Below are 72,089 nucleotides of genomic sequence, written 5' to 3' on the forward strand. Positions count from 1 at the left end.
AACTCAACTCCTGAAGACTCGGCAACATTCTAGTAAATCTCCTCTGCACTCTTTCAATCTTACTGATATCTTTCCTGTAGATCGGCGAACAGAACTGCACACAATATTCCAAATTTGGTCTCACCAATGACTTATACAACCTCACCAAAACAGTCCAAATCCTATACTCAATACCTTGATTTATAAATGCCAGGATGCCAAAAGCCTTTTTTTTACTACGCTGTCTACCTGTGACTCTACTTTCAGGTAATTATGTATCTGAACCCAGATCCCTTTGTTCCTCCGCACTCCTCAATGCCCTACCATTTACTGTGTATGTCCTCGCTTGATTTGTCCTTCCAAAATGCAACACCTCACACTTGTTTGCATTAAATTCCATCTGCCATTTTCTGGACCATTTTTCCATTTGGTCCACATCCCTCTGCAAGCTTTGAAAGCCTTCCTCACTGTCCACTACACCTCCAATCTTCGTGTCATCAGCAAACTTACTAATCCAGTTTACCACATTATCGTCTAGATCATTGATATATACCACAACGAACAATGGCCCCAACACAGATCCCTGAGGCACACCACTAGTCACAGGCCTCCAATCTGAGAAACAACCAACCATCCACAACCACTCTCTGTCTTCTCCCACTCAGCCAATTTCGAATCCAGTTTACGACCTTTCCATGGATACCCATTGACTGAACTTTCTGAACTAATCTCCCATGTGGGACCTTGTCAAAGGCCTTACTAAATTCCATGTAGACAACGTCCACAGCCTTACCTTCATCTACTTTCTTAGTGACCTCCTCAAAAACTCTACAAGTTTCGTTAAACACGATCTACCACGCACAAAGCCATGCTGACTATCCTTGGCTGTCCAAATACTTATATGTCCTATCTCTCAGAACACCTTCCAATAATTTACCCACTACTGATGTCAGGCTCACTGGCCTGTAATTAACTGGTTTACTCTTCGAGCCTTTCTTAAACAATGGAAAAATATGAGCTATCCTCCAGTCCTCTGACACCGCACCCGTGGCTAAGGACGTTTTAAATATATCTGCCAGGGCCCCTGCAATTTCTACGCTCGTCTCTCTCAAGGTCCGAGGAAATATCTTGTCAGGCCCTGGGGATTTATCTACCTTTATTCGCCGTAAAGCATCAAATACCTCTTCCTTTTTAATCTCTATATGTTCCATGACTTTAGTGCTTGTTTCCCTTCCTTCCATATCCACGATGCCAGTTTCCTGAGTAAATAAAGATGCAAAAAAAAACTGTTTAAGACCTCCCAAATCTCCTGACGCTCCACACATATACGACCACTCTGATCTTCTAGGGGACCAATTCTGTCTCTTACTATCCTTTTGTTCTTAATATACCTGTAGAAACTATAACAACATCAGTAAGTGGCATGATTCAGCAGAGAACTTCAACAATTTGAACTTTAATTGCCAGCGGGCATTGGAGAACAACCACAGTACAAACCCCACATCAGACCAGAAGCAGATCACTTTTTGGCAATGGGGTGTGTCAACTGGAATTTAAATGACAAGGAATTTACAATGAATTAAACAAAAGTGGCTGCAGAGACACAACCCATTCATAGCAACAGTGCAGGTCCTGTGCATGTGATCTCCGCCAAGATGTAGTGGATATGGATTTGAGCAAGACATTTGATGAGGTACCCCATTCAAGGCTCATTGAGAAAGTTAGGAGGCATGGGATCCAAGGAGACATTGCTTACTTGATCCAAAAATTGCTGGCCCACAGAAGGCAAAAAGCGGTTGTTGACGGGTCATATTCTGCATGGAGGTCGGTGATCAGTGGTGTACGTCAGGGATCTGTTCTGGGACCCTTACTCCTTGTGATTTTTATAAATGACCTGGATGAGGAAGTGGAGGGATGGGTCAGTAAGTTTGCTGATGGCACAAAGGTTGGGGGTGTTGTGGATAGTTTGGAGGCCTGTCAGAGGTTACAGCGGGACATAGATAAGGTGCCACAATGGGTGAGCAGATGCAGTTCAACCAAGATAGGTGTGAAGTGGTTCATTTTTTCAGGTCAAATACGATGGAAGAATATCGTATTAATGGTAAGACCCTTGGAAGTGTGGAACATCAGAGGGATCTTACGGTCCGAGTCCATAGGACACTCAAAGCAGCTGCAAAGTTTGACTCTGTGGTTCAGAAGTCTTATGATGTATCGTCCTTCATAAATCGTGGATTTGAATTTCGGAGCCGAGAGGTAATGTTGCAGCTATATAGGACCCTGGTCAGACCCCACTTGGAGTACTGTGCTCAGCTCTGGTCGCGTCACTACAGGAAGAATGTGGAAGCCTTAGAAAAAGTGCTGAGCAGATGTATAAGGATGTTGCCTGGATTGAGGAGCATGTCTTATGAAAACAGGTTGAATGAACTCGGCCCTTTCTCCTTGGAGCGACGGAGGATGAGGGGTGACCTGATAGAGGTGTATGAGATGATGAGATGCACTGATCGTGTGGATAGTCAGAGGCTTTTCTCGGGGCTGAAATGGTTTCCACAAGAGGACACAGGTTTAAGGTGCTGGGGAAGAGGTATCGAGGAAATGTCAAGGGTAAGTGTTTTATTCAGAGAGTGCTGAGTGCATGGAATGGGCTGTCGGCCACGGTGGTGGAGGCGGACAAGATAGGGTCTCTCCAGAGACTTTGGATAGGTACATGAAGCTCACAAAAATAGAGGGCTATGGGTAAGCCTAGTAATTCCTAATGTAGGGACATGTTTGGCACAGCTTTGTGGACTGAAGGGCCTGAATTGTGCTGTGGGTTTTCTCTTTTTCTCTGTTTCTAACTCCTCCGCTCCTTTACAACTGACCCCATCACATTCACCACCTTTTCAAGACCACACGTGTACTAATGCAGCCTCTCTCTTAATGTTGAAGTCTGCAACTTGGGAAATGGAGAATTATGTCTGATCCATCAAAGTGTCACAGATATTCTTGATGCTTCTGTTGGGCACCACACTGACACACAAGGAGTGCTGATGCCTCATGATTCTATCGACCCAAGTCACAGGTCAGATGAATGGTCACAGTTTTTTCTCCAGGTTAGATGATTCTCAAAGCAGAGGGTACAGGTTTAAGGTGAAAGAGGAAAGATTTACAGGGGACATGAAGGACAGGTTTCTCCAGAGGGTGGAAAGTAGCTGGAATGAGCTACTGAAGGTGGTGCAGTGGGGATTAAAATTGCAACATTTAGAAGACTTCAGATAGATACATGTGCAGAAACTTTTGAGTGATATGGGCCAAAGGCAGATGGCCGATGTTCACCAAAATCGGTCGGTGTGGATGTGTTCCGCCAATGTCTCTTTCCATGCTGTATATCTCCATGCCTCAGACTGTAAATGGGCATGGATTGTTGGTATGGACTGTGGAGGAGGAACGGCCTGTATCAGCATTTTATATCCATTCGCCTGCCATATCGCTCCACAGAAACAGGTCAATTAGCCCAACAGCACAAACCACCCTGGACACTCTGTCTGTTTCAGTCCACACCACCTACAAACCTCCAGTCCACAAACATCCCTCCTGTTTCTATCCCCACACTCAGTCCACAGACGCCTCTCCTGTTTCTATCTTCATCCCCGGTCCACAAACACATTTCGTGTTTCCATCCGTTGTTCAATTTGCATCTGTGACATTTCAATAGATGTGACCTGAGTCTGGGCAACTCAAAGACCTTTGTTCCCATTCTGTGAGAATGCTGTTGCAACAGAACTTCAGAATAGGGCAGAATTAACCCATGGAGATCTTCCCTTTGAACTACGATGGTTGCAGAAGCCAGAGCGATTTAGTCAGATACTGCACAGCAACGGACCATTCAGCTCGGTACCAAGCTCCAGCAGCACTTCGCTGTTGGATGGGACCACAGTGAACAGACAGGAATGGAAAAAGAACAGCATTCCTTTTGGCCTAAATGTGGACATTGGTCTCTGTGCTCCAGAACTCTGAATGAGCAGACAGCCCGCGGGGATTTGGCAGCTGAGGGAACAACTGCCAGTTGTGAAGACACTAAATTTGTGGACAATGGAGGGGATAATTAGAGGAGCTCAGATTGTCAGACACTGAATAGATGAGCGGGGATGGCTGAGATGGAGATGGGGGAATGTGGGGGAAACTTATAAGCAAATAATTTCATTTCTGTTCCCTCAGGGTGACAAGGGTTTTCACTCTCTCACACTTTTCCTCGCAACACTTCTTCCCGCAATCCGGCTCACGCAATCTTGTATATTTTTGTTTCCTCGCATTGTTAAACATTGTTCCAGTCTTTTGTGTCGCCAAGATGAAAAATTATTTATTCTTAGTAGCTGAGCTGTCTGTAACTAACGTCCTCAGCAATGAGCCTAGGATTTATCAGAGGAGTCAGGACATTGGAAGTGGTTAAAAATTCAGAATTTTCAACATTGAAAGTGGCCATTGAGGCCAACATCACGATAATACTGTCAGTCGCGCTGCTGCTTATCCAATCACACCTCTTGCTCTTATCTGCACCATGTCAAGGCTAAATTATGATCAACGGACAGGGTGAAAGAGGGCTTCCCACTGGATAAATCACTCTCACACCAGCACTGTGTCAGTGTTTGACACTGGGCTGTGTGTACAGGAATATGATGTTCAGAGCGGGTGAGCGAGGGACCATCCACAGGATAAATCCCCCTACATGAGCACTGTGTCAGTGTCGGACACTGGGCTGTGTAAACAGGAATATAATGGACAGGAGGTGATATCGGAATAGCTGCAGGATTAAGCACTGCCTGGTTAGGAATGGGTCAGTGTTCTGCACTGGGTCGTTTATTCTTCAACTGTAATGGACAAGAAATGTTTCAGGGAGAGTAGTCACATGATGTTCCCCTGCTCGATCAGTTCTGGGTAAGTTTTGGCAACAAACTTTGTATGGGAAGTGGATCCAACAAGGATATTCGAGAGAATGTTATTCACTTTACAGTACAGAAACAGGATGTTCAGACGGAGGCAAAAGTTGGTTCAGAAGGTAAATGACAAACTGGCATTGATAGCATGAGAGATGAAGTTGCAAAGTAGTAAGTGTTGTTACAAGTGTTCAGATTGTTTGGTAGGGACATAAATGGAGTACTATGTGCGGTTGTGGTCCTATCTTTTAAGAAAGAATAAACTCACATTCAAGGAGGCATAGAAGATATTCAATTGGCCAATTATTGAGAGGAATGTCCTGAAAATTAGATTTGTCTTCTATAAAATAGTTGGAGAATCCCAAAGCAGATCTTCGGTGTCACAGGTTGAGGGGATGGACATTTACACGTCAGTTTCCTTGGAATCGCTTAAAACCTTGACAGTGAGACCACTGGGCAGTGGGCTCTGCCCATTGGAACTGCAGTGGGCAGTGGGTGTTGGAAAATATCCACGGGTAATCCTCACACCAGATCAGAAAGAGATCACCTTTGTCAATGGTGATGTCTGCTGGAATGTTATTGGGTAAGGAACTTACATATCGTGAATGAAATAGAAATGGTCGCAGCAAAACCTATGCAAACCACTCTGCCCAGCCTGCGCTGTGATCACACCAACTCCTCCACCATTTCAAATAAACCCATCACACTAACCTATTCCTGATTCTTCATGTATTTACCCAACCTCCCTTTGATAGACGTTGAGGAAATGGCAGATGAAATACAGTGTACAAAAAAATATGATGGATAGACAGGGTGAGTGAGGGATCGACCATAGGATAATTCAACCCCTCCCCAATAGCAGCACTGTGTCAATGTTAGACACTGGGGTGTGCACAGGAATATGATGGACAGAGGATGTGACTGAGAGAGAGAAAGAGTGAGAGAGAGAGAGAGACCACCTACAGGATAAATACACAGCCCCTCCCACACCAGTACTGTGTCAGTGTTGGGCACTGGGCTTTGTATACAGGGATATAATGCACAGACAGTGTGAGAGAGGTACCATCCACAAGATAAATCCCCCATACCAGCTCTGTGTCAGTGTCGGACAATGGGCAGTGTATACAGGAATATAATGGACAGAGATGATTGGAACATAACTTCCACTGATATATTCCTTCCCTGTGTCTGTGTTGGAACTGCGCTCTTGCACTATCAGCGGTCAGACCACACGTAGGGCGATGGTTACTGAAGGCACAGCTGTCAGTTATGAAGCCACTAAATTTGTGGGTATTGTAGTAGAGGTAAGATGGTCAGACATTTATTGTAAGGGAGGGGATTACAGAAATAAGGGGGTGATGGGGTTTGTGATACCATGGAGGGAATTTAAACCCAGGTATAATGTCTGCTCCCTAATGCTGACATGTTTTTTTCTCTTAACCCAATAACTAAACATACAATACGAATATGGTTTCAATTTCGTATTTTTTTATGGATTGAATAAATTCAATTTATAAAGTCCCATCCAATGCATTTTTTTCTTTCAACCATCCAGAACTAATTTGATTGTTATTTATGGAATATGAATAGTATAACATGTTTTCGTGGTCTATTCCTTGATAACTGTTTTTTGTCTTTTGAACAGTTGTCTAATAAATACAATATGACAAGATCACTTTTTTCGATATTTACAGATTAGAAATTTCTTAAAAGTTATTTTACCTACTTTTCCGATACCACATAAAAATGAAATTACAAAAAAAAAGGTTTTAATACTTATCAGAAGGGCTTGACAGAAATAATTTATGATCTGATTATGAAAATACGTCTAGATACACTTGATAAAATTAAGAATGAATGGGAAAGGGATTTCCAGATACTTTTACCTATAGAGACATGGAAGAATATTATCCAATTAATTAATACATCTTCAATGAGTGATCGACACTCTTTGATACAGTTGAAGGTGGTTCACAGGACCCATAAGTTAGCCCGTTTTTATCACCATTTTAATCCTATATGCGACAGATGTAATTCGGAGTTCGCGTCCCTGACATATATGTTTTAGTCCTGCCTTCTTTTGGAAAAAATATGGGAAAGACATTTTTAATATTATTTCAACTGTATTAATCATTGATTTACAACCTCATCTTATTACTGCAATTTTTGGGTTACCAATGATGGATTCTGACCATTTATCCGCTTCTGCTTGTCGTATGATTGCATTTGTTACATTTATGGCCAAGAGATCCATTCTATTTAAATGGAAGGATCCAATACCTCCGACCACATTTCAATGGTTTTCTCAAGCTGCAACATGTTTAATCTGAGAAAAAGAAATAGGAGTGGTACTGTTGATGCTCAGCTTAAATTTGAGGAAGTTTGGGGCCCATTTATTCAATATTTCCATATGATGTAAGCAGACCTTTTTCGAATCACTTTCAAGAACCTTTCAATATTGAGGAGCGGAGCTAACGACATAATAAAGTTTTTTTAACCGAAGAAATAACAGTACAGCTTTTTTTTTGAAGTTTTTAGGTTGTGTCACAAACCAGCAACAAAAGAAACACACTGAGCATGATTCAGTGTTAAAAACTATTTTATTAATCACTACTTATGATAATACGTAAAATAAAAGTTAAAAAAAAATGTTTGTATGTTAGAATTCAAGAATGTTAAACCTCGAACGTTAACCCCAAAACTAAACTCTTCGTGTGTGTGTGTGACAAAGTCCAAAACTCCCAGTTCCGGAATGGTTCTTAAAGTTCAGTTCCGCAAGCCATAAGGTGAAACATGAGCAAGGGCTTCTTCAACAACCACCGTTGTTTGAGGATAAGATGTAGATGTAGAAAAACATAGAGAGAGTACATACGAAATCCAAATGTTCCACGATGGAACCCAAACGACACTCCAGTGTTTACTCGGTAGTGACTTCCTCAACCCGAAAAGCATCCGAACCGTGGTCGTCCACACACAAATACCTGTTTCCTTCTACAGGTCAGCAACAAAGTGAACTCCACCGGATTACTTCCAACTTCCATACATGGATTTCAGTGGCAAACACAGTTATTGTTTCTCATCCATCGATAGAGAAAACAAGCAGGCTGGTGTCTCTCTCCCTTCTCTCTCTCTCTCCTTCTTCTGCCTTCTTCAACAACGTCATTACGTCCTTTATTTTCTATTGACGTAAGCACGCCCCACACACACATACACACACACTCTCTCTCTTAAAGGGACTTTCACTGAGTCCGTAACACCTGCCACCTAAAAAAAAAATTTCCCAAGAAAATTTTAACCGCGCATACAGTTAGTAATGTGAATAATTATCATGCTACACAACTACAGACTATCAGATTAGTACAGATACATGTTTCCCATTTAACATCGGGAAAGACAATCAGCAATCACATTATCTTTGCCTTTAATCTGAGTTATCATGAGATCAAACTCTTGCAAAATTAAACTACAGTTTAACAGCCTTCTGTTCTTGTTTTTGACTCGGCTCAGAAACACCAATGGGTTATGATCTGTATACACAGTCAATGGTTTCTGAGCGGTGCAAACATATACACTGAAATGTTGCAAGGCTAAAACAAGCGACAGTAATTCTTTCTCTATGGTGGAATAATTCTTTTGATGCTCATTAAATTTCTTTGAAAAGTAAGCTACAGGATGGTCAATATAATCAAGGTCAAACTTCTGCAACAACACAGCTCCTGCAGCTTCATCACTGGCATCTACTGCTAATGAAAATGGCTTTTCAAAGTCAGGTGTTTTGAGCACAGGATGGTAGCATAAAATGGCTTTCAGCTTCTTAAATGCTTCTTTTCAAGAATCTGTCCAAACAAACTTTACTCCCTTCTTCAGAAAATTAGTTAGGGGAAGAGCAATATCAGCAAAATTTTTACAAAATTTTCGATAATATCCAACCATTCCCAAAAGTCTTCAAACAGTCCTCGTACCTGTGGAAATAGGGAACTCAGATATTGCTTGAACTTTTGCCTGAACAGGAGCTTGCTTGCCTTGACCTACAACATAACCAAGATACGTCACAGTGGCATGGCCAAATTCACTTTTAGCCAAGTTAACTGTAAGGTTAGCCTTGGAAAGTCTTTCAAACAACCTTTCTAACGCAGAGATGTGATCCTCCCATGTATCATTCCCAGTCACTAAGTCGTCAATGTAGGCATCTGTATGTTTTAATCCATGAATCACTGAATTAATCATTCTTTGAAATGTTGCCGAAGCATTTTTCATTCCAAATGGCAAAACATTGTATTCATACAATCCAGAAGGGGTTACAAAGGCTGAAATTTCCCTTCCTCTATCTGTTAATGGAACACACCAGTACCCTTTTAATAGGTCAATCTTTGTAAGAAATTTTGCCTTTCCCACTCTGTCTATGCAATCATCCACCCTAGGAATAGGGTAAGCATCTGACTTTGTTACAGCATTCACTTGCCTGTAATCTGTGCAAAATCTAACAGTTCCATCAGGTTTAGGTACAATAACACAGGGCGAACTCCAATTTGAAGTAGAATGTCTAATAATATCATTTTCCAACATGTACTTTATTTCCTGATCAACAAGTTTACTTTTTTCCACATTCATTCGATATGGGTGTTGTTTGATTGGTTTTGCATCCCCAACATCAACATCATGGGTAATTATCGATGTTCTGTTTGGAACATCTGGGAACAGATTTTTAAATTTTAAAATTAATTCTCTCATCTGTTGTTTTTGTGAAACTTGTAAATGGTCCAACTTCGTTTCAAGGTTCTCCATGATATTTTGGTTTTTCAGTTTCGATGGAACAATATTTGGTCTAAATTGGCCTTCCTCAACATCAACATCAGGCATTCTAGAAACAACCTTTACACCATCCACCAAGGCACAACTAAATCCCTCTCATAATAAGGTTTTAGCATGTTTACATGACAGAGTTGTGTTTTCTTGCGTCTATCTGGTGTTTTGATTATATATGTTAGATCAGTCACTTGAGATTCAATAACATAGGGTCCAGAAAAACGAGCTTGCAAGGGATTATTTTGGCTAGGGAAAAATACCAACACCTTTTGTCCCACTGCGAATGTCCTAGGCCGAGCACGTCTATCAAAATATGTCTTCATTCTTATCTGGCTTGTTTTCAGATTCTCTCTCGCTAGCTGGCAGACTCTCTCCAACCGAGTTTTAAATTTTTGGACATAGTCCAACAGACTCAAGTGAACTTCCTCATTAACCCATTGCTCTCTTAACAACTCCAAAGGTCCTCTCACCTTATGTCCAAACACAAGCTCAAACGGACTATATCCTATTGACTCCTGGATCGATTATCTAACGGCAAACAAAAGTAAATGGATACCTTCGTCCCAATCCTTGGTGTTTTCAAAGCAATAAGTCTTCAGCATATTTTTGAGAGTAGAATGAAATCTCTCCAGAGCTCCTTGAGATTCTGGGTGATATGCAGATGATACAATCTGCTTTGCTCCCAGCTCATAGACTATTTGTTGAAAATTTTTTGACATAAAATTACTACCTTGATCAGATTGGATTTCTTTTGGCAAACCAAACAAGGTAACAAATTTTACAAGAGCCTTTGTCACCGTCTTGGCCTTAATATTCCTAAGGGGTATTGCCTCTGGAAATCTAGAAGTGGCACACATGATGGTTAACAAATACTGATTTCCAGTCTTAGACTTTGGTAATGGACCAACACAGTCCACAATCACCTTCGAAAAGGGTTCACCAGAAGCAGGAATTGGTTTCAAAGGAGCCACAGGGGGTTTTTGATTTGGTTTACCTACCATCTGACATGTGTGGCAGGTTCCACAAAACATCACCACATCTTTTCTCAAACCAGGCCAATAGAATTGTTTCAAGATCTTCCCTACAGTTTTATTCACACCAAAATGACCACCCAAAGGCATACTAAGGGCCAGGTTTAAAATCTCATCCCTATAAACTTTTGGAACAACAACCTGATGAATAACTTCCCATTCCTCAGTAACAGGAACATGAGGAGGTCTCCATTTCCTCATTAACACTCCGTTTTTGACATAGTATCCAGTTGGCACCTTTTCAATCTCCTCACATGAGAGAGCTTTTTCTTTCAATTCTGTCAACTCAGGGTCCTTTGTCTGTTCCACCATAAAATCCTTCCTTGACAAAGACAAATCTTTAAATTCAGGCTCACTATAAGGATGTTGATCCTCCAGTGAAGACAGAAAAGTCTCAGATAAGGCATCAAAATTTTCTTCCTGTTTAGGACTGTCACAAGGAACCACATCAGACTGCACAGGACTGTCTGTCTTGGCTAATTCTCTAGCTCTAGCTCGAGTCACCGCACATGATGGGTAAACATCTGGATCATTCTCAGACTCATCAATCCTTGGTTTGGTTGTTAACCGTTCCACAGGATCACTTTCTCCATTTGCAAGGTCATTTCCCAATAACAAAGAAACTCCTTCCACTGGCAAACTAGGTCTTATCCCTATCTCGACTGGTCCTTCTACGATCTTTGACTTTAAAATCACCCTGTGAAAAGGGACAGACATGGTCTCACCTGTAACGCCTCGTACTAGATTTACTTCACCAGTGTCACTTTCTTCACCAAAATTTAAAACACTGTCCAGCAAGAGAGATTGACTAGCCCCAGTATCTCTAAGAATTTTCACTGGCACCTGGGGTGACTCATCATTCAGTGAAACAAAACCCTCTGATACATACGAACGGAATTCCTTTCTCACCTCCTCCAACTTTTCCGCTTTTCCCTCTTGCAAGGACTGATCTTTAACAGCATCTCCTAAACCTTTTTGATTTTTAATTGCCTGAAAGCAAACATTGGGCCCAGCTTCCTTCTTTTTCTTCAAAAGAGCACAATTAGATATCACGTGGCCAGGTTTCCTACAGTAATAACAAGTACGCTCAACAGGTTTCTCCAGCCCTGGCTTCTTTTCATCTTTTCCTTTTTGATTACCTCCCAATTTAATCTCTGGTTTACCTGGATTGTCTTTGTAACTCCTTTGAAAGGTTTTAGGTTGTCCCCATTTGGATTTATGGGTTAAAGCATAATCATCTGCCAACCTAGCAGTTTCTTGTAAAGTTTCCACTGCCTTTTCATTTAAATATGTTGTTAATTCAGCTGGAACACATCTTTTAAAGTCTTCCACTAGTATCAATTCTGTCAATTTATCATAATCCCCATCTACATTTTTAGCCAGGCACCATCGTTGAAAACATATTCTCTTTCCATTGGCAAATTCCATATAAGTCTGATCTGCAGATTTCCTCAAGTCTCTGAATTTTTGTCTATAAGCCTCAGGGACCAATTCATAGGCCTTCAAAATAGCTTGTTTTACCTTGGTATAATCAGCTGCATCCTCAGCAGACAAAGCAGAATAAGCTTTTTGAGCTTTACCTTTAATCACACTCTGTACCATAAGAGCCCATCCTTTCCTTGGCCAGTTTGAACTCACAGCAACCTTTTCAAAATCTTGGAAATACTGATCAACCTGATCTTCTTCAAACGGAGGGACTAATCGAACCTCCCTGCTGGCTGAAAAACCATCATCAGAATCAGATTCCGAACTCCTACGCTTCATTTGTAACTCATGCTGCCTCTTTTTCTACTCGTTATCCAGCTCCATCCTCTTCAATTCCATCTGCTTCATTGCTAGATCAGCCTCTATCTTCATCTGAGTTATCTTTTGTTCGGCCTCTAATTTCTCTCGTTCGGCCTCTATCTTTAACTGGGTTTGTTCTAGTTCAGCCTCTAATCTCTTTTGCTCTCGTTCAGCTTCTAATTTATTTTGCTCTCGTTCAGCCTCCATCTTTGCCAGCTGCACCTGTGCCTCAGAAATTGCTATTTCACTGCCAGGAAACTGTTTTAACACTTCCTTCTCAAACACCTTCTTTTCCACATAATGGCCAGCTATCAATCTCTGAATATCTGCCTTTCTCATAGACTGCTTTACTTCTGTAATGTTTAGCCTTGTAGCAATCTTTGTCAAATCATCCTTTTTCGCCACCTCCAATCCCTTTTGGGTTGGTGACTCCAAAAATGCCTTAATATCCATTGCTGCTGGTTTCCACACACACAAGCCAATTAAAAAGAATTTATCAGACCTTCCTCAAAAATCTTTGGATTGAATCCCGAATAAATCTTGTCAATCTGGGGAACGATCCCAGACGACACTCGTTAACCTTGGGAACTATCCCGGACGAATCTCGTTAACCTTGGGAACTATCCCGGACGAAACCCCAATTTTGTCACAAACCAGCAACAAAAGAAACACACTGAGCATGATTCAGTGTTAAAAACTATTTTATTAATCAATACTTATGATAATACGTAAAATAAAAGTTAAAAAAAAATGTTAGTATGTTAGAATTCAAGAACGTTAAACCTCGAACGTTAACTCCAAAACTAAACTCTTCGTGTGTGTGTGTGACAAAGTCCAAAACTCCCAGTTCCGGAATGGTTCTTAAAGTTCAGTGCCGCAAGCCATAAGGTGAAACATGAGCAAGGGCTTCTTCAACAACCACCGTTGTTTGAAGATAAGATGCAGATGTAGAAAAACATAGAGAGAGTACATACGAAATCCAAATGTTCCACGATGGAACCCAAACGACACTCCAGTGTTTACTCGGTAGTGACTTCCTCACCCCGAAAAGCATCCGAACCGTGGTTGTCCACACACAAATACCTGTTTCCTTCTACAGGTCAGCAACAAAGTGAACTCCACCGGATTACTTCCAACTTCCATACATGGATTTCAGTGGCAAACACAGTTATTTTTTCTCATCCATCGATAGAGAAAACAAGCAGGCTGGTGTCTCTCTCCCTTCTCTCTCTCTCTCCTTCTTCTTCTGCCTTCTTCAACAACGTCATTACGTCCTTTATTTTCTATTGACGTAAGCACGCCCCACACACACATACAGACACACTCTCTATCTTACAGGGACTTTCACTGAGTCCGTGACTTAGGTTGCTTTTGTTTATTATTATTATTATTATTATTATTATTATTATTATTATTATTATTATTATTATTAATTTGTCTGTTCTCTTTTCATATAATTAAAATTCTTTTCGAATTATTTTGTATCACGCTCACTTAGGAAGGGATTGGGAGGTTCAGATGATGTATTTTACTCCTTGTGAGTGTACATATCAACTGTTATTATTGAAATCCCGATCTCTTCGCACCATGTGTAGAATCCACAATGTTATTTGTATTAATTTGAAATTTAATTTGAAATTTAATAAAAGGATTGAACAAGGATTTTTTTCTCTGTCTCTTTTCCCAACAACACTTCTCCCCAGGATCCGTCCTACAAAATCCTGTATAGTTTTCTTTTTTTCACCTTGCTCAAAATACATCGCCAGTCTGGTGACTGTGTCCTTAATGCGAAAAATCTATTATTCTCAGTAAGTGATCTGCCTCGAACAAACATCCTCAGCAATAGGCCAGGATTGATCAGAGGAGTCTTGCTATTGGAACTTCACTGATAATGGGAGATGAAATAATTATTTACAATGTACATAGCAGGGAGGGGAAACAGGCCAGCATGGTGATCAGACTCCGTTGCCTCCTACAATTTCTCCAGCAATATAATGGACAGAGAGGCTGATAGAGGGACCATACACAGGATAAAGACCCCAACACCACCCTACTAGAACAGGAATATAATGCACATTTGGTGAAGTAGGAACAGCTGCAGGATAAATAGCTGCCTGGGCAGCACTGCATCAATAGTGTGTACTGTGTTTTTTTAATTATTGAAATGTAAAGGACAAGGGGTGGTTTGGGGGTGCCACCCCAGTACTGAGCCATTTTTGGCAGCAACCGTCTGTGGGAACTGGACCGGACAAGGATGTTTGGCGAGAGTCTTCACGGCACAGAAACAGGAGGTTCAGCAACACTGGTCCTCGGCGGGGTTCAGACAGCATGAAGAGGCTGAAGGGCGTTTGGAAAGAAAATGGCATATTGGCATTCATTGTGATTGGCATGGAGTTTAAAAATAGTAATATTATTACAACTGTACAGATTGGTTCGTTGGTTGGTGAGGGCGTACTTGTCGTACCGTTATGTACCAGCAACAATAGAACCTCAGTGAGCCATGTATAAGTGTTATAAACTTTTTTTTATTAGTAACTACTTGTAATAATAAAAGTAAAAACGTTAGATGTTAAGTATAATCCCCAAAACTAATATAGGTGTGTGTGTGTGTGTGTGTGGCAAATTCCCAAACCCCAAGTCCAGGAATAGTTTTCAAAGTTCACTTCAGAAAATCATAAGGTGAAACGTGAGCAAAGGCTTTTTGCAAAACCATAGTTTACTGAAGAGAAAATGTAGAGAGAATGTAGAGAGAAATTACGAAATCCACATGTTCCATGATAGAACCCTTATGACACCTCAATCTCTGATGATCACCACTGCTTTGTTCCGAAGTATCAGTCACCCCAAAGACATTCGATACGTGGCGGTACACAGAAATACCTGCTTCCCTCTACAGGTTAACGACAAAGTGGACTCCACTTGATTGCTCCAAAAATCCATACATGGATCGTGGTGACAGGCACAGCTATTATTCTTCATTCATTGATACAGAGACCAGCAGTCAGTCTCTCTCTCTCTTTCTCTCTTTCTTCAACTCTCTGTGAAAAACAGCCAGTACGTTGAAGATAACACAACACACACACACAAACACACACACACACACACACACACACACACACACACACACACACACACACACACACACACGCAGCAACAACATCAACAACTACTACTACTCTACAGTCTAGGTGCCTTAAAGCGACATTCACCAAATAGCAACTTGGCTTGTAACTGTGCTGTGTACTGTTTGGTCCCATTCTTCATGAAAGGATAAAGTACATCTAACTCCGTCAACAAGTTTGCAGATGATACGAACGTCATAGGCCGTATCTCAAACAGTGATGAGTCAGAGTACAGGAAGGAGATAGAGAGCTTAGTGGAATGGTGTCATGACAACAACCTTTCCCTCGATTTCAACAATTCAAAAGAGCTGTCCATTGACTTCAGGGAAGTGGGCTGTGCACATGCACCCGTCTACATCAATGGTGCTGAGGTCTAGAGGGTTGAGAGCTTCAAGTTCCTGGGAGTGAACATCATCAATAGCCTGTGCTGGTTAAATCATGTAGATGCCACGGCCAGGAAAGCTCAACAGTGCCTCTACTTCCACAGAAGCATTAAAAACAACGGTTTATCCCTTTTGACACCAACTTTTATCGATGCACCATAGAAGACAGCCGATCTGGATGTATCACGGCTTGGTGCATCTACCCAGGGCAGCAAGAAGCTGCAGTGAGTTGTGGACACAGCCGAGCACGTCAGAGACTCCATCCTCCCCTCCTTGGACTCTGTCTTTATCTCTCGCTTTCTTGTTGATGCAGTCAGCACAATAAAAGACCCACCCACCCACTTTGGTCATTCTCTATTCTCTTCTCATCAGGTACAAGATGCAGGAGCCTGAGACCATGTACCACCAGACTTAAGGACAGCTTCTACACCACTGTGATAAGAGCAGTGAATGGTTCCCTTATACGATGAGATGGTCTCTGACCTCATGATCTACCTTGTTGTGACCTTGCATCTTATCGCACTGAACTTTATCCATAACTGTGGATTTTTACTCTGTACTGTTATTCTTTTTACCTGTGCCACATCAATGCACTCTGTACTAACTCAATTTAACTGCACTATGTAATGAATTGACCTTTAGGATCGGTTTGCAAGACGTTTTTCTTTGTACCTCGGTACAAGTGCCAATAATAAACCAATACCAATACATTGAAGAGATTTACATCGCTCATCACCGAGAGGAATGTCCTGAAAGTTAGATTTGTATTCTATGAAATGGTGGGAGAATCTCAGAGCAGAGCACACAGTTACAAGATAAGGTGGTTGTTATTTAAAGCTCAGTTTCCTTGCAATCTCTTCAAACATTGGTAAGGGTGTTGGAGAACATCCACAAGATAAACCCACAGCAGTACCATTCACAGATAAAGGAGGTAACATGTACCTGGCGTGGAGGATGTCGGCGAGGTACAAAATGAATAATGTGTGTTGGTATTTACCAAGGATTAGGCCATGGAAGATAGTAAGATCAATGTTAATATGCTCAGGCATTTTGAGATAAAGAGATGGTGTTTGGACTCTTGAAGAACATAAAGGTGGATAAGTCCTCCGGGACTGATGGAATGTCCCCCAGGTTATGAGAGAGGTTATAGATGAGATTGCTGGAACCCTGACCAAAATCTTTATGTTCTCTCTAGCCTCAGCAACCACAGGGGAATATTGAGTAGTTAATGTTGTTCCTTTATTTATGAAGTGAAATACGGATCAACCGGGGTATAATAGACTGGCAAGGCTCGCATTAGTGACAGGGAAGCTACTGGAGAGGATTCTTATGGAAAGGGTTTATGAATATTTGGAAAAGCATGGCCTAATTAGAGACAGTCAGCATGACATTGTGCAGGGCTGTTCATGCATTACGAACATGATTTTCAAGGAGGTAACAAAGGGGATCGATGAAGAAAGCTGCTGATTTTGTCTATTTCGATTTTAGTAAGATATTTGGCAAGGACCGTCATCGTAGGCTCATCCAGAATATTAAGATGGATGGGATACATGGTAAGTTGGCTATTTTGATTCAGATCTGGCTTGCCATAGAAGAGGGAGGGGTGTGTGTGTGCGCGCGTTTGTGTGTACACACACACACGCGCGCACACACACACACACACACACACACACACACACACACACACACACACACACACACACACACACACACACACACACACACACAGTAGCATACAAAAGTTTGGGCACACCTGGTCAGAATTTCTGTTGTGAATAACCAAGAGAGTAAAGGATGACCTGATTTCCAAAAGGCATAAAGTTAAGGAAGTCACATTTCTTTAATATTTTAAGCAAGATTACATTTTTATTTCCATCTTTTACAGTTTCAAAATAAAAAAAAGGGAAAAGCCCGAAGTTAAAGTTTGGGCACCCTGCATGGTCCTTATTTAGTAGCACCCCCTTTGGCAAGTATCGCAGCTTGTAAGTGCTTTCTGTAGCCAGCTACGAGTCTTTCAATTCTTGCTTGGGGGATTTTCGCCCATTCTTCCTTGCAAAAGACTTCTTGTTCTGTGGCATTCTTGGGCCGTCTTACATGCACTGCTCTTTTGAGGATAATTCGCAGATTTTCGATGATGTTTTGGTTGGGGGACTGTGAGTGCCATGGCAAATCCTTCAGCTTGTGCCTCTTGAGGTCGTCCATTGTGGATTTTGACGTTTGTTTAGGATCGTTATCATTTTGCAGAAGCCATTCTCTTTACATCTTCAGCATTTTAGAGGCGGTGTGATCTTTGCTTCCAGAATTTTCTGGTATTTAATTGAAATTATTCTTCTCTCTACCAGTGACATGTTCCCCGTGACACTGGCTGGAACACAAGCCCAAAACATGATCGATCTACCGCCGTGCTTAAAAGTTAGAGAGGTGTTCTATTCATGAAATTCTGCACCCTTTTTTCTCCAAACATACTTTTTCTCATTTCGGCCAAGAAGTTATATTTTAACTTCATCAGTCCACAGGACTTGTTTCCAAAATGCATCAGGCTTGTTCAGATGTTCCTTTGTAAACTTATGACACTGAGTTTTGTAGTGAGGACGCAGGAACGGTTTACTTCTGATGACTCTTCCATGAAGGTCACATTTATTCAGCTTTCACTGCACAGTAGAACAGTGCACCACCACTCCAGAGTCTGCTAAATATACCTGAACGTCTTTTGCAGTCAAATGGTAGTTTTTATTTGCCTTTCTAGCAATCCTACGAGCAGTTCTCTCGGAAAGCTTTCTTCATCTTCCAGATCTCAACTTGACCTCCACCGTTCCTGTTAACTGCCATTTCTTAATTACATTATGAACTGAGCAAACGGCGACCTCAAAACACATTACAATATTCTTATTGCCTTCTCCTGTTTTGTGGACATCATTTATTTTAATTTTCAGAGTACTAGGCAGATGCTTAGAGGAGCCCATAGCTGCCGATTGTTGGGAAAAGTTTTGAGGTGTCAGGGTATTTATAAAGCTTTGAAATTTGCATCACTTGGCCTTTCCTAACAAAAACTATGAACAAGCCAGAGCTCAAACAAGCTAATGAAGGTCTGAGACTTTACTAAAATTTATGAAAGCTCAAATCTCTTAGTATGCCCAAACTTTTGCATGGTGCTCCTTTCCTTTCTTCACTCTAAAATTGTACACAACAAAATTAATACACTAATCTTACTTAAAATGTTGAAAAGAATGTTACATCTTTAACTTCATGACTTTTGGAGATCAGCTCATCTTCTACTCACTTAACTATTCACAGTAATAGAAATGTTGACTGGGGTGCCCAAACTTTTGCATGCCACTGTATACACACAGACACACACACACACACAGACACACACACACACAAGCGGATGAAAACGTGGATGGGTGGGTAAATAAGTTTGCAGATGACACAAAGATTGGTGGCATTGTAGATAGTGTAGAGGAATGACAAAAGATACAGCGGGTATATATCAGTTGTAGCTGTGCACAGAGAAGTGGCAGATAGAGTTAAATCTGTGTTAGCTTTCGTGGTGCACTTTGGGAGATCAAATGTAAAGTGAAAGTGAACAGTTAATGGCAGGACCCTTAACAGCGTTGATGTACAGAGGGATCTTGGAATCCAAGTCTCTAGTTCCAAAAAAGGGGCTACAGAAGTGCACAGGTGGTCAGGTGGCACAGAAAGCATATGGCATGCTTGCCATTGTTGGTAAAGGCATTGAGTTCAGGACACAGGAAGTTATGTTGCAGCTTTATAAAACTTTGGTTCGGATGCATCCAGGGAGGTTTTACCAGGATGCTGCCTGGACAGTAGGCCATGTGCTGGAAGGTTGGAAAGGTTCAGGTTGTTTCCTCTGGATCAGTGGAGGCCGAGGGGAGACCGGTTGAAGTTTCGACCATTATGAGAGGTAAAGATAGATAGCCGGCATCTTCTTTTTCCACCAGAGTCGAAATGTCTAATGCAAGCATTTGAAGTGAGGGAGAAAGGTTATGGATGAATTTAAAATAGGTAATATGAGGGAGGAAGGGTTTAGTTAGTTTTAGGCGTGGTTTAAATGGCGGCACAGCATGGTGAGCCGGAGGGCCTGTATTGTGTTGTATTTTTCTATGGTTTCTGTGGTTTCTCTGTAAATGAGTGGGGCAGGAATTTCATTTTTACTTACAGAGTAGTGGGTGCCTGGAATGCATTGTCAAGGGAGGTGCTGGAGGCACATATGATAGTGTCATTTAAGAGGCTCTGACACAGACACATGGATATGCAGAAAATAGAGGGAAATGGACCATGTGAATACAGAGGAGATTAAATTAATTAGTTTGGCACAACATTGTGTGCTGAAGGCCCTGTTCCTGTGCTGCACTGCACTGTGTTCTAAACCCCACATCACACCTTGGAGCAATTGGACATGTCAAGTGGGTACATTAATGGGTAAGACATTTATAATTAATTAAGCATATGGACACAGAGGAACAGCGCAGTCAAAACAATATTCACAACCCAATGATCCACACAAGCTCTTCCGCCCTCCTCAAATAAACTTGTCACAATAACCTTCTGTTCCTGAGAGTCTCGTGTATTTATCTATGTGCCCTTTCAATAGTTGAGGAAATGCTACGTGAACCAGTGGGCTGTGCATACAGGAATATAACAGCCAGAGAGGGTGAGAGACGGACCGTCCACAGGATAAATCCCGCCACACCAGCACTGTGTCAGTGTTGGACACTGGGCTGTATATGCAGCAACATAACAGACAAAGAAGGATAGAGAGGACCATTTAAGTTATAAATTCACCCAAACCAGCACAGTGTTCGTGTTGGGGACTGGACTGTTGACACTGGAATATAATGGACAGAGAGGTACGGTCCACAGGGTAAATCCCCCCCACACACACACACCATCATGGTTGTAGTGCTACACACTGGGCTTGTATGCATGAATATCATGGACAGAGAGGGTGAGAGAGGGATTGTCCACAGGAAAAATACCCCCACACCAGCATTGTGTCAGTGCTGAACCCAGGGCTATGTGCACAGGAATATAAAGGACAGAGAGGGTGATAGAGTGCCCATCCACAAGATATATCCCCCCACCCTAGCACTGTCTCGCTGTTGGGTAGTGGGCTGTGTGCACAGGAATATAATGGACAGACTGGAGGAGAGTAAGACTGACCACAGTTTAACAACATCCCCCACCGAAAAAAAACACACACACAAGCACTGTGCCAGTGTTGGACACTGGGTTGCATATCCATTAATATAATGGACGGAGAGGGTGTGAGAGGGGCCGGCTACAGGATAAATCATCCCACACCAGCACTGTGTCAGTGCTGGACACTGGGCTGGATTAAATGGCGAGGTGACCAGGAACTACAGAGTTCACTGTGGAATACATTGGAGTGTGAGCTCCAATATAATACCTCATTCCTTCCCTCATTTGACCACCGCTGTCCCGCTCCCTTATTATTCAACCTTTATCGCTGGGCGGGCGGAAAACCTGTAGGAAACAAGGCCGACTTCACGATGGCAAATCCAAGGCAGGCGCTAAAAGCAGAGACTGTTCATTGATTGGTGGACAGCAAATCAAAGGTCTGGGTTTCTACCTCAGGGCAGTATTGGGGTTTATGGGCTTTGTAATAGGGGGATGTAGTAAGGTCGGAGGTGGGACGGTGGAGATGAGTGAGATGGGTAGTGAGGGAAGGGATGGGATTTGGAGGGAATGATACTTCAGGTCAATTTTCAACTGTGAACAGAAAATCTCTTCGTCCTTCTACCCGCTCTTTGTACACACTATTGTCAGTAGTGCGGGGCTAGGGATGTCCACACACCTGCAATCATCGCCATGTTTGCCTCATTCATCGGTGGGATCCTGATGCCGCCCAGTTCATGCAATTTCTGAAGGCAAACCATTGACGGCTGGGTTGTAAACCAGTGCCCTGGAACTTCCAGTGTTCGTCCAGTGCCCTGGAACAACGAGTGATCACCCTGTGCCCTGGAACAACCAGTGATCACCCAGTGCCTTGGATAAACCAGTGGTCACCCAGTGCCCTGGAACAACCAGTGATCACGCAGTATTCTGGAACAACCAGTGATCACACAATATCATGGAACAACCAGTTTTCACCCAGTTCCCGGAACAACCAGTGTTCACCCAGTGCGCTGGAACAACCGATGTTCACCCAGTGCCCTGGAACAACCAGTGTTCACCCAGTGCCCTGGAATAACCAATGTTCACCCAGTGCCCTGGAACAACCAGTGATCACCCAGTGGCCTGGAACAACCAGGAGGCTATAAAAGTTCAGTTGACGAGCATTTACACCTAAAAAGTTCTTGTTGCAGAGTGCCATGAAGCTCTGGACTTCTGTTCTCCAGAGGGATGCTGAGGATTACTGGGTGTTTGCAAAGAGGATCATTTTTGGAATAATTGAGGAATTGAAAGATGCAGAATTAACACAGCAGCATCCAAAACCTTAGATGCCATGGGATCCACAGCAACTTGCATCCAACATTGTATTTGTAATAGAAGGCAGAAGGCGATGGTGGAGAGTTGCTTTAAGATTAGAAACCGGCTACAAGTGGTGTACCACAAGCATTTGCACTGGGACCCTTATTGTTTGTTATGTACATCAGTGATTTAGATACCAATGTAGGAGATATGATTGGTAAACTTCCAGATTATGAAAGAATTGGGGCTGCAGCTAACGAAGAGGATAGCCTCAGGCTACAAAACGAAACTGATCAGCTTGGAAGATAGGCAGAGCAACATCAGGTGGCATTTAGTTCTGATAAGTGCCGAGTGAAATACTTTTGGGATGTCAAATATGCATAGGCTACACACTATGACAAGCAGGGCCCAAAGGGGTGTTGAGGAACAGAGGTACCTCACTGTACACGTCTAGGTGTCCTTGAAGAAGGCATAGGGGAAGTTAGCCTTCATTAGCTGATTAAAATACAAGGGTAGGGAAGTTATGGTGCAGTTTCATAAAATTCTATCTGAAATTTTTGTACACTTCTGATTGCCAAATTATAAAGAAGATGCAATTGTTTGCAAATGGTGAAAATGTACCAGGACGTTGCCTTGGATGGAGTCATACAACGTGGGAACAGGCTGCTCGGCCCAACTTGTCCATGCTGACGGCATTGCCCAGAGAGCTAGTCCTATCTGTTAACATTTGACCCATAGATTTCTGAACCTCTCTTATCCATGTCCCTATCTATATGGCTTTTAAATGTGCCTGTTTCAATCACCTTTTCTGGCAGCTCATTCCAAATAGTCACCACACTTTGTGTGAAGGAGCTGCCTTTAAGGTCCCTTTTAAAATCTCTCGCATCTGATCATCAGTCCATGCCCTCTTGTGTGTCTCACCAAATTTCTGGGAAAAAATACCATGCATTTTCACTCTGGCTATGCTAACAATATCTTATATACCCCTAGCAGGTCACCCCTGAGTCTCCCATCTTCCAGGGAATAAAGTTCTCACCAACACAACCTCTCCTTGTAACGCAAAGTCCAGGCAACATCTTGGTAAATCGTTTTTGTACTCTTTTTGTTTAATAACATCTTTCCTATAAAAGGGCGACCACAACTGTACACAATTCTCCAGTCTGGCCTCATGAACATCTTGTATAATTGCAACGTAACTATCCAGCGCAATGCCCTGACTAATGAAGGCCAGAGTGCCAAACACTTTCTTCACCATCAGATTTACCTCTGACACTGCTTTCAGTGAAGCCTTTCAGTTACGCGGAGAGACTGGAGAGGCTGGGTTTATTTTATTTCAAGCTGAGAGTCTGTTCCCTCAAATTATCCCGGATATAGTGTTTCGCTCTCTCTCTCTCTCTCTCTCTCTCTCTCTCTCTCTCTCTCTCTCTCTCTCTCTCTCTCTCTCTCTCTCTCTCTCTCTCTCTCTCTCCCCTCATTCCGTCTCCAACGTTACTGTCTTTAATTTCACCGTGCCCACCACCGACCCTTCCACATTGCACGAACACCTCCCTTCTTTCCGCGTGTCCATCTATTACTCACTTTGCATCTCTAGCTTTTGTGGTCAGTAATGGAACAGTATTGGGCAATGGGCTGTGTATATGGACCGTAATGGACTGTGGGGATTAGAGAGGGAGCAGACTCAGTATAAATCCTGGCCTACTCAGTAACAGGGCAGTATTGGTCACTGGGCTATGTATAAGGAGTGTAATGAAGGGTAGGTCTTAGAAAGAGAGCAGACCCAGTATAAATCCCTGCCTGGTCAGTAGTAGGATAGTATTGGGCAGTGAGTTGTGTGTGTGGACTGCAATGGACAGTAGAGATTAGAGGGAATTTAATGCACATTAGAGCACAGAGGCAGAATGTTCCGTCCCACTGGTCACCATGGGGTATTTATCAGCTCCTGTCAGGCAGTAGGAAGTGGCAACGGACAGTGAGTAAAGCAGGCGGCATGGAGTTTAGAATTTGGGAAGTGATAGTGTATAAAATGTGAGTCACTATTTACTTTATGTTATCCTTATTCAATAAAAGATAGACATTGAAGGCAGTGCAGAATAGATTTAGTTGGTCAATTCCAGCTATGAGAGTTTGTCCTGTCAAGAGCGAATGATATGTTAGGTTTGTTCAGAAATTGGAGAATGAGTGATGGCCTTACTGAAGCATATAATATCCTGAGGTTGCATATCAAGGTTTATGTTGAGGTGTTTCAACTCAAGGATGAATCTTCATTGACAAAATATACTAAGGGTGCAGTCACTTCAAATGCAGGTCAAATTCCCTATCCCAGTGGGATATAATGGAGATGTCCTGGAAGAGGAGTTGAGATTTGGGAAAATCAGCCATGAGTGTAATGAATATTTGACTGAATGCTGGGCAGTGTACACAGGAATAGGAAAATCAAGGTTGAAAGGAAGACAATCCACCTACAAGTGCACTGTGTCAGTTTTGGACACTGGGTTGTGTATACTGGAATATCATTGACAAAGAGGGACCATGAAGATAAGATTAGGGGGCAGACATTTAAACCGAAGTTTTCCAAGAATTTCTTTTCACATAGCACGGTCAATGTTGGGAATCTGCACCCTCCTGAATCATTGAACATGGTGTCTTTAATAATTAGCCAATCTGAACCTGAACTCTAAAGAGTTGTGGAGGGCAAGTCAGTCGACTTTTTCCAAGATCAAGATCAATTATTGACAGGGAATTATTACAGAGATTTGAGAGCTATGTTGAGCTTACACAGAAGAATGCACGGAATATGAAGAGAAGAGGTGAGATCCTAATTTGGATTGGTAATCGTAGAGAGAGGGTGATGGTGGAGAAAAGTATTTGTCTTGGAAGCCTGTGACCAGGATTGGTACTGGGACCTTACTATTTATCATGCATATTAATGACTTTGATGTTAACTTAGGAGGTATGATTAGTCAGTTTACAAATGAATAAAACTGGTATATTGGGCAGAGCAATGGCAGATGGAATTTAATCCTGACCAGTGCAACATGATACTTTTACAAAAGTTAAGCAGGACATATTCAATGTAAGGCCCAGAGCGCAATGAGCAACATCGTAGTGCCGTGCATTGAAAAATATTTGATGGTGGCTGCAAATTATAGATGCGTTGCTATAAAAATCATATTGGATGTGATCCTTCATCACAGAGAATTTCAGTGCAGAAAATTATGGTGAAGTTTCATAAAATCTCAGCCACGCCACATCTGGAATGTGTGCAGTTTTGGTCACCACAGTATAGAAAATATATGACTGCTTTGGAGATTGTGCAGAGAAGGGTCTCCACGATGTTGCTGGTGAGCAGGGTAGGTTCACAGAGGTGCATAGAACAGAAACAGGCCCTTTGGCCCAACTCGTCCATGCCGAGCAAGGTACCAAGCTGAGCTGGTCCCAATTGCCTGCATATGGCCGTTATCCCTCTCAGTCTTTCCTTTCAGTCCCTTTCCAAATGTATTTTAAACATTGTAATGTTACCTGCCACGACCTCCTCCCACCACCCACTGTGTGGTAAAATTACCCCACAGGTCCCCTTTAAGTCTTTCCCCTCTCAGCTTAAACCTATTCCCTATAGTTTAAGACTTCCATATCCTGGGGGAAAAAAACTGTCCATCCACCATATCTATGCCTCTCCTGATTTTATAAATCTCTGCAATTCACCCTGAGCGTCCTACATGAGGTAATAAAAGCCTAGCTGATTTAGCCACAGCTGAAAACTGAAGCCTTCCAGTCCCTGCAACATCCTTTCCAGCTTAATGACATCCTTCCATTAAAGAGTGACCAGAACTGCACAGAGTTTTCTAAGTGTGATCTCTAAAACGTCTTATACTGAATGCCCTGAATGATGAAGTCAAGTGTGCCAAATATGTTATTCTCTCCCCCGTGTGCCTGTGTCAACAATTCCAGGGAACGATGTACTTGTACCCCAAGTCCATACAAAACTGCAGAGATGTGTGCATATGATTCAGCGCATCATGGAAATCAGACGCCCCTCCATGGATTCTGGCTACACTTCTCACTGCTTTGATAAAGCAGCCAACATCATAAAAGACCCCACACACCTAGAACATTTTATCTCCTACCTACTCCCATCGGACAGAAATATCAAAGCCTGAAAGCACGTACCACCATCCTCAAGGACAGCTTCAATTCTGCAATTATAAGGTAATTGAACAGTCCCCTAATTTAATAAGATAGACACTTAACATCACATTCTACCTTGTTACTGCTTCGTATTTTATTCTCTTCTTGCACTGCACTTTCTCTGTAACTGTAACACTTTATTCTGCATTCTCTTGTTGTTTTAACTTATAAGACCTCAATGCACTGATGTGATGACATCTCTGTATAGACGGCATGCAAAGCAAAGTATGCCACCGCAGTTTGGTAAATGTGATAACAATAAACGAATTTACTAACTTCTTTACCAATTTACCCAAGGCTCTCTGTTCAATAACACTCCCCAGGGCACTACCATTTACTGAGTGTTCTGTCCTGGTTTGTTACCAAAAATAAAGCAGTGCACTGGTCCAAGTTAAATTCCATCTGCCATTTCTTGACCATCATTTTCAGTTGATCTAGATCCTGTTGTAACATTCGACAACCTTCTTCACTGTCCTCCACCAACACCAATTTTGGTGTCATCCACAAACTGACTCTCCATGCCAAATGCATTTTCATCCAAATCATCAATATGGATGACAATCCACTTGTCTACCTGTGTCTCCACTTTCACGTAAATATGAACTTGTACCCCAAGGTCTCTCTGTTCCACAACACTCCCCAGGGTCCTGCCATGTAGTGCAGTCCTGTCATGGATTAATTTCACAGAATGCAACATTTGACATTCATTTGGGGTAAATTCGATCTGCCAGTCCTTGACTAGCTTTCTCAGTTGATCCAGATTCTGTTCATGCAGCAGCCTATCATGAGTGACCTTGTCAAGGCTTTGCATAAAAAACGCAAATGAGCAACATGCACTGCAGCCCGCTCAACAATATACTTCGTAACCTCTGCAAAAGTGGAAACAAATTAATCAGTCAGAATTTCAATAACATGCATCAGAACACCACCAATTTGCATGTCACCAGACAATAATTCCCATGAACAAAGGCATGTTAGAACCATACAGCCGTAGAACAGTACAGCACAGTAAACAGGCAATGTTTCCCTTATGGTCTGTGCCGAACCTTTATCCCACTAGTCCCATTGGCCTGCACCCAGTCAAGAACCCTCCAAACCCTCCCATCCATATATCTATCAGAGTTATTCTTAAAACTTAAGGGTGAGCCCGCATTTACCACGTCAGATGGCATCTCGTTCCACACTCCCACAACTCTCTGAGTGAAATTCCCCAAAATGCTCCTCTAAACCTCACCGTGTTCACCCCAAAGCCGTGTCCTCTTGTACATATCTCTCCTAATCGAGGTAGAAAGAGCCTATTCGCATTTACTCTGTCTATACCCCTCACAATTTTGAAAACCTCCATCAAATCTCCCCTCATTCTTCGACGCTCCAACGAATAAAGTCCTAACCTGTTCAATCTCCCCCTATAACTCAACTACCGAAGACCCAGAAACATTATAGTAAATCTTCTCCCCACTCTTCCAATCTTACTGATATCCTTCTTATAGTCAAATAACTAGAACTGCACACAATACTCCAAATTTGGCGTCAACAATGTCTTATACAACCTCACCATAACATCCTAACGCCTGTACTCAGTAGTTTGATTTATCAATGTCAGGATGCCAACCCTGTCTACCTGTGACGCCACTTCCAGGATATTATGTATATGAAATTCCAGATCCCTTTGTTCCTCTGCACTCCTCAGTTCCCTGCCATTTACTGTGTATGTCCTACCTTGATTTGTCCTTCCAAAATGCAACACCTCACACTTGTCTGCATTAAATTCCATCTGCCATTTTCTGGCTCATTTTTCCAATTGGTCCAGATCCCTCTGCAATCTTTGAAAGTCTTCCTCGCTCTCCACAACACCTCCAATCTTAGTGTCATCAGCAAATTTGCTGGTCCAATTTACCACATTATTATCTAGATCATTGATATGGACAACAAACAACAATGGACCGAGCACAGATCCCTGAGGCTCACCACTCATCACAGGCCTCCAATCTGAGAAACAATCATCCACTACCTCTCTGTCTTCTCCCACACAACCAGTTTCGAATCCAGTTTACAACCTCTACATGGATGAATATTGTCTGAAAATTCTGAACTAGCTTCCCATGTAGGACCTTGTCAAAGGGCTTACTAAAGTCCATGTAGACGACATCCACAGCCTTTCCTTCATCTACTTTCTTGGTAAACTCCTCGAAAAACAAGACAAGTTTCCTAAAACATGATCTACCATGCACAAATCCATGCTAACTATCTTTAATCAGCACTTGGCTGCCCAAATACTTGGATAGCCGATCTCTCAGAATGCCTTCTAATAGTTTACTTACTACTGATGTCAGGCTCACTGGCCTGTCATTGCCTGATTTACTTTTAGAGCCTTTTTTAAACAACGGAAAAGAATACGCTACCCTACAGACCTCTGGCACCGCACCTGTGGCTAAGGACATTTTAATTATATCTGACAGGGTCCCTGCAATTTCTACAATAGTCTTGCTATAGGTCCGAGGAAATAACTTGTCAGACCCATGGGATTTATCTACCTTTATTCGCTGTAAGGCAGTGAACACCTCCTCCTCTTTAAACTCTCTATGTTACATGGCACGACTTCTTGTTTCCCTTCCCTCCATATCCACGCTGCCAGGTTTCTAAGTAAACACTGATGCAAATACAAGGTTTAAGATCTCCCCCATCTCCTGCGGCTCCACACATAGACGCCCACCCTGATCTTCTGGGGGACCAATTTTGTCCCTTCCTATCCTTTTACTCTTAATATATTTGTAGAGAACTTTCGGGTTTACCTTCATGTTATCTGCAGAGCAACCTCAGGTCTTCTGTTTGCCTTCCTTATTTCCTCCTTTAGTATTTTCTTCCATGTTTTTTGTATTCTTCAAGTACCTAATTTATTTCTAGTTGCCTATAACTGCTATACACCTCTCTCTGTTACTTAACCAGATCGCCAATATTCCCTGAAAACCAAGGTTCCCTATGCCTGTTAGATTGGCCTTTTGGCCTTTAATCCTGGCAGGAACATGCAAACTCGGCACTCTCCAAATTTCGCCTTTAAAGGCCTTCCACTTACTGAACACATCCTTGCCAGAAAACAATTATCCCAATCCACTCTTCCTAGATCCTTTCTCATTTCCAAAAAAAAATAGTCTTTCTCCAATTTATTACCTCAACTCGAGGACCAGACCTGTACTTATCCATAATTAACTTGAAACAAATGACATTATGGTCACTGGACCCAAAATGTGCACCGACACATACTTCTGTCACCTGACCTGTCTGGTTCACTAATAGGAGATCAAGTATTGCATTCTCTCTCGTTGGTACCTCTATGTATTGATTTAGAAAACTTTCCTGAACACATTTGACAAATTTCAAGCCATACAGCCCTTCCAGTGTGGGAGCCGCAGCTAATATGTGGAAAGTTAAAATTCCCTACTATTACTACTTCCTGTTTCTTATAATCGGTCTACTATCTCTCCACAGATTTGCTCTTGCAATTCTCTCTGACTATTGGGCGGTCTATAATACAACCCTATTCATGTGGCCACACGTTTCCTCTTCCTCAGCTCCCCCCATATGGCCTCTGTAAACGACATCTCCGTCTGTTCTGTCGAAGATCAGCCATGATGTTTTCCCTGACTAATAATTCCACACCTCCCCCTTTCATCACTCCCCTTCTATCACGTCTGAAACAACGGAAGCCCGGAACATTAAGCTGCCAGTCCTGCCCTTCCTGCAACCAAGTCTCACTGATAGCAATAAGGTCGTGATCCCACGTGCCAATCCACGCCCCAAATTTATCTGCCTTACCGACAATACTCCTTGCATTGAAATAGATGCACCTGAGAACATTTCTATCACGTACAAACCTTTGATTTTTTTCGTCCTCGCATGACGTTGAACCTCCTCCACCTCACTATCTTCTCCAACACTCTGGTTCCCCTCCCCCTGCAGGTCTAGTTTAAACCCCCCGGAGCTGCACTAGAAAACCTACCTGCAAGCATGTTAGTCCCCCTCCAGTTCAGGTGTAAACTGTCCCGTCGGAACAGGTCCCACCTTCCCTGGAACACATCCCATTTGTCCAGAAACGTGAAGCCCCAATGACAATATGACTTTAAGAAAAAGATCTAACATAGAAGAGTTCAGCACTGGACAGACCATTTGACGCATGACATTATGCCGACCTTGACACCAATTTATATTAAATGTCCTCTTCCTGTGTGCCATCCATAACCTTCAGTTACCTTCATATTCATGCATCTATCTGAAAGCTTCTTAAACTCCACAAACTGCCTGCTTCTACCACTACACCGGTGACCCAATCCGGGCACCAACTCCTCTCTGCAGGAAGTAACTTGCCCCTCACATTGCCTTTAAACTCCCCCCTAACCTTAAAAGCATATCCTCACTGTTTCGCATCTTCACCCTGTGGAGAGGATTCTGCCTGTCCCCTCTATCTGTGCTTCTAATAATTATAAAATCCTAATAAGGTCTCCCTTCAGCGTCTGGGAGAACAACCAAAGTGTGTCCAATCTTTACTCAACGGTCATATCCTCTAAACCATTCAGCATCCTGGGAATCCTCTTCTGCACCCTCTCCACAGTCCACATCCTTACGATAATAGTGCAACCAGAAATGTGCACAATATTCCAATGCAGTCTGACTAAGGGTTTATAAACGTAGCTGCAGCATGGCTTCCTTACACTTATACTCAACACCTCTACTAATGAAGGAAAACATTCCATATGCCTTCTTTATCCACTTGCAGTGCCACTTTCAGTGAACTATTGACTCGGATCCCAAGATGCCTCTGTACTTCAATGCCAATAAGGGACCGATTGTTAACTGTATTCTTTCTTCTTTTATTTGACATCCCGAAGTGCAACGCCTTATGCTTTCCAGGATAAACCTCCATTTGCCACTTCTCTGCCCATAAATCCACCAACCTTGTTGGATTCTGCAAACTTGATGATCCACTAATCTGCATAAAACAAAACATTGATACATATCACCAACAAAAATGTCCCAACACTGTTCCTTGCAGAACACGACTAGTCACAGACCTCCAGCCACAATAGCAGCCTTGCACCCCTACTCTGTCACTATGGGTAAACCAGTTTCAAATTACAAACTTGCAATTCACCCTGGGTTCTAGGCACCACTACCTTCTGAATCAACCGACAACGCAGGACCTTATTAGATGCCTTAGTGAAGTCCATGCAGCTGATGTACAACTGCCTTATCCTCAATAAACATTTTTGTCAGCTCCTCATAAACTCAATCAAGTGTTTAAGGCACGACCTGCCCCCCAAAAAGCCACGCTGACTGTCTCTAAGCAGGCCACTCATTTCCAAATGCACATAAATTCTATCCCTAAGTATCCTCTCCAATGGTTTTCCTACCACTGACGTGAGGCTCACTGGTCCCTAATTACCTGGATTATCCCTGTTTCCCTTCTTGAACAAAGACACACCACTTTCTGCTCTACAGTCCTCTGGGACCTCAGCTGTTAACCCAATCCAACCCCCAGCAATATCCTCACTTGCTTCTTTAAATATTCTGGGATATGTGCCATCAAGCCCTGGGGACTTAATGCTTTTCGGAAGACACAACACGACTTCCTCCTTAATCCCAAAACTTCACAACCCATCAGCATACTTTCACTGATGCTTTCACTGTCCTCCAAATCCTCTCCCCCCGCCCAGTAAACACAAATGCAAGGTCCTCATTTAGCACCTCAGCCTCTTGCTCTGACTCCCAGCACAATTTCCTTCCTTTATCCTTGAGTGGACCGACACTCTCCTTAGTTATCCTCTTTTACTTAATACAATTATAAAATGACTTGGGAATTATGCAATATGTCTCTGAGACCAGGTCTCTACCAGAGTATTTAAGTAGTTGGAGGTTCACAGGGGATATAAGGAAGAAACGTTCCCCTTAGCTTGTGGTTGCAGATTGCAATGCGCTGCCCGAGAGAATGGTGGGGTAGAAACTCCCACATTTAAGTAATGTCTGGACCAGCACTTGAAACACCAAGGGAGAGAAGAGTATGGACGAAATAAGGGCAAATGGGATGAGTGTAGATGGGTGGCTGTGGAGGGTTGTTTCCAGATTAGAGTCCTGTCACCGGTGGTGTGCTGCAGGAATCGGTGCAGGGTTTCACTGTTTGTAATTTATATTAACAATTTGGATGAGAATGTGGTTGGAATGATTAATAAGTTTGTGGATGACACCAGAACTGGTGGTGTAATGGACAGTGAAGAGGGTTCTCTGGGATTCTTTCCAAGATTTCCCCAGCACTCTATCAGCCAGTTTATTCGCCCTCTCCCACCTTCTCCATCTGCCCATCCTCCACACACTACTCCCACTGGACACCACCACTGTTCCCAGCTGCCCTCCCCACCTCCCTGATAAGGGTCCATGCTCACCTTCCTTTCCTATCAGATTCCATCATCTGCAGCCCTTTTGTTTCCTCCGCCTGCTGCCTCTCAGTCACTGTCGTTATTTCCACCCATTCGGCTCCTCTGACTCCATCTGCCTATTCCCCCTCCTCATCTGGACCCACCTATCACTTTCCAGCTCATGCCCAACCCTCCCCCTCACCTGTCAGTCCAGATGATGTGCCTCAACCCAAAACGTCGACTGTCCATTTCCCTCCACAGATGCTGCCTGATTCGCCGAGTTCCTCTAGCACATCATTTGTTTTTGTTCCAGATCCAAACAGTTGTATCTCTTGTGGATCCTCTGCATCTAAGATTCCAACAGTATCCAGATCAACAGGGCAAGTGATCCAAGGAATGACAGGTGTAATTTAACTCAGAAACATGTTAAATGTTGCACTTTGGTAAGTTAAACCAGGACAGGACTTTCATAGTAAACGGTAGGGCCCTGGGGAGAAATGTGGAACAGAGAGACCTCAGGGTACAAGTACACAGTTCCCAGAAAGTGGTTTCATGAGTAGGCCAGGTGGTGAAGAAGCTATATGGCACACCTCCATAAGTCACGGCATTGAGTACGAAAGTTGGGATGTCACGTTAGAGCTGTACAAGACTTTGCAGTGACAACACCTTGAATATTGTATTCGGGTTTCCATACGATAGCGAGGGTGTTAATAAGGCACAAAGAACGCAGAAAAGATTCACAAAGATGTTACCGGGACTGGAGGGCCGGACTTGTAGATCGAAATTGGATAGGATGGGACTTTTGTCTGTGGAGTATGGGGACTGAGGAGTGACTTCGAGAGGATCATAAAATCGTGAGAGGCAGAGATAAGGTGAATGGTCACAGTCTGTTTTTACCAGGGTAAGGGAGTCTAAAACCAGAGGGCATGGGTTTAAGTTGAGAGGGGAAAGATTTGAAAGTGATCCGAAGGGCTATATTTTCACAAAGAGTTTGGTGGGTATATGCAATAAGCTGTCGGAGGAAATTACAGGATCACAAGACAAAGGAGTAGAAGTAGGCCATTCTGCCCATCGAGTCTATTCCGTCACTTCACCATGAGCTAAATTATTCTCCCATCTAGCCCCAGTTCCCAACCTTTTCCCCATATTACTTCATATCCTGATAATTAGATACCTAACAGTCTCTGCCTTATCACCCCCAATTGTCGGGCCTCCACAGCTGTACGTGGCAACAAATTCCAAAAATCCATGACCCTCTGGCTGAAGATGTTTCTCCACATCTCTGTTCGAAATGGGTACTCTGTCATTCTAAGACTGTGCCCTCTCTCCCTGGACTCACCCACCATGTAAAACAACTTACCCACATTCACTCTGTCCAGTCCTTTCAACCTTCCGAATGTTTCTATGAGGTCCCCTATCATTCTTCTGTACTCCAATGAATACAGTCCAAGAGCCGAAAAACTCTCCTCCTATGTCAGGCCTTTCATTCCGGAAATAATCTTCGTAAATCTTCTCTGAACCCTCTCCAACATCAGTACATCTTTTCTAAGATAAGGGGCCCAAAACTGTACACAATATTCCAAATGAAGTTTCATCAGTGCCCCACAGAGCCTCATCAACACATCCTTACTTCTATACGCTAGTCCTCTTGAAACGAATGCCAACATAGCATTCACTTTCTTAATGCCGACCCAACCTGGATGTTAAGCTTTAGGGTATCCTGCACAAGGACCTCCAAGTCCCTTTGCACTAACGAATTTTTAATTTTCTCCCCATCTAGGTATAATATGTCCATTTACTTTTCCTCCAACGTGTAGAACCGCACATTTCTCAACATTGTATCGTATCTGTCATTTCTTTGCCCACTCTCCTAAACTATCCGTCTCTCTGAAACCTTTCAGTTTCTTCAGCACTTCATGCTCCTTCACCTATCTTGCTGTCATCTGCAAACTTAGTCACAAAACCATTTATTACATAATCTAAATCATCAGTATAGAGTGCAAAAAGAATCAGCCCCAACACCGACGCCTGCGGAACACCACTGGTAACCGGAAGCCAACCAGAACAGGATCCCTTTATTCCTACCCTTTGCTTTCTGCCTATCAGCCAATGCTCCAGCCATTCTAATAACTTTCCTATAATTCCATGGGCACTCATCCTGTTAAGTAGCCTCTTGTGCTGCACCTTATCGAAGGCCTTTTGAAAATCCAAATACACAACAAACACTGCTTCTCCCTTGCCCGTCCTACAAATTCCAATAGATTTGTCAGACAGGATCTTCCCTACAGGAAACCCTGGTCACAGTGGGGCAGGATTTTTTTTAATTATTACACAGGGTAGTTTTTGCCTGAAATGCACTGCCAGGGGTGATGGTGGAGGCACATATGAACGTGGTGTTTAAGAGGCTTTTATAAAGGCACATGGATATGCAGAGAATGGAGGGATATGGACCGTGTGAATGCAAAAGGGACTACCTTAATTAGTTCAGCACAACATTGTGAGCTGAAGGGCCTGTTCCTGTGCTGCACTGTACTATGATCTAAACTCACACCAGACCTTTGGCCAATTGGATAAGTGCATTTGGTACATTATGGGTGAGAAATTTATGATGAAGTAAACATATGTGGCCACTCAGGAACAGTACAGTCAAAACAACTGTTCCCAGCCCATGCTTGTGATCTAAAAAAACTGACTTCTTCAAATAAACCCATCACAGTATACTTCTCTTCCCGAGAGGATCATGTATTTACACATATACCCTTTAAAAAGTTGATGAAATGTTGCTTGAAACACTGGGTTGTGTATAAAAGAGTTTACAGACAGAGAGGAGGAGAGAGGAGTGTACACATCATATGCCCCCCCCCCCACAACACCAGCACTAAGTCAGTGTTGTATACCGGGGCATGGTCTATGAAGGGTAGAGAAGAGATTTAAGGTGTACATCTACCCAAACCAGAACAAAATCAGTGTTTGTCTCTGGGATGTCTACACTGGAATGTAATGGACAGAGAGGGCGAGAGGGACTGTCCACAGGAGAAATCCTCCCAGCTGCAGCAGTATCAGTGCTGGACTCTGGATTGTGCAACCAGGAAAATAATGGACAGAGAGGGTGACATAGGGACCAACCACAGGATAAATATCCCACAGCAGCACTGTGTCAATGTCGGACACTTGGTCTAGTATTTCAGGGATATAATGGACGAAGATGGCAACGATCAAGAGGATAAATTCATCCACACCAGGGGTGTGTCAATGTAGGCAGGAAATCTTGATGGGTCGTCTGGATTACCACTTCTACTGTTCTCTTGCCTTCTTCTATGAAGATATAGAAGGATTTCCAGGTACAATTCTGGAACAAAGGATCTTGGGACTGAGTACTGGAGCACTTACGTTGAGGAGAACTGGAACAGCGGTGGGACATCAGTGACATCTCAGTGGGCTGTAAGGCCTGAGGTAATGCACAACTTTGGCAATTCCAGCTCATTCTCTCACAACACCCTGACTTGCATCCGTTGATCAACGTTTCCCTGTGGTTTTGACCAGATTATATCTCTTTCCCACACTGACTATCCATTGTTCTCAATCTGAAAGTTTTCTGTCACAGGCACATCAGTAATGGGCATGACTGGGCAGTGGGCTCTGACAAGTGGAACTTTAATGTGCAAGTGGACATGCCCCAAATCAGACCAGAAACACATCAACTTTGACAATGGAGGACATTGTGGCTTTGGAATTTATAATGAATTAAACAGACCTGCCACACGGGAACAGCATCGCCAAATCAACCTTACCCTGCCCCTGCTTGAGATCCACACCAGCTCCTTCTCCCCCACTTCAACAGACCCTAGAGTAATATTTTATTCCTGTCTCCCTCATGTATTTCCCAGGGCTCTCTTTGAATAATTATTGAGGGGAGGTGAGAGAAAATATCTTCATGAGACAAACTCAACCACAGCAGCAGTTTGTAACTGTTGGTCAGTGGGAATATAATGGACAGAGCAGGTAATAGGTACGTCCACAGGATAAATTCCCCACAACAGCACTGTCAATGTTGGACACTGGGCTGTGTATGCAGGAATATAATGGACATAGAGGGTGAGAGAGGGACAGTCCAGAGGATAAATCCTTCCCACACCAGCACTGTGTCAGTGTTGGACATTGGGTATTCAGTGGAGTTGAGAATAATGGTCGTTGATCTGACTAAACCATATAAGTTTCTAAGGAGGCATTACCGAGTAAATATTGAGATTCAGACACAGAAACAAACAACATGGAACAGGCCTTTTGGCTCACTAACAACACGCTAACCACAAGCAGCCATTTTTATCTAAATCCCACCACAAACCTTCTTATTTTCCCCATATTGTTATTAACACCCACCCAAATTCTCCGGCTCATATACACAAACATCGTCTTTCAGGGAGAGGAATTGGTCTCCGTCCGACAGCTTCCTGTGACAAACACATCAGCAAGGAGCAGCTGGGTCGGGATTGCTGATGACTAAATCTTTAATGGTATCACGTGTTGGAAAAGCTCTAAGGGACACACCACACACAAGACCAAATCACCTTTTGCTATTCCATGCACCCATCACATAATCTATTCCAGTCCCTCTCACGTAATTACCCAGCCTTCATTTGAAAATACATTGAAGAGAATTCAGAGAAACTATCTCAACAGAACAATTCTCCCCGCTCCCACTGAGTCAGTGTTGGACACTGGACTGTGAAAACAGGAGTATAATGGACAGAGAGGGACCGTCCGCAGGATAAATGTCCCCACCCCACCAGTGTGACAGTTTTGTGCGCAGGGCTGTGTATAGAGGAAGGTAATGGACAGAGAGGGTGACAAAAGGACAGTCCACAGGGGAAAACCCTCCACACTAGCACTGTGACAGTGTTGGAAAGCTCGGCTTGAGAGACGGTATAGACAAATCCTGTTACTATTTTGAAGTTTTATTTTAGAAAGATGGAGAAGGCAATTCCAAAGGGACTTGGTAGCGGGGGTTGGTGAACTTAAATGCAGGAGGATAAAGGAGGCAGGGTTCGACAGGAGTGATATCTCAGAGGGCAGAATGGCTGGAGAAAATGTAATCCTCTTTCATAACCAGCACACTCTCTCACCTCAGCCTTGTTTCCATCTGATGCACAATGTACCCTTGTGACATTTCACCAGTAGATATCTCTCGCTCTAACATGGAGGGTCCATCGTTCTTAGTCTGACAGCTTCCTGTGACAACCACAACATCAGTGATGAGAATGACTGGGCAGTGGGTGCTGACTATTAGAACTAAATGGGCAGTGAAGAGACCACACTCGTGGCACTAATTCCTCTTGTTTCCATTTGTTGCTCATTTTGCATGTAACCTTTAATCACTTTACCTACACACCTTCAATGAAGAGTCCTTTGTTCCCAGTCTGTGTGTTTCCTGTTAGAAACAGCATGAACAGAAAAAAAACAGAATTAATTTGCAATTTGTTACTATTAGAACTGTAATGGCCCTAGCGTAGAGCCATTCAGCCTAAAACTGCAATGGAAATACTCTGTCTCTCTATCGGCACGCACCTCCTAACTACTCCACTGACTCCACTTGTTTCCTTATCTCCATCTGTTGCTCAATTTGCATCCGTGACCTTTCATCAAATGTTACCTGCCTACCTGTTGTGAAAAGTCCTTTGTTCTCATTTCTCCTGTTTCCTTTCAGCAGGGTGTCAAGGAAGGGCAGAGTTAACCCTTGGAGTGCTTCTATTAGAATTGTAATGGCCACAGAAACTAGAGTGAATAATATAGAATTTACTTCACTGGAACATATCATTCAGCTCCACGACAGATTATGTACCCCACATGAACCTCCTGCAATGTGGCAGTGTTGGGCACACAGTTATCTGGTGGAAAAAGGATATTACACGATAATGCCTTGTGTCCTAAACGTGTGCCAGCTATGAACGTTGGTCCGTGTGCTCACAGTGATAATGGGCAGACAATTCATGGGATCTTGGCAGCAGAAGTCTCAACTGTTATTTTTACAGCCATTAAATGAGATTTATCAAAATAACAGAATTTGAGCAACTTGCGTACTTTGAAGTCTTAAAAATTATAGAGAGGATTGAAAAGACAGGGAGAAGAATGACTATGAAAAGGATTGGAAAGCTGGATGAGAATATCACAATTGAGATCAGCAGCGAGCTGATGGGTGAATGAGATGGTGCGAACTGGGGAACAGGGATCATCATATTCATTCCCTCAAACTGCCAGATATACTATGTCTGTGTCTATTCTTCTGTCTGCCTATTCCTCATCACATTTTCATACCCATTCAACCAATATCTGCCTTGCTTCTGCGTGTCCACATGTTGCGCATTTTGCATCTGTGACCTTTCACCAATGTTACTTGCACGCTTACATGGAAGGTGCCTAGCACTCACCTTGCGAGCTCACTTTACCAACAGGACGGTAAAACAGGGTAGAAATGAAGAGTGGACTGTTTTTAATTGAACTGCAACGGCCACAAAAGGGAGATTAAATTATTTATGTTTCTGTACCAAAACCGGTAACTCAGCCCAGCAGCTCTGTGACAGATTTTATGCACCAAGCTTCTGCAATGTGATACGACGGGACACTAAGCTCTATAGTGAACAGGGAGGAGTGGAAAAGGAACATACATATACTTTTATATTTCATCGTAAAAATTGTCAGCTTTTCAGGATGATGTCTGTGCTCCAGAACTGCAGTGAGCAGACAGCACAGCGGCCTTCTAAGCTGAAGACACAAATGCCAGTCGAGAAGTTTGGATAATTGTGGATTCTTGGGAGGACACACTCAGATGAGCTGATTCAGAACTCAGAACTCAGATGTTTAAAGCAATCGAGTGGACTGCAGGGCTATGGAGGATCAAGACCAAAGAGGGAACTGAAAGTTCCAAAGACACCGAGTCTGTTACCTCAAGGTGCCATGGATTTTCTCTGTCTCTTCCCAGCAGCACCGCACACTGAATCTTGTATACTTTTTGTGCAAATATTCATCTCATCTGGTATTTTTGTTCAAATGCAAATAATAACATTCTTGTAATGCAAGGCAGATCTCACAAACATGATGTCAGGAATGGGCCAGGATTGATCAGAGGAGTGAGTGTATTGGACATTCAATGAAAATGGGAGTGAGAAAGAATTATATGGAATTTAAAACTTAGGATTACCCATTTCAAGCCACACTCACAGCCATACGATGATGCAACTGGATCCTTAAATTCCTTATCCTAAAATATTAGATTCAGTGCGGACTAGTAATGACACCTTGTCCTCGCTGACAATCAACACAGGTGGACCTCAAGGATGCGTGTTAAGCACACTACTTAACCCATTGGTCTGTGTATCCCTGATCTATAATAGACAGATAGGGTGAGAGAGGGACCATTCACAGGATACATTCCTCCCACACCAGCAGGGTGTCAGTGTTGGATACTGATCTCTGCAAACTGCAATGATAATGACAGTTAATGACACAGATACTTGTGATAGGATGGTTTGAGCCGGACGGTGGCCAAATGTTGGAAATGGGACTCGCTCAAGTAGGTATCTTGGTTGGATGAGTTAGGCCGAAGGGCTGGTGTTGCATAACTTAAAGAATGCAGAGGACAGTTGGAGTATTCAATGCATGCCTGAGGGTGATGGGGGGGGCAGACTCTCGCAACAGTTCAGAATTATCCAAATGATCACTTGAATCAGCACACTATTGAAGGCTGCAGACCATGTCGTGGTAAATGGGAGCAGTCCGCTTGGGTACTTGATGGTTCTCATGGACAGGGTGAAGTGAATGGCCTGCAGCTCTGCTCTAATAATCTTTCATTCAATGACTGCATTTAATGGCAGGGCAGGCTTGAGGGGCAGGTGAACAACGCCTGTTCCTATTTTGCTGTGTTCTTGTATAAAAGGAAGGAGTGCTCTCGGTAGTCATTGATGGAGGAATCAAATTCACAATGATAAATAGAGTGGCTGTGAGACAGCAGAACTATGTCATTGGGGAGTGAGGCCAGAGGAAATGCACACAAACTCTCAGTCCCAGTTCCCTCTCTTACCTCAACCTTGCTTGAATCTGATGCTTCATGTTCTCCTGCAACCTTTCTCCACATGTTATCTCAGCATCTGAAATGGTGAGTCCATTATTTTCACTCAGTGACCTCCCTACAAAAAAACACATTATTCAGAGACACCATGGGGCAGGGGCTCTGCCTACTGTCTTTAACTGACAGCAGGGTTAAAGGACAACCTGGGTGATACGCGAAACAAGAGCAGAAAACAGACAGATTTGTAAATCAGTGCATCTTGCCGAATTTTAATGGCAATAAAAAAATTAAACTGACCTGGCCATTCAAGAACAGTCCATTCAAACTAACAATAACCAGTCTGTGTTTGAAAATAACATCATATCCTCCCAATTCTCTTCACCTAACCCCAGCACTTTAAGCTTCTTTTCCAGATCTCACATGTTACGCAGCACTTTTTTGAAAAGATGCTGGAGGAAGTTAGGTTAGATGTATCTTCAGAATATTCCCTCCTGCATGAGTACAGAGTCAGTGTTACATACGTAATAAGTTGTGTATACTGGATCCATAATGAACAGAGAGGATGGGGAAGTAAACTTCCACATTCTAATTCCTTTCCTGAATCTGTGCTGGACATTGGTCTCTGGCAGACAGCAATTGGGAGGCCTTGGCAGCTGAATGTGGAGCTGCCAATTATGAAGCAACTAATCTTGTGGATAACTGACGAGCCAGAATGAGAGGGGTTCAGGCAGCCAAAACCCCAAAGTAATGAAGGTGATTGCAGAGATGGGAAGTGCATGACCAGAGTGGGAACCTTAAACCAGGATGATAAATTTTATGACCGAGATCAAGAGAGAGAAGATGGTTGAATGAGATGGCACAGATTGGGAACAGGTAGAATTGTGCCCGTTCCCTCAATCAGTAATGGATGCACCATTTTCACAGTCTCACTCTCTCTGCATTTTCTCTCTCTCGCCATCACATCCCTGTCTCCATTCCACCAACACCCCCCATGTTTCCATGTTCGATCTGTTGATCAGATTTTGTTTGTCTCTCACTGTCCATCCACCTGGTCTCTCTCTTTCTTTTTCTGCTATTTTCCCTCTCCCGATTCTGCCCATCCCCCTTTTGTTCCATTTCCTTTTGTTACTCAGTTTCCAACTGTGACATTTGACCAGTTACTGGTGTCCATAAAATTGAAGTTATCATATTCTCATTCAGCTTCCTGTCACAAACATGATGACAGAATATAACAGAACTGCTCAGTCTTTCTATTCGATTTGCAATGACCAGAATCACAAGGGGAAATTATTGAGAGGATATTGCACAGATAAATGTCATTCAATCCAACAGCTCTAATGCAATGGGAACTCTCTCTCTATCTCTGTCTCTCTCCCCTTTTCCCCAGCAAAATTGGGCCAAGCTCTGTCTTGCTACCAAGTACTGCTCAGTTTTGAATCTATGATCTTAACCAAATGGTAGGTGCACTCATGATATGAAAAGTCCTTTGTTCTCAGTCTCTGTGTTCCCTGTTGGGAACAGGATTACAGAAGAGAGCAGAATTAAACTGGGGAGGATTCTATGAAGATTCTACTTGTGTCGAATTTGATCCACAGAAAAGTGTCATTCAGCTTAGCAGATGAAAGTGCCTTTGAAATTCTCTGCCTCTACCTGCCTGACTGTCAGGCTGTTCTCTTCTCTCTCCCCATTCCACTAACTCCTCATTTCCATCTGTTGCTCAATTTGCATCCAAGACATTTTACCTGTGTGCCTGGTGTGCAAAATCTTTCGTTCTAAGTTTTTATGTTTCCTGTTCAAAAAGAAAGGTTGACAGAACAGGGCTGAATTAACACATTGAGTGCTCTATTAGAATTGTAATGACTGCAAAAACAACAATGCATTATATGGAAATCACTGCACCGGAGCATATCATTCAGCTCATGACAGATTTTATATTCCACACCAAACCGTGAAATGTGGCAGTGCTGAGAACTCAGCTGTGCTGTAGAACTACCTGAACACAGATGACTGGAAAAGTATTATCTAAACTATTACTTACACACGGAAATGTGTCAGTACTGAATATTGGTCCGTCAGCTCTTGTACCATTACAGGCAGACAACACATGGGGCCTTGGCAACTAAAGGCACAACTGCAATGGTGGGGCCATTAATTTCAGGAATTATCAAAAGAAAAGAATTTGAGAAACTCACATAGCTTGCAGAATTAAAAACATGGAGAGGATTACAAAGATATGGAGAATCAAGACCATAAAGGGACAACATTCAGGATGAGAATATCATGATTGAGATGAACACAGAGATAATGGGGATGCAAGACTCGGTGCTAACGGAGAAACATGGATGATCATATGTATTTCCTCAAACTGTCATGTTTGAGGAAACTCTGCCTGTATTTATCAGTATTTGTCTCTTTCACCACAACATGCGATTTCCTTTCCTACCAATTACCCGTCCGCATTTCATCAAACCCCTCTTGTTTTCATGTACATTGCTCCGTTTACATATGTGGCCTTCACTTGTCTACGGCCCTAACATGGATGATATTTTGATGTCACTTTGCTAACTTGCCTTCACAAACAACTGAACAGAATAAGGTAGAATTTAACAGTGAGGTGTTTCTATTTCAACTACAATGCCCCATAATTACAAGTTGCTTATTTAGAAGTGTTTGCACTGAAACTTGCTATTCAGCTCAACAGGTACATGACATGTTTATACTCCACACCAACCTTCTGAAATGTGGCAGTTCTGGGCACTCGGCTGTGTAGGGGCACTATCGTGAACAGAAAAGGTTGGAAAGGAGCAGCCACAGGGTCACTCATTTGATACGAAATATGTCAGCTTGTATGTTGATGTTGGTGATGCAGACCTCTAATGGGCAGAAAGTACAGAGGTCTTGGCAGCTGAAGTCAAAATAGCCAGTTGTAAAGGCAGTAAATTAGTGTTATTTTGGAGGACAGTAGCTCAGATATTTTAAGGGATTCAACTGATAGAGTGGGTCGCAAAAATATAGAGGAGCAAGCACTAAAGAGGTTATGGAAATCATGACATATTGTGTCTGATCTCTCAAGGTGCCAAATATTTTCTCAATCTCTCTTTTTCCTGGCAGCACCTGTTCCCACAATTAGTCTCACTCAGTCTTTTTTTTTTATTTTTTGGCTGTTCTTTCTTTGTATTGAAATACACACACACACACACACACACATATATATATCAGCTGCTATTTGTGAGTCTGAAATGAAAAAAATCCATTATTCCTGTTATGCAGTTTCCATCGAACAGACACGGTGTTAGAAATGGGCTAAGGTTGATCAGGAGCGAGTCTGCTGGATCCTCAATGAAAACTGGAGTAAGAAAGAACATAAAACACAGAAATATCCAATTCAGACCACAATCACAGTCATACTATGTCCCCATCACTTCCCGTTGTAATCACTATTCCTGTTCAAATCAGCATTTTGTCAGTGTTGGTCATTGGATTGTAAATTGAGGAGCTACAATGGAGAGGAAAAGCAATATAGGGATTAATGGCAGGATAAATACCCCCATACTTGCACAGTGTCTGTGTGGAACACTGGGCTTTTTATACTGCAACTATAATGAAAGTGGAATTTGAAGGATAAACCCCTGTAGGCATTACTGGTCAATACTTGTCACCGAGCTTTGGACGTGGGAACTGGAATGGCTGATGAAGTAATTTTTCACCTTTGCTCACACAGCATGACGTAGCAGGAGAAATTAGGAAAGAAAGTGGCATACTGACATCTTTCGCGGGTTGCGGGTAGAGTTTCAAAGTATTGTTACAATGTGTAGTGTGTTAGTGAGGATGCACTTGGAATGCTACATAAGGAGATACACCCCTTATGTTAGAAAGAATACTTGAATTGAAGGCAGCCCAGATGAGATTCACCTCGTCATGTCCTGGGACAGATTGCTATCATGACATGAGGTACCAACAAAAGTTAGATCTGTATTCTTTGAAACAGCAGGAGAATCACAGACAAGGGAACAAGATTAAATGATAGTCATTTGAACCCAAGAATTTCTTGCTGCATGATGTGCTGAAACTCCGGACTTCCCTACCTCAGTGGGTTATTCAGGATACCTCACAGGAGGTTTTCAAAGAGGAATATCAAGTTTTGAAAGATTGGGGAAGTTAGATATTTGTGGATTTTGTACAGGAGAGTCCACAAGTACCCATTGGATGTAAAGCAAATTGGGTCTGAAACTGGCTTGGAAAAAGCAGACAGAAGACGATGATTGAAAGTGGCTTTTGTCAATGAAAGCCTATTACCAGTGGTGAACCAGTGGAATTTTACTGGGATTTTTCCCTTTGTTAATGTAGGAGGGGTGATGAGTAAGTTTGCAGATGGCACAAAAATTGATGATGTTGTGGAAAATGAGGAGAATTGTCTCAGGATACAGAGAGATATTGATCAGCTGGCAAGTTGGACAGAGCAATAGCAAATGGAAGTTCATCCTGACAAGTGCCCAGAGTTACACATTGGGAAGAAAAGTAAGGGCAGGTCACACACAATGAATGGAAAACTCTGAAGTACTGAGGTACCGGGGACCTCAGGGTAATGATCAGGCATCAGTAAGTGTGGCAAGCGGAGGCATACAGGATGGTAAAAGATGGAGGGGATGCTCGTCGTCATTACACAGGGCACAGAACATTCTACAAGGCAGAGAAGTTATTTTACAGCTTTACAAACTAATACTTGAGTGTGGGCAACCCCCATGTTGTGGTGCGGAGGGAGGAGTTGTCCTAAAAAAATCACATTGTAATTTTCTGTGATGTGTCAGTGGAACGGAGGAGGGCTGCGCAAGCGTGAGGGGATGAAGATACTTAGGGAGGCGATTCTATGGTGTGAGAAGATTGCAACTGAGGTGGACAGAGTGATGGCTTGTAGCCGGTGGAGGGAAGAGGAGATGGATCTGTGAGGGAGGAGTTGAGGGCAGTGTGTGAATGAGCTGGGGCGGAAGGTGGTTTGAAGAATGGAGGTAGGTGCAGGGGCGATGGACAGAAGTTTGAGAGAGAGAGCATCCACAGGATAAACCTCTCCCACACAAACATTGAGGCAATGTTCGGAATTATGCTGTGTTCATTGGAATTATCATGGATTTAGGGGAGTGAAAAGTAAACCTGCACATAATAAAGATCAATTCCTCCAATGTTGAACACTGAGGTGTAAGAGCTTTGGGGAGAACATGCATGAGATAAATGCCTCGATCATACGTTGTATTTGGGTAGTGATCCACATTTTACTCCAGAAACTTTGCTGGTCCCTCTACTGGCGCATTGGTGGGGAACATCCATTCAGGGAGTCTCGTAACATCCCATCCCGAGGGGTTGTGGGGGCGGTGTGTGCAGAAACAACGTGCCACCATTGATATAGCAAAACCTTTTCTGGGTGATTGAAGGGAGCTTATTATGTGAACACATGCCACGTAATGATGTGCTCAGCCAGAAAAACACACGCTCCGACAAGGATGTAGATTTTAAGATAGAAAGTGAGGTATTTGGTACAGAAGATTTCACAATATTTAATGTGTTCACGTGGACTGAAGACTATTTATCATGCGGAAGGCAGGGAGTTGGACTGTGTGGGTCTTTTTCAGACTGGAACGATGTCGCAAATGTACTGATGCAAGTATCAGTTCTTGGACCAAAAATACCAGGTGACTGGGGGGGGGGGGGTGGAGGTGGTGGGGGTGAGGAGGTTGCGTCCCTATAAATAAAGATTGTGTTCCTGCACAGTTTTCCATAATATGACGCCATATCACCTGTGCATCCTTGTGCTTATTTACTTATTTATTTCCACATAAATACATGAGAGTGAACTTCGCTCAGTATCTTAAATTGTAATGTAGTGATTTGTGAATTATGCAGGGTGAATTTCCTTGACCCAAATGGGGTCACCCTGCAGGGATGACGTGGAGGAGGGTTTTACAGGTTTACTGATGACAAGAGAGCAGGTAGAAGGCCACATTGCAAAGAACATATTTGAACAGATACATAGAGTGTGGGAGAAAACATGTCAAATGGAGTTTAATGAAGAGAAAATGTGAGGAAAGAAGAATCAAATGGGAGAGAGATTGCTAGTGAGTGGAATGCACAGGTATCGAGGTTCTAGTGCGTAAGGCTAATGGTACGTTGGCATTTATTGCAAGGTGGTTGAAGTTTAGAAATACACTGGGCAAAGCCACACCTATAATACAGGTATGCTTACTTAAGGAATAATGTATTCACATTGACTGAAGTCCAGAAGATATTAATTCATTTACTGTGTTCTTTTGTAATGAGAAGGAGTGGTCTTGACCGTTACGCATGGAGGGCAATAATTGGGGCAGTAGTGTATAGCAGAGGTATCTCAGAGGAGAGAAAGGCCTGAGGAAATACTCTCACCCACTCAGTCCCAGCTGCCTCTTTTACCTCAGCCTTGCTTGAATATGTTGCTCAATTTCCCCGGTGACTTTTCTCCAGATGGACTCTCAGCCTCTGACATGGGGAGTCCATTATTCTCAGTCTGTGAGCTTCCTGTTACAGTGACGGAGATTGTGAGAGAACAAAAGTGTGAAGGTACATGGTGGGACATGAAGGAATGTTAATACAAAGACACACGGGTGCACGTCCATAGATGCCTCAAAGTGGAATCACAGGTGTATAGGGTGCTGAAGAAGTCATATGGATTCCTTGTCTTTATAAGTCGGAGCAGACAATATAAAATTTGAGACATCGTGTTGTAACTTGAGGTTCACCTGCTTGTTGCTTGGATTGGCGGAATTGTGTTATCGGGAGTTATTGTAGAGGCTGGGTTTGTTGTTCCTGGAGCGAAGCAGGCCCAGTTCTGACCTGCTAAGAGGTCTACAAGATTGAGGCAAAGACAGGTAGAATCCTTTTTCCCATGAGAAGGGTATCAGAAACAAGAAGGCAGAGGTTGAAATGAGACGAAGGAGATTCAGTAGGGAACGGAGGAAATTTGCTACCAAGAGAGAAAGTGTTTGCTATCTGGAATATACTCCCAGAGGAGGCGGTGGAATCAGATCCAATCATTATTTTGCTGAGATAATGAGATGGGCACTTGAATAAGCAAGGAAGAGAAGGAATTAGAACTAATGTGGGCAAATGGGATGAGTGCAGATGGGCATAAACATCGGTGTGGACACCTGTGTGCTGTCAGAGTCTGTGACACTCAGCAGGTCAGACAGCATCAGCAAAGAGAAATAAAGTTGAAGGTTGAAGTCCCTTTACAAGCGGATATATTTCTGTGGTTCAGCCACAGATTTAGCCCATCCTCCGAACCAATGAGCTAAACCTTGATCTGTCAGCGGTGAGAGGCTGAATATTGACACTGGGGGCTCCCACATTGTCAGTGTCAGCACTGATGTTCATGTAACAGAACACATCTGACGGAGGGGTTGAACCCCTGCGGACAGAGGGAAGAATGCAACGTTTTCACCTTCATCGGAGGTAGTCTGAGATTCGGTTCCTGGAGCGGGCCCGGAGAGTCCATCTGAAACAGAGACAGTGAGAGTGTTCCTGGGATACTGAGGGAAGATGGAGAGGGCGGACATCTGCACCACCTCTGCCCAGAGGTTCACACACCACTACAACCCATAACGTCCCCTACCCCAGGGCACTCACATCACTATCCCAGGGGTCAGCAGAGAACTCAGCACAGACACGCAGAAGCAGTTCTCGAGATACATATGGCTTATTCACCAGCAGCCTCGTTTCTGTTTTGAAGCTGCATTGTCATTACGTCAGGTCACTGCTCACACCAGGACACTGGTTAGAGCACAATGAGAGACACTCAGCACTTGTTCAGTGTTTCTGTTGACAGCTGCGTGTGTGTTCTCTTGGAGGGTGGGCAGGGCAGACTGTGGTCCTGTGTTTTCTGGTGGGTGTGGATGTGACTCTAGACTTGTGTCCATGTATGGGTAACAACTTTAAAGATCAAAGGCGTTCACACAGCCTTGAATGAAGCAACAGAGACACGTGACATTGAAAGCAAAAAACAAGTTGTCGGACTGTTATCATATAAACCTGTTATCTGACACCTCACGCTTGACATTTCTCCACCCGTACCCCTAGCATATCCACTATATCATTTGGCAATCTTCTACACTGTCCACGACTCCATCAATCTTTGTGTTGTCTTAAAAATTACAGAACCCCCACCCCACACATAATTTCATCCATAATTGACATTATCACAAACAGCAGAGGTCCCATTGCGGACCCTGACAGCAGACAGCTGGTGAAGAGTTGCTTTGTGATTAGAAACCTGTGTCATGTGGTACACCAAAGGGATTGGTGCTGGGGCCCACACCGGTGCACAGATGAGTCGGATATCAATGTATCAATGTATCAACGTAGTGGGTATGATCAGTAAATTTGCATCTGGCATGAAAGTTTACTGTTGTTGATATTGGGAGGGACAGATCGAGGCCACAGGCCATCGATCAGGTGGTAAGATGGGCAGAGCAATGACAAAGGGAATTTCAGTCTGTTGTGCATAGTGATGTAGTTTGGTAACTAATAAGGGCAGGACATACACAATGAACAGTAGCGGACTATTGAGGAACAGAGGGAGCCAGGGTACAGATCCAAGTATCCCTGAAAGTGGCAGAACAGGTAGAAAGAAAGTGACGGCTGCTTAGGGGATAACTGCCTTCCATATTCAGAGCACAAAATACCAGAAAAGAAGGTCGAGGTACAACTGTATAAAGAATTGGTTGACCACAGCTGGAGTATTGCGTACAGTTGTTGTCATTACAGTATACGAAGGCGAGGTTGCATTGGAGAGGGTGAGAAGAGATTGACCAGGATATTACCTGGAAATGAGTGTTTCAGTTAGAAGGAAAGACTGTTTGCCTTGCAGCAGAAGAGGCTGAAGGGGGAGTTGGTTGAAGTACAAAATATATGATTGGCATCAATAGAGCAGATGGTAAGAACGTATTTTCTCGTTGCAGATGTGACTGAAACCAGAGAACATCGGTTTGGCCGGGCAAAGTTCGAGAAGATTGGAAAAACATTTTTTCTCTGAGAGGGTGGCTGGAGATTGGGATGCACTGCCTGAGGGTGTGATGAAGGCATGGAGACAACATTTCACACACAGTTAGACAAGCACTTGAATCACCAAGATACAGACTGTTATGGACCAATTGCTCTTACATGGTATTCGTACAGATTGGGACGTTATTCAGCATGGGGATCGTGGGCAAAAGGGCCTGTGCTGATTGACTACGGGAAAGAAAGAGCGAGGGGGTGGTGGTGTAGAAGACTGCAATATAGAGGGAAAGAATTTAAAGGGGAATGGGGAGAAATGAGATTAGTGAGTGTGAAACAGGAGAATGAATAGGAAAAGTGTGAGTGATTAGGAAAGACAGAGGGCGGCAGAACGTGTAAGTGAATTCCAGAAATTACAAGATAGTTTGCTTTGTATGCGTGCGTGTGAATGAGAGAGAGAGAGAGAGAGAGAGAGAGAGAGAGAGAGAGAGAGAGAGAGAGAGAGAAAGAGAGAGGGGGGCAAGGACAGAGACAGAAAGATTGTCGGTATATCAGAGGGAAAGAGTGACAGACGGAGTGGGCGATAGAGGAGATGCAGTGACTGAGTTTGTGAGAGAACAAATGTGTGAAGGTACATGATGGGACATGAAGGAACGTTAACAAAAAGAGACAACGGTACAGGTCTATAGATGCCTCAAATTGGCATAACAGGTGTCATGTGGCATCCTTAATTTCATATGTCGAAGCAGAGAATATAAAAGTTGAGACATTGTGTTGGAAATTGAGTTTCACCAGAATGTTGCCTGTATTGGTGGACTTGTATCAGCCGGAGTGATTGGAGAGGCTGGGGTTCTTGTTCCTGGAGCAGAGGAAGGCGTGCTGTGACCTTATGTGAGGTATACAAGATTGAGGTAAAGACAGGTAGAATCCTTTACCATGGGAGGGGTATCACAAACAAGAAGGCAGAGGTTGAAATGAGAGGAAGGAGATTGAAGAGGGATAGGAGGAAATTTGTTTTCCAGACAGACAGTGTTTGATTTCTGGAATGCACTGCCAGAGGAGGCGATGGAATAAGATACAATCATTATGTTGATGAGGCAATGAGATGGGCACTTGAATAAGCAAGGCAGGGAAGGAATTTGACCTAATGTGGGCAAATTGGATGAGTGCAGGTGGGCATAAACATCGGTGGTGTGGACACCTGTGTGCTGTCATAGTCATGACACTCAGCAGGTCAGACAGCATCAGCAAAGATAAATAAAGTTGAAGGTTGAAGACCCTTGAACAGCGGATATATTTCTGTGGTTCCACCACAGATTTAGCCCATCCTCCGAACTAATGAGCTAAACCTTGTTCTGTCAGTGGTGAGAGGGTGAAGATCGACACTGGGGGCTCCCACAGTGTCAGGGTCAGCTGTAATGTTCATGTGACAGAACACACCTGACGGAGGGGTTGAACCTCTGAGGACAGAGTGAACGATCATCGGGATCTTGGGGTCCGAGTACATAGAACACTCAAAGTAGCTGCAAAGGTTGATTCTGTGGTTAATAAGATATATGGTGTCTTGTCTTTCATCAATCGTGGAACTGAATTTAGGTAATGAATTGAGAAGTAATGTTCAGCTATATAGAACCTGGTCATACCCCACATGGACTACTGTGCTATGTTCTGGGAGCATCACTACAGAAAGAATGTGGAAGCCACAGAAAGGGTGCAGAAGAGATTTACAAGGATGTTGCCTGGATTGTGCAGCATGCCTTATGAAAACAGTTTGAGTGAACTGGGCCCTTCCTCCTTGGAGCGATGGAGGATGAGGTGTGACCTGATAGAGGTGGAAAAGATGATGAAGAGGCATTGATCGCGTGGATAGTCAGAGGCTTTTTCCCAGGGCTCAAATGGTGGCCACAAGAGGACACAGGTTTGAGGTGCTGGGGAGTAGGTACAGAGGAGGTCAGGGGTAAGTATTTTGCACTGTGAGTGTTGAGTGCGTGGAATATGCTAGCGGAAACGGTGGTGGAGGCGATACGATCGGTTCTTTGAAGAGACTTTTGGATAGGTATGTGGAGCTATCCAAAGAGGTCTTTGGGTAAGCCTAGTTATTCCTAAGGTAGGAACATGTTTGGCACAGCTTTGTGGGCCGAAGGCCCTGAATTGTGCTGTCGGTTTCTATGTTTCTCTGTTTCTAACTCCTCCGCTCCTTTACAACTGACCCCATCACATTCACCACCTTTTCCAGACCACACATGTATTAATGCAGCCTCTCTCTGAATGTTGAAGTTTGCAACTCGGGAAATGGAGATTTATGTATGATTCATCAAAGTATCAAAGATATTCTTGGTGCTTCTGTTGGGCACCACACTGACACACAAGGAGTGTTGATGCCTCATGATTTCTTCGACCCAAGTCGCAGGTAAGATGAATGGTCACAGTATTTTCTCCAGTTTAGATGATTCTCAAAGCAGGGGGGGCAGGTTTAATGTGAAAGAGGAAAGAATTACAGGGGACATGAACGGTATTTTTTTCCAGAGGGTGGAAGGTGGATGGAATGAGCTGATGAAGGTGCTGCAGTGGGGATTCAAATTACAACATTTAAAAGACTTAAGATAGGGACATGTGCAGAAACGTTTGAGTGATATGGGCCAAAGGCAGATGGCCAATGTCCACTGAACTCGGTCGGTGTGGATGTTATCGGCCGATGTCTCTTGCTGTGTAACTACATGCCTCTGATTGTAAACGGCGATGGATTGTTGGCAGGGCGCTGGAGAAGGAACAGCCTGTATCAGCATTTTAAATCCATTGCCCTGCCCTGTCCCTCCACATAAACAGGTCAAACATCCCAACAGCACAAACCACCCTGGATGCCCTGGCTGTTCCTGTCCACACCATCTGTAAACTCCCAGTACAAAAACACCTCTTCTGTTTCCGTCCGCAATTCCTCCGCACCCGCAGTCCACAAACACGCCGCCTATTTCTGTCCCCACCACCTCCCCACCCCCAGTCCACAAACAGCTCTCCTGTTTCTCTCCCCACCCCCAGTCCATAAACACATTCCCTGTTTCCATCTGTTGCTCAATTTGCATCTGTGACATTTTAATAAATGTGTCCTGAGTCAGGGCAATGCAAAGTCCTTTGTTCTCATTGTTGCAACAGAACATCAGAACAGGGCAGAATTAACCCCTGGAGTTCTTCCTTTTGAACTGCAATGGTTGCAGAAGCCAGAGTGAATTAGTCAGATACTGCGCAGTAACAGACCATTCAGCTCAGTACCAAGCTCCAGCAGCGCTTTGTTGTTGGTTGGGACCACAGAGAACAGCCAGAAATGGAAAAAGAACATCGTCCATTTTGCCCTAAAAGTGGACATTGGTCTCTGTGCTCCAGAACTCTGAATTGAGCAGACAGCCCGCGGGAAATTGGTAGCTGAGGGCACAACTGCCAGTTCTGAAGCCACTACATTGGCTGATAATGGAGGGCAGAATTAAAGGAGCTCAGATTGTCAGACACTGAATGGATGAGAGGGGATGGCAGACATGGAGATGGCGGGAACATGGGAGAAACCTATAAGCAAATAAGTTCATGTCTGTTCCCTCAGCTTGACCAGGATTTTCACTCTCTCACACTTTTCCTCGCAACACTTTTTCCCGAAATCCCGCTAACGCAATCTTGGATATTTTAGTTTCCTCACATTGCCCAACATTGCTCCAGTCTTCTGCGTCACCAAGATGAAAAAAATATTTATTCTTCGTACTTGAGATACCTGCAAATAACGTCCTCAGCAATGGGCCCAGGATTAATCATTGGAGTCAGGCTATTGGAAGCAGTTCAAAAATTCATAATTTGCAACAAGTAAGGGGAAATTTCTGCCAACATCACGGTAATACTCTCAGTCCCTCTGCTTCTCATCCAATCACACCTCTTGCTCTTATCTGCCGCATGTCAAAGTTAAATTATGATCGATAGACAGGGTGAAAGAGGGCTTCCCACTGGATAAATCACTCTCACACCAGCACTGTGTCAGTGTTTGACACTGGGCTGTGCGCAGGAATATAATGCTTAGAGAGGGTGAGAGAGGTGTCATCCACAGGATAAATCCCCCTACACTGCACTGTCAGTGTTGGACACTGGGCTGTGAAAACAGGAACATAATGGACAGGAGGTGATATCGGAATAGCTGCAGGGTAAAGCTCTGGCTGGTTTATGAATGGGTCGGTGTTCTGCACTGGGTTGTTTATACTTCAACTGTAATGGAAAATAAATGTTTCAGGGGGCGTAGTCACAGTATAATCTCCTGCCCGATAAGTACTGGGTCAGTTTAGGCAATAAACTGTTTGTATGGGAGGTGGACCCAACAAGGAAGTTCGAGAGAATGTTATTGACGTTACAGTACAGAAACATGATGTTCAGAGAGGGGGAAAAGGTGTTTCAGAAGAAAAATGACAAACTGGCATTGATATCATGAGAGATGAAGTTGAAAAGCAGTAAGTGTTATTACAAGTGTCCAGATTGGTTGGTGGGGACATACCTGGTGTACTCTGTGCAGTTTTGGTCCTGTTCTTTAGAAAGAATAAACTCGCGTTCAAGGAGGCATAGAAGATATTCAATTTGCCAATTATTGAGAGGAATGTCCTGAAAATTAGTTTGTATTCTATGAAATAGTGGGATAATCCGAAAGCAGGGCTATATAATCACAAGATGAGGGGATGAACATTTAAAAGTCAGTTTCCTTGGAATCGCTTCAAACCTCGGTAAGTGCCGCAATTGCGCAGTGGGCTATGCCCATTGGAACTTCAGTGGACAGTGGGTTTTTGAGAACATCCACGGGTAAACCTCACTCCAGATCCTAAAGAGCTTACCTTTGGAAATGGTGATACCTGTTGGAATTTTATTGGACGAGGAACTTACGTATGGTGAATGAAATAGAACTGGTCGCAGCAACAATCTATGCAAACCTCTGTGTCCGGCCTGTGCTGTGATCACACCATCTCCTCCACCATTTCAAATAACACCATCACACTAACCTATTTCTGATTCCTGATTCCTCATGTATTTACCCAATCTCCCTTTGAAATGGCAGATGAAATACAGTGTACACAGAAATATGATGGATGAGTGAGGGATCAACCACAGGATAAATCAACCCTCCCCCAACACCAGCAATGTGTCAGTGTTGGACACTGGGGTGTGCACAAGAATATAATGGACAGAGGGTGTGACTGATAGAGAGATACAGAGACTACCTGCAGGATAAAAACACACCACCCCCACACTAGCACGGTGTCAGTGTTGGACACTGGGATTTGTATACAGGAATATCATGGACAGAGAGGTGAGAGAGGGACCATCCACAGGATATATCACCCCACACCAGCACTGTGTCTGTGTTGGACAATGGGCGGTGTATACAGAAATACAATGGACAGAGATGATTGGAAAATACCTTCCACTGAATAATTCCTTCCCTATGTCTGTGATGGAACTGTGCTCTGGCACTATTAGCAGTCAGACCACACATAGGGCCTTGGTAACTGAAGTCACAGCTGTCAGTTATGAAACCACTAAATTTTGGGGTTCAGAGAGGAGGTAAGATGGTCAGACATTCAATGTAAGGGAGGGGATTACAGAAATAGTGGGGGGTGGGGTTTGGAATACTATGGAAGGAATTTAAATCCAGGAAACATGTCTTCTTCTATCGTGGTTACCCGCAATAGATAGATGACCAGGAGAAGCAGATGATTACTCAAGAAGTTAAACTTTTATTTACAAAGAAAAGTTGTGACCGTCAGACAGTAAGTTACTAGTCACGCTCTGACTACTGCCCTCTCTGACTGCCCCCGAGCAAAGCTCGAGGGCCTTTTTTATACATTTTTTCTTAGCTCAATTACATTCTTACAATCCATCGTGTTCTTTCTTATATTCACAGTTTCATCCTTCACCATTTGCCTCCTTTCACAGTTGTCTCCTAGCTCACAACCATTTGTCTTTCGCCACAGTCATTTCCTATCTCAATCGCAGGGGGCCGCAATTATTTATAGGTATTGGGAGTATTAGTACTAGGCTACAGAACTATGACTCAATCACAGTGTGCCCCAATTATTTATGGGCATTGGGAGTCCTGGTACGAGACTGCAGAAATATCAGCTATAAAACAACACTAGACTGATTCGCTACAAGGCTAATGGTAATAAAACATTACAATGTGCCCCTATAACCTATGACTTCTGAGACTTGCTGGAATCTGGCTTATCAGTTAAAAACTATCAGCTTCAGATCGGCTGCAAAATCATTAGTCGCACTAACCCTAACGACCCTTAGCTACACAATAGATCAATGGTGTCTTCCTAGGAATGTGCTAACCATGCTTTAATGAACTACTCTAAATCAAAAGTATCTCCCTAGGAATGGGCTAACTATTTCTTTAATGAGCTATATGTTTCCCGCACTAAGAGTTTTCCACGCTTGAGCTGAAGAAGAAGGAGGTCCAGCGGCCATCTTAAGGAGATCAGCAGCTATTTTAAGCACAGATCAGATTATGAATTAAAAAAAGTATAGCCTCTACTTTCTATATATTCTATACATAAAGCTAACATGGACTTTTTTCTGTCAGTTTCCCAGCAATACTTCTCCCCAGGATCCGTCCTACAAAATCCTGTATAGTTTTATTTCTTCAACTTGCTCAAAATACATCGCCAGTCTGGTGACTGTGTCCTTAATGTGAAAAAAATCTATTATCCTTAGGAAGTGATCTGCCTCTAACAAACATCCTCAGCAATAGGCCAGGATTAATCAGAGGAGTCATACTATTGGAACTTCACTGATAATGGGAGATGAAAGAACTAGTTACAACGTACATCACAGGGAGGGGCAATTCAGGCTAGCATGGTGACCAGACTCCGTTGCCTCCTCCAATTACTCCAAGAATATAATGGACAGAGAGGCCGATAGAAGGACAATGCACAGGATAAAGGCCCCAACACAACTCCACCAAAATAGGAATATAATGCAAAGTTAGTGAAGAAGGAACAGCAGCTGGGTAAATGGCTGCCTGGTCAGCACTGCGTCAATGTTGTGCACTGTGTTTTTTTATTCTTGAACTGTAAAGGACAAGGGGTGGTTTGGGGGAGCCACCCCAGTACTGGGACATTTTTGGAAGCAACTGTGTGTGGAAACTGGACTCGACAAAGATGTTTGGCGAGATACTTCACGTCACAGAAACAGGAGGTTCAGCAACACTGGTCCTCGGCTAGGTTCAGACAGCATGAAGGGGCTGAAGGGGGTTTGGAAAAGAAATGGCATATTGGCATTTATGTTTGATAAGTCTGTGGAGGACAACAAAACTGGTGGTGTAGTGGACAAGGAAGAACGTTGTCTAAGGTTACCGCAGGGCCAAGGTCAATTGGGAAAGTGTTCAAATGAATGGCAGATGGAATGTAACTACAACAAGTGCGAAGTGAATCATTTGGGATATTGCGTCAGGCTGGCCTTGCACAGTCAATAGCAGGGCCCAGGAATTTTTGTTGAACAGAGAGACCTTGACAGTGCACTGTACGGTGCCTTGACAGTACCTTGACAGTGTGTACAGTGCCTTGACTGCAGCGACTCAGGTGGACAGGGTGGTGAAGAAGACGTTCGGCACGCTTGTCTTCACCTGTCGGGGTACTGAGGACAACTGCTGGGACGTCATGTCAGCAGCTGCAGATTTTCCTGCAAGTAGCAAAGCATCCAGACTTGGAAATACCTGGTAGGTTCTTTGTCGTCGCTAGGGCTTCCCCCCTTTAACTCCTGCCCCAACAGCACTCTGTGTGCACCAGAGGAACAGCAGTAGTTCAAGGCGGCCGCTAACCTCCACCTTCTCAAGGACAACAAGTGAATAACAATGAAGATTGGCCTTGCCGCGACGCCCAGTTCTCGCACAATGAAACGTAAAAGATAGTGGATGACTGGCCGCCCCCCAGACTATTGATATAGAGAAAGGAAAATGCACATCCCCACGGAGACCGGGGAATCCATATTCAAATCATAAAACACACAGGAATAAATGGTTCTGTTGTTTACCATGGGTTGTTTCAAATCGTCATTTCCGCACTGAATTTCTGCAGAAAAATAAACCTCCACATCCGAACGTGACCTGATTCTTTTGGACCTCCAGTGGCAGTTTGACCCCAGACTGTTGTCTCTACCAACGTCAGAAAATGAGCTCAGTTTTGATTTCTGCGTGCTTGATTCTTTCTTTCTATTTGAGTTCATTGCGTCACAATGTCCACGGAGAACTCAGACAACTCGGAGCTGGATTCAGCCACAGAACCGGGCAGAAAATTTAAAGGCGTTGTCGCCCAGTCAAGGGCAAGAACTGACTGTCCTGAGGTGAAGAGACTCTTGCTATCCCCTCAACCCCACCTCTCCCGACATATCCAGGCTGCAGCATTACACCCTCTGAAATGTTATTGCAGTTTGGGGTAAGTCTTTTGTTGTGCCGACATTTTCTCAATGATGAACTGCAGAAGCAAATCTACCAGCCACAACGATCGATATGTGTTCTGACCTGGAACGTCTCCCAATTACTGCCCGAATTTCACTCTCTCCCCGTTTCACTCGCCAGGCCTTCTCAAACAGCAAGGAAGTCACAGAGTCACAGAGTGACGAAGCAGGCCCTTCGGCCCAATAAGAATATGCAGCTCTGCAATTACTCATCCACGTGATCCGATGATCTAACAATTTGACCATCGCCTTTTATTTTTTGGCAATTAATGTGTTCATTGAGACGCATCTTAAATGTTGTGAGAGCACCTTAAAACAACTCTGTCGATACCTCTATTCTGATACCGTTATTGAGGAAGAGATTCCTGAAATCGACTTTCAGCCACTCAATTTTATTACCAAAAATCAGCCACACGTACAGGGAAGCATTCACGTCCCCATGAGGCAGTCTCACCCACATTGATCTCGGTTGGGTTTAAACCGATTGTCCTTAGTGAGTTTGTAGTCTTGTGGTCCTGGATAATACCTCACTTGGTTTTCACTGTGCACAATAAAAATCTCCTCTTTAAATTCGAAAACAGTCTTTAAAAGCAACACAGATGAGTGTTTCAGTACAAGATCGTTGAACTCTGGACATTTGACAAGTATTCATGAGAGCTGATGGATTATACTTTCTGATTTTCTGGTGAATTACATTGAGGCACGTGGGAAATATTCTGATGCCCTTTCCATGTTCAACACAACATTACTCCACATTGCCTCCAATTTTTTGCACTATTTTATGGCACTGCAAGGAATAATTTTGTTTTTTTCATAAGCATAGAATATTGAACAACTACAGCACAATTCAGGCCCTTCGGCCCACAAAGCTGAGCAGAACATGTCCATACACTAGAAATTACTAGGGTTACCCATATCCCTCTATTTTACTCAGCTCCATATAACTATCTAACAGTCTCTTGAAAGACCCTATCGTATCATCCTCCACCACCGTTTCCGGCAGCCCATTCCACGCATTCACCACTCTGAGTAAAAACCGTACCCCTGACATCTCCTCTATGTCTACTCCCCAGCAACCTAAACCTATGTCCTCTTCTGACCACTATTTCAGCCCTGGGGAAAGGCCTCTGACTATCTACCCTAGCTAGACTTCTCATCATCTTATACACCTCAATAATGTCCCCTCTCATCCTCGGGCTCTCCAAGGAGAAAAGGCAGAGGTCCCACAACCTACTTTCATAAGGCATACTCCGCATTCCAGGCAGCATCCTTGTAAATCTCCTCTGCACATTCTCTATGGCTTCCACATCTTTCCTGTAGCGAGGCGACCAGAATTGAGCACAATACTCCAAGTGGATTCTGACAAGGGACCTATATAGCTGCAACCATACCTCACGGTTCCTAAATTCAATTCACCGATTGATAAAGGACAATACACCATATTCCTTCTTAACCACAGAGTCAACCTGCGCCGCCACTTTGAGCGTCCTATGGACTCGGACCCCAAGATCCCTCTGATCCTCCACAGCCAAGAGTCCTACCATTAATACTATATTCCGGCAACATATTTGACCTACCAAAATGAACCACTTCACACTTATTTGGGTTGAACTGCATCTGCCACTTCTGAGCCCAACTCTGAATCCTATCTATATCCCTCTGTAACCTCTGACAGCCCTCCAGACTATCCACAACACCCCCAACCTTCGTGTCATCCTCAAACTTACTAACCCACCCTTCCACTTCCTCATCCAGGTCATTTATAAAAATCACATTAGTACGGGTCCCAGTACAGATCCCTGAGGTACACCACTGGTCACCGACCTCCACTCAGAATACGACCGTTTAACAACCATTCTTTGCCTTCTGTGGGCCAGCCAGTTCTGGATCCACACTGCAATGTCCCCTTGGATCCCATGTCTCCTCACCTTCTTCATTAGCCTCGCATGGGGTACCTTATCAAACGCCTTGCTGAAATCCATATACACTACATCTACTGCTCTCCCTTCATCGATGTGCTTAGTCACATCCTCAAAAATATTCATTCAGGCTCGTAAGGCAGGACCTGTCCTGAACAAAGCCATGCTAACTGTTCCTAATCATATTATACCTCTCCAAATGTTCATAAATCCTCCATATCAGGATCTTCTCCATCAGCTTACCAACCACTGAGGTAAGACTCAACGGTCTATAATTGCCTGGAAGATACCCACTCCACGTCTTGAATAAGGGAACAACATCCGCAACCCTTCACATTTCCGGAACCTCTCCCGTCTCCATGGACGACACAAAGATCATCGTCAGAGGTTCCGTAAACTCCTCCTACCGCCTCCCACAGCAACCTGGGGTACATTTCATCCGGTCCCGGCGACTTATCTAACTTGATGCTTTCCAAATGTTTCAGCACCACCTCTTATCTAATATCTAGATGCTAAAGCTTTTCAGCCCACTGTAAGCCGTAACTACAATCCCCCAGATCATTTGCCGTGGTGAATACTAACGTAAAGTATTCATTAAGTACCTCCACTATTTCTGCCGGATCTATGCACACTTTCCTATTGCTGAAATTGATAGGCTGTGTCCTTTCGCATTTCATCCTCTTACTCTTCACATACTTGTAGAACGCCTTGCGGTTTTCCTTGATCCTGCCTGCCAAGGCCTTCTGCTGTCACCTTCTGGCTCTCCTAATCTCTTTCTTAAATTTCTTCCTTTTAGCCTTGTACTCCTCCAGATCTCTAACATTACTTGTCTCTCTGTACCTTTTGTATGCTTTTCTTTTCCTTTTGACTAGATTTACTATAGCCTTCGTACACCATGGTTCCTGTCTCCTATCCTGACTCCCTTCGAATCGGAACATATCTGTTCAGAGCTCCACACAAATATCCCCTAAATATTTGCCACGTATCTTCCGTACTTTTCCCAAAGAACATCTGTTCCCAATTTTATCTTCCAATTTCCTGCCTGAGAGCCACATAATTCTCTTTACTCCAAGAAAACACTTTTCTAGCCTGTCTGTTCCTATCCATCTCTAGTGTTAACATGAAGGAGATAGAATTATGAACACTATCACCAAAATGTTCACCCACTGAGAGATCTGACACCTGACCAGGTTCATTATCCAATAACAAGACAAGCACAGCCTCTTGTCTTATAGGTCTATCTACATACTGTATCAAGAATCCTTCCTGACCACACCTAACAAAATACACCCCAAGTAACCCCTCACTGTCTGCAGATGCCAATCGATGTTTGGGAAATTAAAATCCCCCACCACAACAACTCTGTTATTCTCACACCTTTCTCGGATCTGCTTCCCTATCTGCTCATCAATAACCCTGTCAATATTGGGCGACCTATAAAAAACACCCAGCACTGGTATTGATACCTTCCTGTTCCTTTCCTACACCCATAGAAACTCCGTAGACAATCCCCCCACAACGTCCACCTTTTCCGCAGCCGTGAAACTCTCTCTGATCTACAGTGCCACTCCCCCACCTCTTTTGCCTCTCTCCCTGTCCTTCCTGAAACATCTAAAAGCCGGTACTTGAATTAACCATTCCAGCCGCGGAGCAATCCAAGTTTCTGTAATGGCCACCGCATCATAGCTCTAAGTATTGATCCAAGCTCTAAGCTCATCCGCCTTGTTCACAACACTCCTTGCATTAAGATAGACACATCTCAAACCTGTCTGAACACTTCATTTCTTATCACCTGCCCACGGTAACCACTCCTAGCCTCCTCCATTCGAGAGCCAAACTCCTCCTCCCCAGTCTCTCCAGTACGGATCCCACCCCCCAAGAATTCTAGTTTAAAATCGCCCCAGAAGCCTTAGCAAATCTCCCCGCCAGTATGTTGGTCCCCCTGGGATTCAAGTGCAACTCGTCCTCTTTGAACAGGTCTTACCTGCCCCAAAGAGGCCCCAGTGGTCAAGAAAACTGAATCTCTTGCTCCTTAGTCCAATCCCTCAACCACGCATTTAACCTCCTCCTCATTCTGTTCCTATACCCACTGTGGCCTAGCACAGGCAGTAATCCGGATATTATTACCATTGAGGTCCTGCTACACAACTTCCTTCCTTTCTCTATAGTCTCTTTTCAGGACCTCATTCCTTTCCCTACCTATTTCCTTGGTACCAATATGTACCACGACCTCTGGCTGTTCTCCATCCCACTTCAGTTATCTTGGACTCTATCAGAAACATCCCGGACCCTGGCACCTGTGAGGAAAACTACCTTCCGAGTTTCTTACCTGCATCCACATTATCGCTTGTCTGCCCACCTAACTATAGTACCCTCCTATCTCCTTCCCTACCCATTTGAGTCACAGAGCCGGGCTCTGTGCCAGAGCCACTGTCACTGTTACTTCCCTGGGTAGGCTGTCTCCCCCAACAATACTCAAGCAGGAGTACTTATTGTCAAGGGATACAGCCACAGGGGTACTCTCTAGTACCTGACTCTTCCCCTTCCCCTTTCCCTTCCCCCTCCTGACTGTGACCCAATTACCTGATTCCGATGGTCCCACAGTGACCACCTGCCTATAAATCCTCTCTATCAGCTCCTCACTCTCTCTGACTGGACGAAGATCATCGAGCTGCATCTCCCGTTCCCTAACGCGGTCCCTCAGGAGCTGCAGCTAGACACACCCGGTGCAGATGTAGCCCTCCCGGAGGCAGGAGGACTCCGAGAACTCCCACATCTGACACTGAGTACAGGATACCGCACTCATACTCCTTCCTTAACTCGTCACCTAACTTTCTTCGCCTGTTTACGCCGAAGCCCCTTGAGCCAAAGCCCAGAACACTCTGCTACCTCTCAGTCCACTTCTGCTCCGACGCCTCACGCTGGATATGGCGGTTGGCTTTTGTAAATGCCCGCGCTGTGCCTGCGCAATCCAGCCCGCACTCTTCCACTTAAAAATTTTACAACCCTTATAAAAGTAACTTTTAAAAACACGAACTGTATTAAATTACAACCCTATTAAAAACTAAGCCTATACTTAAAACCTTAATAAAAAGATAAAGGAAAACTTATCTGCTCCGAAGTCCTCCGAAGCGAAGCCCACGAAGCCTCCGAAGTTTTTTTTTGTGCCCCGACTTTTTAAACATCCCTCGCCGCGCCTGCGCAGTCCAGCCGCAGTTATATTTCATATTTTGCAACGAATACCGTGGAAACCCAAAACACTTTCCGGTTTAGTCCAACAACTCTTTTCCGAAAGAGATTTCCAAGACAGGCTTCATCCATACGTTGGGGGCATTTGTTGAAGTGAGTGTTGGTCCAGCACAATGGGGCCGATGACAGGAGTTCCCATTTTCTATCACGGCAGCCGGAGAGCGCATATTAAATTAGAAAACGAGATAAGATGGCGGTACTGAAGTTAGGGTTATGAAAACCTTAATTACTTTATTACTGCATCAATGGAAAGGGCGTGCTCCCCGCTTCTATCGCCCAGATAGCTTCAAATCTTAAATTAATTGACCCTCAACTGCACAACCATGCCACGACTCAGGAAAATTAGAATTAACTGCTTGCTGGTGTTAACTGCAGTTTGAATCTGGGGTTGTTGGTTGAAAGAATTGCACAGCCGATTTAACAATATAGACAGTTTTATTTCCAGATTTGAATATCTCAAAGCATAAGGAAACGGGAAGAAGCTGCACATTTCCCATTACAATGTGGGGCATTTTCAGCTAATCGAGAAGTGACGATTATACAGTCAATCCAGGGAGAATCTGTAAAACAGGTACTCTCCAAGACCATTCCCGGTAGCTCTCAGTCTCTTCAGATTGGTGATCTGATCTATAAGCTTCTTGATCATCTTCACTTGTTAATCCAAGTAGTGGTGCTGCAGGAATTCACGCAACTGGAAGGAAAGAGGAGAGAAAAGTTACCTCCCGGATCAGATGTCATGGAACTCCCAAATCCTCATTTGAATGTAATTTCTGACTGAAGTTCAGTCAATGGTGCAGAGGGTGTTACGTAAAATGTCTTCTCTAACCAATGTACCCCCTCCAAGTTCCGATGAGGATGCAGATCTGACAATGGCCACTGACGTAGATAGCTGAAAGTGAACAGTCGATAATGCAGGCATTCGCCCAAACAACAACCTACATCAGGATCAGCGTGATTAGTGGCAAATTTGTGCAGATCCAGCAGGCACTGGTTCACGTCCTTCTCAATGTGCAGAGCTCTCCACATTGCCGCCAGAGCGCTGCTCCACTTAGCTTGCCTTGGCTTCTGAAATCAAAGGCAACAAAAAATAAAAATCACGTGGAACGGTAACAACAGTGTGGAAGGCAAGCAGAACTGCATAATACAGGGAAACAGACTGGTACAGGAGAATTGAAATCAGCAACATGTCATTTTGAAAAATCAAACCAAAGTCTTTATTGTATAGCTTCAATAATAAACGGGTAAACAGACATTTTATTACGCAGGGCAGATCTTGATGTCCGCCAGCAAGATTCGGCATCGACGCCGATTCTGGAATAACACAATTTTCTCAGCCTGCTCCCGTCCCTCATGGCCCCGCTTCCTGAAAAACTCCTGAAGTGACGCAGGGCAATGTCATCCAGGTCAATGTACGAGGACTAGAAATATATCAATTGATTTTAGTTCAATGTTTGCATTATGATACAAGTAGAAATCACCTTAAAGCATTATTGAATGTTTGAAAGGATTGCGGTGATTGCAAACACACAGCTACGACAACCATTCACCAAGAATAGAATACATTTGATCAAGTCAAAACAAATTTCTCCCAATGCTCGGAGCTCTCTCAAGACGCTGGACCTTCAGATCGTCCATGGAACAGCCGAGAAAGGTTCAGACGCTGGGCTGTGCAGAAATGGATTGCTGCACTTCCGTCTTTTCCGGTAGTTACAGGAAATACTCTGGGAAATTCAAGAGATGTTGGGGAAATACAACATTTAAATATACAATGAATTCAACCATGGAGTAAAGACATCTCATTTGACCATCTCCACAAAGCCATGTCATTCCATAGTTCTGGGAAAACAGAACGCCGACTGAAACTTGTCCCTACCTGAAGCTGCTCAGCATGTCAACTCTTTCTATTTAAAATACAAACCAAGGTAGCCCTGGTCAAATCACGTAGAAGCCACGAACAAGAAAGCTCACCAGCGACTCTACTTCCTCAGGAGGCGAAAGAAATTTGATTTGCCCCCTTTGACTCTCACCAACTTTTACAGATGCACCAGAGAAAGCATCCCATCTGAATGTATGACGGTTTGGTACGGCAAATGCTCTGCCCAGTAACACAAGAAACTGCAGAGAGCTGTGGACACAGTCTAGCGCATAACAGACACCAGCCTCCCCTCCTTGAACTCTCTTTACCTCTCGTTGTCTTGGTGAAACAGCCATCATAATCAAAGACCCCACCCACCGGGGACATTCTTCTCTCCTCTTTCATCCGGTAGAAGATACAGAAGCCTGAAGGTACGTGCCACCAGACCTAAGAACAGCTTCTATCTCACTGTGATAAGACTACTGAACAGTTCTTTATACAATGAGATGGACTATGACCTCACGATCTACCTTGCTGTGACCTTGCACCTTATTGCATTGCACATTCTCTGAAGACGTGACACTTTACCCTGTAGTGTTATTGTTTTCCCCTGTACTACATCAATGCACTCTGTACTAACTCAATGTAACTGCATTGAGTAATGAATTGAGCTGCATGATCGATTTGTAAGACAAGCTTCTTACTGTACCTCGGTACAAGTGACAATAATAGACCAATACTTAAGCTTGCTTTATATGAAGAGGTATTGAGCGCAACTGCTGCAAAGAAGGGAGGTCATTAGCTAAACAAGTTTTCACTAGGTAACGAGGACTTCTGTTGTGTAATACAAAGGCTCCCACAGCCCCCTTCGGGTGACGAAGATAAATACAGATCATAGACTTGACCCCACGGCAGACATTCCTGATCTTCGGAACAGGAATGAAAGACTCACAATGGACAGATAAACACAGGAGGAATTGAGCTCCAGATTGATCTGCTTGTTGACACCAGCCTCACATTCCTGGTGGTAGTTCTGACACACTTGATAATCCATAATCTCTCTCTCTTCACGGTAAAGCAGGCCAACTCAGACTAACCTTACACTCTGCACATTGCCCTGCATTTATGTTCCTGAGAGCAGCCTGATTGGTGCAACACGAGCTCACCAATGATGATTGGTAGTTATAAGTAACCATTCAGACACTCATCATGAATGCAAACACCAATGAACATGAGCTGGCTAAAGGCAAAAGGTGCTGAGACCCAGAGCCAATCAGAAATTGAAGTGCTCCGAAACTGGTCTCAGTGATGTCACCTCACTGCTTGTGGACCTGTTGAACTTCTCCACAGCTGAGGGTGACTTCATGTTCAATGATCTCCAGATTACTACTTAATAAAGAACAATAGGTTACATTACTTGCAGTTGCCTTTCCAAACATAAAGATGAATGTCACCTAAAGATAACTGTCAGCGGTGAAACTTCACCCAGGGCCCTTGATTGTTCAACGAAATCAGTTGTTTTCCAACGAAGGTTCAGAGAACCCTTTGAAGAGTGGAATGGAAACTCTCTGCCCTGGTTTTGTGAATGGATCTCTTTCCTTTCCTACCACTTTCTACAAATACATGATTTTGCCAAAATCAATAGCATGGGCCCAGCAACCTCCGTCTTTTCTTTGGCTCCGTAGAACTGTCCTTTCACCAAACATAATCTGGCAGCACATCTCAACTCTTTCTACACTTCATCGACGACTGCATCGGTGCTAATTCTGGCAGTGCAGAAATTATCAGTGTTTCCACCTTTGTTCCTAATTTCCACTCTGCTCTCAACTTCACTTTATTCATTTCCGACACCTTTCTCCCAACATATCATCTCTGGAACTTGCGCATCTGCAACTGGATCCCACCACCAGTTCACAATCCATGTTCACACCAGCTAAAAATTTCGCGTCATATCTCCAGGATAATAATTCTAATTGATCTTACCCTCCCCTCCCCTTCCATCACCTCTATCCACAGGGATCGCTCTCTCCGTGACTCCGTTGTCTACTCGTCTATCTCCATCGAATCCCTCTAGGCACTTATCTCTGTAACTACTTATCTTCACCCCTCACTTGCAGCCACCAATCACCCGCCAGCTCTTTCTCCAACCCTGCCCCTCATCTTCATATACTGGCTATCTACCCTCGCTCTAGTCCTGATGAAGGGTCTCACCCGATACATCAACAGTCTATTTCCAGGCATAGATGCTGTCTGACCTGCTGAGTTCCTCCAGAATTTTTTTTTGTGTTGCTCCATCTTTCCAGCACTGCATTCTCGCTGGTGGAACCGTCTCCTTTTCTGGATCTCTCTGTCCCCATATCAGGACACCAACTATCCACCGATATCTACAATGAACCCACCGTCTGCCACAGCTACGTCGACTTCTCCCATCCTGTCTCCTCTGAAGATTCCATCGCTTTGTCACAATTTCACTGTCTCTGCGGCATATATTCCGAAGATGAAGTTTGCTGTGCAAGAACTAAAATTACCTCTCCTTCCGTGGGATGTGGCCCCTCTGCTGGAGATGAAGTAATCTATGGGATTTCCGCCATCGCTGGACGTCTGTTCTCATATCCCTCCACCCCGAGAGAGAACAGAGATCAGCGTTCCCCTGGTCCCCACATTTCAACCCACCAAATTACCTTTTCGGCCTATCATATTACGCTTATTTCTGAGGGCGGCGATTATCCCACCTCCAGTCACAGCTCCGACTCTCCACCCCTCCGGGACCCTCTGAATTCCGCAGCGATCACACTCTTCTTTCAACCGCTCTCCTCTCGTCTCCCCATCTATTCTTTCCTCCTCTTCCACGCCGTTCTCTTATCTAATGCCCCTTCCCTCACCCCTCGTCCTCTCGTGTTTCACCTCTTTCACCTATCAACCACACCCCCGTACCCTCTCCACGATGTCTTCCTCACTCAATCCCTCTTCTGTCACTCCCTTCCTCTCATGTCCTCTGCTCCTACCCTCCTCTGTTGCTACATTCTCCTTTCTGACAATTCCCCGCTGACCCCCCTCTCCACTTGGACTCCTCTCCGCCTCCCTCCGCTCCGGACACACGCTCTTTCTGTCCTCCCTCTTCTCTGTCCTCTCCTATGGCAAGCAACCACTGCCCCCTGCTTCTGTCAGCCGGAATTCCTCTCTGCTCTTCCTCATCTCTGCCAACATTCTTCTCTCTGTTCCTGACTCCCCCTCCTTCTCTGCCGCCCCATTTATATCAGCACTTCTCTCTGTTCACCCTTTCTGTGTCCATTACATCTTCACTGTGACCTATATTCTCTTTGGATACCTCTCCCAGCACCTATCTCTGACTCCCTCCGTTCTGACCCTCCTCCCAGCCCCCTCTTAGCCCTTCCTTTTAACCGGAGGCTGTCAGCGCCACGCTCTGCTTCCTACCTCTCTGCGCTCTTATTTCCGCCCCGCTATCTATTCCCCTCCTCTATGAACCTCTCCTCTTGTCCTCTACTCCCTCACCCCTCTGCCACGCTTCTAGTGAACATCCTTCCACCGTGGTCTTTCGATGATACTTCACGAATTCTATTTTACAAAAGAAAATCGCGATGACTTGTACCGTCAACACACCACAAATACAGCATTCCTCCAACCACTGCTGCGAAGTGCATTTGCAAGTTGCACTACAACTTGAAATGTTGTAAGTTGAGATGAAAGGACGGAGACGTGTTTGCAAGTAAGAGAGGAGTGCAAATTGGAGGGCAGCCCGTCACCTTTGGTGATCTCATGAAACTGCAACCCTCGTCCTACTTGGTGATGGAGATTGTGAGTCTGGGAGGATCTTTTGTAGCGGCCGATGCACATAACTGTAGTGCAACTTGCAAATGTAATTCGCAGCAGTGGTTGGAGGGAGGGTGCATTTAGAGTGTATGTTGACTGTACAAGTCATCGCGATTTTCTTTTGTAAAATAGTGTTCGTGAAGCATCATCAATAGGAAGAATCTTATAACTTAACGTGGCCGGTTATGCAGCCAGAACTAAATTACACTCAGTGGGAGAAGGGGATGGCGTCCTTTCAGGTGACAGGGTGGGAAGAGATGTAGTGAAGGTAACTGGGGGAGCCAGCGGGTTTGTAGACGATGTCTGTGGTTAATCTGTCTCCAAAGAACTTACAACGGGAGCTACGTCAACTGGGAAAGTGGACAAAGGAAGGACATATGGAATTTATCTCAGGCAAATGCAAAGTGATGCATTTTGACAAGATAAACCAGGGCAGGATATACACGGTGGATGACAGGGCTATGGGCGTGCTATAGGACAGAGAGACCAAGGGGACAAGTGCACAATTCCCTGAAAGGTGAGGGGAGACAAAGTGGTGAAGAGACGGTTTGGCAAGCTTGCTTTCATCGGAAGAGGGAATGAGTATCCAATTGTTGGGACAGCATGTTCGAGCTGTACAGAACTTTGGTGAGACCGCATCTGGAATATAATGTGTAGTCCTGGTCGCCATATTGTAAGAAGGATGTGATTAAACCGGAGAGGAAGCAGGAAGCAATCACAGGTATATGGCCTGGACTAGAGAGATGAGTTGGAAGGACTGGGACTGTGTTCCCTGGAGCGAAACAGTCTGATGTGCAGCCTGAAAGACGTATATAAAATCATGAGTGGCGTAAATAAGATGGATGGTCACAGTTTTTATTCAAAGGTAAGAGGGTTTCTAACTAAAATGCACCGGCTTAAGCTGAGATCGGGAAGATTTAAAGGGGATCTGACGACTTGTTGTTCACAGTGGTGGCTGCATGGAACCATCTACCAGAAGCCGTTCTGTCCGTCGACAGAGTTACAACGAATTAGGGACATTTGGACAGGTCCCTTCGCTCGAATTGTTCAGAGTAACATGCGCCGAATACAAGCAGCTCAGGAAGGCTGGGAAATGGACGAGTTCGAACAAACTCTACGAAGGTATGCTCAATGTTCCACCAGTCAGCGACGTCAGCCGGTGGTGGCTTTACATTTGGCTGAATAAAACACAGATGAGCGAAAATAAAAAAAAATCATACGCCACATAGTCAGTGGGGAATATTCAAGTTTAATTCAGTAAAATATAATTAATAAGACAGTCTTGCCAACTTGAAAACACAGGATTGCCGTAAACCTCCGGTAACTGATGGTCTTTGGGCAAGTACATAGGCTCACCTTCCGGTGTGGGTCCATATTTGAACCCTGTACCACAACAATGAGGTTTTTTTCTCTGTTGCCTCTGACTGGGAGCTGCGAATACTTCCAATGTCTGAACCTTAAGGTTTACCACGGTTTCACTTTGGTCACAAAGGGTTTTACTTCAGCTCCGCGCTTAGGGGCGCGAGAATCTGGGGAAAGCCTGGCCCATCTCCGGCTGTTTCTTCCCTGAAAAGCATCAGTGTGAGTCAACGTTTTGATTCGGTTGAGTTCTCTGTTGTTGACGATAGTTTCATGCGAGATTATTTACCTGAAGTGCAGTATTAACGCAACTAGCGCGGAAATTTCTGATCTTTTCAGTGCAATTTGCTGGTACCCTTTTTACTCACAATACTCCAATCACGGAGACGCCTATCTTAGTGAATTGTGTCCGGCCATTCTCACTTGTACTCTGTCAATCTCCATGGAATTACACGATCATTTCATTTCCATTTGAATCTTGTCCTTCTGTAACCGTTTGTTGATCCTGCCCGGAGGCAGCTCGGTGAAATCGTCCCGGGCCCTCGATTGACAACCTCGCGAGCGAGCTTCGAATGTCAGCACAAGATCTCAGGGGAAGTGACTTTAATTTAAGGATGGTGAAAAGAACAATCCTCCTGATGTGTGCGGTCATAATCGGGCAGCCCGCAACTCGTCAATATTATCACCTTCGCTACTCACTTCCATCCAGCTCTCAAATTATAAGGAAATATAATATTGCAGACATTTGTCTCCCTTTCCTGGATCTTTCGTTCTCCATTTCAGGAGACAAACAGTACACTGACATGTTGTATAATCTCACTCATTCCCACAGCTACTCAACGACACATCTTGCCACTCTGATTCTTGGTAGAATTATGTGCCTTTCTCCCAGTTCCTGCGTCTCTACTGCATCTGCTCTCAAGAGGAGCCCTTCCATTCCAGATGTCTGAAATGTCCACTTTCTTTTTAGGAAACATGTATTCCCCATAATGTGGTTTACGGAACGCTCCGTCGCAGTCCCTCCGTTTCTAGTACTTCATCACGCCTTGCACAATGCTGAAGAGAGACAGAGTTTTACTGGTCCTCAATCTCCACCCTTCTAGCCTCCGCATGCAGCAACATTTCCGCCTTCCACAAAGCTGCAGAGAGACACATTTCGCCTGGTCCTCAATCTCCACCCTTCTAGCTTTTGCATGCAGCAACATTTGCGCCAATGTCAGCGAGATCCCACCTCTCACCATATGTTCTCCTCCCCGCTCCTTT

The sequence above is a fragment of the Pristis pectinata genome, chromosome 37 (genome assembly GCF_009764475.1).
Source record: "Pristis pectinata isolate sPriPec2 chromosome 37, sPriPec2.1.pri, whole genome shotgun sequence".
NCBI lineage: Eukaryota > Metazoa > Chordata > Chondrichthyes > Rhinopristiformes > Pristidae > Pristis > Pristis pectinata.